Here is a 72089-nt window from a genome sequence, read left to right on the forward strand (position 1 = left end):
GTGCCTGTAATCCCAGCTACTTGGGAGGCTGAGGCAGCAGCATTGCTTGAACCCCAGAGGCAGAGGTTGCAGTGGCTGAGATGGCGCTACTCCACCCCTGCCTGGGCAACGGAGTAAGACTCTGTCTCAAAAAAAACAACAAAAAAAAGAGAGAAGCCCCCCCTGGGGCTGTGCTGTGCATCTCAGCTATCAATGCTTCTGCATCCTCCTGGTTCTGTCCTGCTAACAACCAACAGGACAGCTCAACCTGCCTGCTTTCCTCCTGGTCTCCCAGGGCACATCTGTCTCTGGAACAGCCCTCATCCCACTCTGCCTCACTCACACGATTCCTATTAGTCTCTTAACTCAGCATGGTCTTCGGGAGGACATCCTTCAACGCAAAAGCAGCACTTTTAAAACATGTTTAAAAAGTGATTTAGTAAATACTGTTGTTTTGTGAAATTTTTAAAGACAAAGTCAAGTTACGTTACCCATGCCATAAAAATGAAAGCAAAAACAGAAACCCATATTCCATTCCATTTAAAAGTCACTGACACCCAAGCACCCAGCCGAGGGCTCAGCAGCTTGTTTTTGCAATGTTTTACAGTGAGAAAGGAAGGAACATAAAGCCTAGGAGTGGATCTCTAGAGAAAGACATTGTATATTTTGTCTGAAAGCATCTGACTTACGAACTCCACTTCCAATACCATTTGGAGATGGTTCTAACCAAAGAGAAGCAAAACCCTAAAACATTTCTCAAACAGTTCTTCAAGACCTGCTGCCTAAGATTCTTATAGTACTTGCCACAGCAATATAGAGAACTTTCAAGCTTCTTATTTGTAATAAAAACTGTCAAGAGGCCAGGCGCGGTGGCTCACGCCTGCAATCCCAGCACTTTGGGAGGCCAAGATGTAGGGATCACCTGAGGTCAGGCATTCAAGGCCAGCCTGGCCAACACGGGAAACCCCGTATCTACTAAAAAATACAAAAAAAAAAAAAAAAAAAAAAAGAAAGAAAAAAAAGCTGGGCACAGTGGCTCACACCTGTAATCCCAACACTTTGGGAGGCCAAAGCAGGCAGTTCACAAGGTCAGGAGTTCAAGACCAGCCTGACCAACATGGTGAAACCCTGTCTCTACTAAAAATATAAAAATTAGCCGGGTGTGGTGGCGCATGCCTATAATCCCAGCTACTCAGGGGGCTCAGGCAGGAGAATCACTTGAACCTGGGAGGAGGAGGTTGCAGTGAGCCAAGATGACGCCATTGCACTCCATCCTGTGTGACAGAACGAGACTCCATCTCAAAATAAAATAAAATAAAAAAATTAGCTGTGTGTGGCGGCGGAAGCCTGTAATCCCAGCTATTCAGGAGGCTGAAGCAGGAGAATCGCTTGAACCCAGGAGGCGGAGGTTGCAGGGAGCCTAGATTGTGCCACCACACTCCAGCCTGGGTGATAAGACCGAAACTCTGTCTCAGGCAAAAAAAAAAAAGGGTGACAAGTACAACAGTTCATTGCACATTTACCGTGTGCCAGACACTCATCTGTTTTGTGTGGTTTGACTCATTTAAATAAACCAATTAACTTTTAGAGAAGGAGCAGTTCAGGAAGGAAGGCTTTCAGTCACATAGCTGTGTGACCCTAGGCCTTCAATTTCTCTTCTATAAAGTGGGGACAATACCCACCTAATAGTTATTGTGAGGATTAAACAAGACAAATGTAGGTATAGCACTTTCACCCAAGGTTTTCCAATGTCATTTCATAGGCATAAAGAATCGAATGATACATTTGAGAAGTACATACTGTATTAATGAAAAAAATGAACAAACCAGGAAATGGAAAATTTTGAGATTTGTTTTGGCCTGTTTCAATCTGCCCTTCAATATGTCCGTCCTGGTGGAGGTGACCTTGGACTGGCGCTTGACTCCCCATAGCCAGTCTCTGCTAAGCCCTGTCACCACATCAAAGGGGCCACCGAGACAACGTGAAGTCAGAGGAACCCCAATCCTGCCCACACTTCAAAGGGGCTCCTCTTCCGGAAGTTGTTACAGCATTCCTTTCAAGGAGGGTAAACAACGAAACAGCTCCAGGAGCTCACAGCTCGCTGCAGCTACATCAAACTGGCCTCCACGCTGGGATGTGGAGCTCTCTGGAGCCCAAACAGCACACCCAATAATGAAAATGTCGCTCTGCCGAGAGCAAGTCGGCCCTGCTGCCTTCCCATTTCACCCTTACACTAATGAGCACCAGGAAGCGCCGCTCCCAGGGCGCGCCCTCAAACGGCGTCTGGCCCTGAGCAGGTGGCACCCCTCTCTTCCTCTCTGCCCTCTGTCAAGACCACACCACGACTGTTTTGATTCCTGGGCTTCCGCCCTTTAGTTTACACATGTGATGATTCTGTTTGACAATCGCAACCTGAAATACTCCTCTTCTGGGCTGGAGGTGGGGTAGGGGGGTGGGGGTGGCGGAAGGAGGGCCCTCAAACAAAGACCCGCTTTCTCCTGAACAGGTGTCATGAGACCAACCTTTGACCTCCGGCTCCTTGGCCTCCGGGCGCGGGCCCTGGGCTGATACGGCGGTGGACTTGCAGGGCAGCGGGCCCGCGCCCACCAGCTGTGGCCCAGTTTCTAGTAAGAGAGGGACAGAGACAGGCTGAGACCGGCTGGGGAGTTTCCCGACGCTCAGCAATCCCCTAGGGGGGCGGCGCAGAGGACTGACCCTTTTGTGGGCCCTCGGGTCCCCCCGTGGTACCCGCTGGCGCGCTCGTCCCCTGCCACCCCCAGATCTCTGTGCACTCCCCACCCCCGGGCGTTGGCACTGCCCCTCGGCGCGCTCTCGCCTCCCCCGGACCCGGAGCACCGCGCACTCCATCCCGCAACGCGCACATCCCCCTACCCCCGCGCGTCCACACCTCTGCGGCGCCCCGCGCCCCCACAACCCTACACCGCGCCCTCAGGGCGGGGCCGGATGCGCAGACGTGCAGCACGTGCGCTGCGCAGCGATTGGCAGCGCCGCCCCCACCCCGCCCCGCCAGGGAAAGGGCGTCCAGTGCGCGGCCGCCGCTGCTGGTCCCGCTGGCAGGGGCTGTCGGGGCGCGCGGGCCGGGCCGCGGGGGTCGCCGCCCGAAGTGGCCGGGGAGCAATGACAGCCCGATGGGGAAGGACGGCGGCTTCCCTAGAGGGCCGATTATCTGGCTCGGAGCTGGGAGGCGTAGGGGCCGTAGGTGCTGCTCCTGCGGAGTGGAAATTCTTTCTGCGAGTGCTGCGCACGTGTTTCCACTTTATTTGGTTGTCACCTGGGGCCCAGTGCACTTAAACTCCGGCGTTATTCGGGACCGAGCCAGGAGGCCACTGCACCCTTCAACCTGCGGATGGGGGGAGAAGTTAGGAAGGGGACTGAGTGACAAAAGTGACAGAGGCGCAGCTCGCGTTCGTGGCCCGGGAAGTGATGCTCAGTTGTGGGTTGGGGACCAGAAAGATGCCCATCGCGGGACTGGGCGATGAGGGCGCCGATTTGAGCCGAAGCTACTGTTGCCCGGCCCGGGACGGCTGCCGGGCAGGCAGGATCTGCAGGAGCGCGGCCGGGACGCGCAGGGAGCGCGCAGGGAGCGGTGGGGCTTCCCGGCCGCTTCGGGGACATGGGCAGGAAAGGGCACACAACCGTAAGTGACTCTCAGCTGTGAACCTCGGCTGAGACTGCCTCGCCTCATCCCAGCAGCAGCCAGCCAATGAAAAATAGACTGAGGGTGTTCCCGAGCCAATGGAAGCCCGCGGGCCGTGAGGACTTGCCACTAGAAACGTTTATGGTGTCCCGGCCCGGAGACTTCTGTGTGTTTGTTAGGGGGGCGGGGGGCGCCTTTCCAGCAGCCCAGGACAGGTGTGTGCCTAGGCGGATTAGAGCGCCTGCTGTTTGTAAGGCCCCTGCCGTGGCGGGTGGAGGGGGAAGGGAGGACAGGGGGAGGGTAGAGGTGAGGTATCTGGGAGCTGGCGAAGGGTTTCTCCCGCTTTCTGTGTCCTGCGTCACTTTCCTTTCTGTTAACGGTGGTCTTCCCTTTGTGTCGCGCTTGATCGTTTCTAAATTGCTTTCCCATGCGTTACTTTACCCAGCCATCACTGTAACAAACAAGATAGGTTTGATTACTCATTTTACCAGCAGGGGAAGTGAGGCTCAGGTAAGTTAAATCCTATGCACATAGTGGCACAGCTGCTTAGTACAGGTTTGGGACTGGAACTCAGGTGCCCCGACGACAAATCCAGGGCTCTTTAAATACATCAAAGGAAGGAAACCAGGTGTGTTTTATGATCCTGGTGCCAAGGGCACACCCAGTGATTAAAATGAAATCCAGAAGGACTGGGTGAGTTTTATTTCCCCTCAGTCACGCTCTTTCAGGTTGAACCTTTGCAACACAGGTTTGCTCTGCTCTTACACACCATGCCTTAAGATTAAGAGAGTCCACTGACTGCCAGAAAAGCCAGAAGTAAAAAATAGAATGTGTGTAGAGGCGGGCGGGTTACTCACTGCATTTCCTCCTTACCCACACCCTCAGGCCACCTTGAGACCCGTGGTCCTCTCTCATGTTGATCCCCCACCTGCAGATACTGTTTCCTGTTCCATGGACTGGGCTCGGCCTGCCTAAAATAGGCTGCACCCAAGAAGCCTGTACCTCCACCACTGCCATTATCCCAGCCACGAGGAAATAAACACCTCCCTCCCCGCCCCTGCACGGCTACTATTTATTTATTTACTTATTTATTGAGTCTCGCTCTGTCACCCGGGCTGGAGTGTTGCAATCTTGGCTCACTGCAACCTCCTTCTCCCGGGTTCAAGCGATTCTCCTGCCTCCGGCTTCCAAGTAGCTGGGACTGCAGGCGCCGGCCGCCACACCGGGCTAATTTTTGTATGTTTAATAGAGACGGGGTTTCTTTTTTTTCCTTTTTTTTTTTTTTTTTGAGACGGAGTCTCGCTCTGTCGCCCAGGCTGGAGTGCAGTGGCCGGATCTCAGCTCACTGCAAGCTCCGCCTCCCGGGTTTACGCCATTCTCCTGCCTCAGCCTCCCGAGTAGCTGGGACTACAGGCGCCCGCCACCTCGCCCGGCTAGTTTTTTGTATTTTTTAGTAGAGACGGGGTTGCACCGGGTTAGCCAGGATGGTCTCAATCTCCTGACCTCATGATCCGCCCGAGACGGGGTTTCACCATGTTGGCCAGGCTTGTCTCGAACTCCTGACCTCAGGTGATCCTCCCACCTCGGCCTCCCAACGTGCTGGGTTTACAGGCATGAACCACTGAGCCCGGCCAAGGCTACAACGTTTTTAATAGGAGTGTTGCTCCTAGAGGATTTGTCAGTCGGGGCCTTGCTGTGTCTCTGCTATGGTGCCTGACGAAGTCTCTGGATCTTTTCAGCAAAGCAGATGATGCTCAGTGGTTCCCAGGGCTGAATGCCCATCACAGTCATCTGTCAAGCCTTTTAAAAATACACATCACTGAGCGCATCTCTGGATTGGGATTCAGCAGGTCCCGGGCGCGTGTTATGTTTTTTGTTTTAAATACTGAAGTGATTTAGATGACCAGTCAGATTTGAAACCCACAGATATAAAATGACTTCCATCTGAAAAGTCTGAAATAACTCAAAGCTGAAATTGGAGGCTTTTTGGTCAGATGGGAACTTGTCATTCAGAGGTCCATCATGCCTAAGAATGTGAAGAATGACAACTCTATTCATAAGAGGGCCCAAAGGGGAACTAAAACGCTTTGTGGTAGGAATATCCTATGCTGAGTAATCTAGGGCCTTAGGGGAATTTAGGGTTTGGGAACTGATACTGGGTGTGAACTGATTTTATTTTCACTAAAATAAAACTAAGAAATCGTCAAAGTCAGTGGCTTACATCCTACACAACTTGTATTCCTATCAATGGATGCTATTTGCTTTGTTTTCATTTATCAGCCCTTGCTTTCTAGACCTGCGCTGTCCAGTACATTAGCCACTAGCCACATGGGGCTATTGAGCACTTGAAGACTGTCTAGTCCAAGTTGAGATGTGTTGTATGTGTCAAACAAACATTAGACTTCAAAGACTCAGTAAGGAAAAAATGTAATCATTAATACTTTCAACATTGATTATGTATTAAAATATTTTGGATCCGTTGGGTTAGGTCAAATACATTATTACAATTAATTTCAGCTTTATCTCTCTTTCTTTTCTTTCTTTTTCTTTCTTTCTTTTTTTCTCTTTCCTTCCCTCCCTTCTTTCCCTCCCTCCCTCTCTCTCTTTCCTTCCCTCTCTTCTCCCTCCCTCTCTTTCTCTTTCTTTCTCTCCCTCCCTTCTTTCTTTCTCTCTCTCCCCCTTCCTTCCTTCCTTTCTTTCTCTTTCCTTCTCTCCCTTCTTTCTCTTTCTTTCTTTCTCTTTCCTTCCCTCCCTTCTCCCTCTCTCTCTTTCTTTCTTTCTCTCCCTCCCTTCTTTCTCTCTCTCTCTCCCTCCCTTCCTTTCTTTCTCTTTCCTTCCCTCCCTTCTTTCTCTCTCTCCCTCTTTCTTTCTCTCTCTCCCTCTTTCTTTCTCTTTCCTTCCCTCCCTTCTTTTCCTTCCCTCCTTCCTTCCTTCCTTCCTTCCTTCCTTTAGTTCCTTCCTTCCTTCCTTCTTTCCTTCCTTCCCTCCTTCCCTCTTTCCTTCTCTTCTCTTCTTTCTTCATCTCACTGTCTCCCAGGCTGAAGTGCAGTGACACCATCATAGCTCACTACAGCCAGGAGTTCCTGGGCTCCAGTGATCCTCCTGCCTCAGGCTCCTAAGCAGCTAGGACTACAGGCATGCCCCACCATCCCCTGGCTAATTTTTTTTTTTTAGAGGTGGGGGTCTCATTATGTTGCCCAAGGTGGCCTCAAACTCCTGGCCTCAAGCAGTCCTCCCACCTCACCCTCCTTAATAGCTGGGACTATAGGCGTGAGCCACCACGCCCCAGCTTTTTACTTTTATTGCTTTAATATGCCTAGTAGGACATTTTTAATTACATATTTGGCTTGTGGAGGCTGGGAACATTGTTGATCTGGATGACAGAGGTATATGTTTGTGTGTGTGTTGTTGAAATTCATCAAACTGTGTCCTTAAGTTTTGTGTACTTTACTGCTCTATGTAAGTAAAAGTCAGTTTAAATATTAAACAGTACAGGCCAGGTGTGGTAGGATCACACCTGTAATCCCAGCACTTTGGGAGGCCAAGGCGGGTGGATCACTTTAGGTCAGGAGTTTGAGACCAGCCTGGCCAACATGGTGAAACCCCCTCTCTACTAAAAATACAAAAATTAGCTGGGCATGGTGGCAGGTGCCTGTAGTCCCAGCTACTTGGGAGGCTGAGGCAGTACAATCATTTAAACCAGGGAGGCGGAGGTTGCAGTGAGCCGAGATGGCACCATTGCACTTCAGCCTGGCGACAGAGTGAGACTCCATCTAAAAAAAAAAATTAAACAATAAACAATGGCTTCCTGGTGTGTTTAGAGTAAAATCTAAGCTCTCATTGGCCACCAAGACTCTGCCCACTCCTTCACCTCATCCTGTCCCATCTTCCCTGTGGCTCGCTGGCCTCCCTGCTCTTCAAATCCGCCCTGTTCACATCCACTTCGGGGCATTGGCATTTGCCTTTTTGTCTACTTAGAAGGTTTTTCCTCCAGATTTTCTTTACATGGCTAGTTATTTGTCATCATTCAGATCTCAACTCAAGTACAGCCTCCTTCTTCCTTGACCACCTGTGTCAGGTAAGATGCTTTTGGTCAAAAGAACAAGAAACCCGACTGGGTGAGTTGGCTCATTCCTGTAATCCCAGCACTTTGGGAGACCAAGGCAGGTGGATCACCTGAGGTCAGGAGTTTGAGACCAGCCTAGCCAACATGGCGAAACCCCGTCTCTACTAAAAATACAAAATTAGATGGGCGTGGTGGCACACGCCTGTAATCCCAGCTACTCAGGAGGCTGAGGCAGGAGAATTGCTTGAACCTAGGAGGTGGAGGCTGCCGTGAGCCAAGATCACACCATTGCACTCCAGCATGGGCAAAAAGAGCGAAACTCCGTCTCAAAACAAACAAGAAACCCCAGCTGGTGTAAACACAGAATGGAGTTTATTGGCTTGGGAACTAAAAAGTCCAAAAGAAAATCAGGCTCCAGCTAGGGTACGGTGGGGACCTGGATCCTTTTCCTGTGATTCTCTGGGCACTCCCCTGCGTGGGTCACTGAATCCTCAGGCTGACTTCCCAGCCATGAGCAAAATGGCTGCAGCAACCATGAGGTGGGATGCCTCACATGCACATCCCACCCCATCCAGAAAGAGAGTTTCTTGCCTCCCATGCTCAAAGAAAAACACTGGATTTCACCTAACCAGTCATTTAGCCCAGAGGAACCTCACATGCTCACTGGTGCATCCCTGAAATGTGCTGGTGAGCAGCACCCAGTCACTGCTAAAAGATCCCTGATTAGGCTTAAGCAGCTAAGGCCCCATCCTACACAAATCTCGAGGCTGCCATATATTCAGGAGAAGTGGGTGGGTTCTGTGAAGTTGATAACCAGCAGTGTCTGCTAGATAATCCAACCACTTGACAACCTGCAGTATCTGCTAGATAATCCAGCCAGTTGACAACCAGCAGTGTCTGCTAGATAATCCAACCAGTTGACAACCCGCAGTGTCTGCTAGATAACCCTACCATTGCAAGTCACTACCTAGACCAGGGCTCAGCAAACTTTTTCTGTAAAGGACTAAATCGTAGATAATTAGGGTTCGTGAGCCTCCTAAGGGTTCTTTTGTTGGATTTGTTTAACAACCCTTTAAAAATATAAAAACTATTCTTAACTCATGGGGCTTACAAAAACAGGCCAAGGGCTAGATTTGGCCCAAAGATAATAGTTTGCCAACCACTCATCTGGATCATTATGATACTTGTGATGTCTACATTGACCTTGTTAACTTGTTTCCCCTGACTATAATCAAAGCTCTTTCAGAGTAGGAACCAAGTTTGTCTTATCCACTACTGTCTTCTCCACACCTAAAATGGTGTTGGCACTTTGGGAGGCCTAGGCAGGAGAGTCACTTGAGCTCAGGAGTTCGGGACCAGCCTGGGCAACATAGCAAGACCTCATCTCTACTAAAAATATAAAAAGTTAGTCAGATGTGGTGGTGTGTGCCTGCAGTCCAAGCTACTCAGGAGGCTGAGGTGGGAGGATCACTTGATTCTATGAGACTGAGGCTGCAGTGAGCCGTGATCATGCCACTGCACTCCAACCTGGATGACAGAGCAAGATCCTGTCTCAAGAAAAACAAACAAAAATACAGTACCAGGCACATGGTAGATGCCCAATAAATATTCACTGGATGAATGACTATGAAAACTTTATCCAGAGCATATCAGGACCCAGTGCCTATCTCTGACCTGGGTTTCTCTGTCCTGTCTGTCTGTGGGACACAGCTGCCCCCATAGTGACCAATGCAGGTACAGACAGGGCTGCTGCTGGTCCACATGGTGCCTTTGTGCAAATCAGAAAAAAGGTCACTATTGCTGGCTGCTGTAGCCCAGCACCCAGGAACACATTGAGTGGGTGAGGGCTGAATTTTAGCCCCTGCCTTCCCTCTTCGAGGGCGTTTTTGGGTGGGATACCTGCCCAGTTGCGTGTGCCGGCTCTGGGATAGAGTGCAGAGCTGGAGTTCTAAGACCTCACCTGCTTTTATTGTTCCCACACCTCTCTGAAAAATGTTTCTGATAGCACTCTGCCTACAGCTTTTACCCTTTTCTCTCACCAACTCCCAATCCCTTCTCTTTCCAGTTCTTTTCAACACAATGACTGTGATTTACATATACTGAACTGAAATTCTCATTTTGTGCTTGGAAGTTCATCCAAGCAGAGTAGAATGTGGCATAAGGGAGACCAGCCTGGGCAACATAGCAAGACCTCATCTCTCCTAAAAATGTACAAAATTAGTCACATGGAGAGGGATTGTGGTTGGAGAGGGATTTCTGTCCTGTGTGCTTACTACACTTGAAGAAAGACCATAAGAAACTCAAAAAAGAAGCAACCAAATCATCAAGGAAATAGTGAAGTTGCCGTAAAAACGCAGTCATGTGTTAAGGGTTCTTCTATTTGGAAAGATAAAGGCTAAGACGGAGGAACATCTGTTTAATCATGGATGTTATGGTTAGGGTGGTCTTGAACTCATTCACCAAATCCTTAAAGAGAACCGGGGAGGGGGTGCTCTGCTTAAAGCTTGAGAGAGTTATGTTTAGGAATAATCAAAGAAAATGTTCCTTCACTTGGTGGGTGGTAGGATCATGGAACTCATTATCCCAAGCGGGAGTCAAGCTGGAAATAAAAAGTCTTGGGGCACTTAGCTGTCGACAGACCCCTAATGACTTATGAAGAGGAACGAGGAGGCCTTGGGATAGGGCAATGTTCTTTGAAGTTGCTGACAAGGAGCATGACTGGTTGTCCATAGGGTGTCCCTGCATGCCCTTCTCAGAGACAGTTTTGAGCTGGGCAAGATGAGGAGCCAAGGCAGCACCCACAACCCCTGGCAATCTGGAAGTTTGCCCTGTTAATGGGGGACAGGGTGGGGGCCTCATACAGGAATGGTTGACTTTCCCAACTCAGTTTTCCTTAGGCCAGCTACCATCTATTGCTGGGAATTCGAGGGTCATCAAAACAAGGAAATGATGTTTGTGGATGTTTTACCTAAATGTCTACACTCTGCATGGGGACCTCGCCTGTTGTCATTATGAGAGCTGACATTTAGTGATTATGTACTGCATGCTGTGATATGCACTTATTTAATGTTTATAGCAATCCCATAAGGTAGGTGCTATTATTTCATTATCCTGTTTCACAGATGGGGAAACTGAGGCACAGAGAAGTAGCTCTTTCAAAGTCTAACAGGCAGTAAATGATACAGGATTCAAATGAAGGATGGAAGCCTCTGGAGTACATAATGGTCTATATCTCCATTAGACTGGGGTTATGGCCACTCCTATGGCGCTACCAGAGAGGACACAACTCCCCTTCAGCCATGTGGTACCAGGAAGGAGTGCAGGCCCATTGTGGCCATATCCACTTTTTCAAGAAAAGTCATAAGGATCAACACTGGGTGGATACAACAAATCTAGCTAAATGCAGACTGAGGTCGCCCAGCTCTGATCGTTGCTGTACCCACACCACCCTACAGCGACACATCTTATGGGCAGGGTGCTGTTGTCCATGTCCATGGAAAACATGAGTTACCAGGGGTGGGCTCAGAGCAGCAGGGAGCCTGGCTAGACACACATGGTGAAAAGGCTGCTGGGCTGGGGTGCCTGTGTCTAGCAGTTGGTCTCCTGCCTTTCAGCGGTGCGTAGTGATCTGTCTAGGCCTCTGGCCAGTCCAGGATTCTATGAATGTCATCGCAGAGAGCAACAGCAAAGGCTCTAAGGCACAGAGAGATGTTTGATGTCTGCGAAGATGGGCTCTGTGGCATATAACCGGATTGTCCCAGTTGGCACGTAAGCCACACAAAATGTGCAGAACCCGAGGCTACACCTTCGATTTCGTGTGTGCTGAGAAAACTGGCAGTGCACGGGGCCTGTGACATCCTGGGGAGACTTCGTTCAGGTTGGGCGCTGCACCTCAACCACACAGGGAGGGCTGGGGGCTTTTCCTAGTTTGCACAAAGGCGCCGTCTGTGAGCTAAACTGCACATCGTGGGTGTGCGTCCACCCGGAGGGGGGACCTTTTCCAACTCACATCAAGTTTCCTTGTGTCCCCGGGGGCCCTGAAGCAGTCTGGGGTGCTGCTGACCTTCCCCACACCCCCACTGCTTTCTATTTATATCTTCCCATCTTTTCTACTGTTGAGAGTGGGGTGGGATTTAGGGGACCCAGGAATGCCGGAATTCTGCCCTGGCTTTTCCACCGCTTCCTTCCTGTGGGGTTCCTGGGGATTGGCACACACAGAGGATAAAGGCAAACGGCACAGAGCCTGACACTCCACTCCGGGCAGGGCTCTGGGCTGCATGGCACAGCTGAGGCTCGGAACTCCAGGATCCAGAGGTTCTCCCTTCCCTGGCCATGCTTGGGCCCACCCTGCCAGCACTCATGTGGGGAGGATGAGGGAGGCCAGAAGGACAGGCTCCGAGAGGACCTTGATTCGGCGTCCTTGTTCTGTCCCCAGAGCTGGAGGAGCCAGTGAGAAGAGCAAGGTCTACCAACCCCCTGAGAGCAGGATATAGGAGGGAAGGCCACACCTTGGCACAGACTTTATCACACAGGGTCCCTGCCACCTTATACAGGTGGCTGAAGCAGAGTCCCAGATCCTGGCCAAAGCGATTGGCAGCAGCTTCCTAGAGGGAAGCCAGCCGAGGGGCGGGCTTCTTGTCCCTTACGGGAACATGGTCTCATTTAATCTTCACAGCCTCCCTATTTACAGATGGGGAAACTGAACTGCGTGCTAAACGAGGATGAGGAATTGGGTCAAGGTCACGCAGCTACTAAGCAGAGCTGGGCTTTGGTGCTGTGGCCGACTTTGCAGCCTCTGCCCAGGTTCCTCTTTGGGATACGACTGCTGACAGTTCACCGCCAGTCTCTTCCCAGGAATAGCCCTGCCCAAAGGGGCCTGCCTGGCCCAGGGGTGGCTCCTTCCTTGCGGGGCAGCCTGAACTCAACTCAGCCGTGTAGGGGTGAGATATGGGGAGAGGGGTGCAAACACCCAGCCCCTTGCCTCCACTCAGGACAACTCTGAAGGGCTTTGTAACTCGTCATGGGATGGAGGGCCAGGCTTTGGTGGCAAGTGCATCCCATTTCATCTTCTCCCTTGGCCCAGCCCTGCTTTCCTCTTACAGCTGCTGTGCTGAGCACATGCCCAGATCAGCCTCTGCGGGCATCTTGCCTATGCCATCTGCACTCCCTGTCCTTAGGAAGTGCTGCCTCACCTCCTTCCTAGGACCCAGGACAAATAAGCCAAAGATCCAAAAAGTAGAGGGTGAGGCAGCCCAGAGGTTCACAGCAGCGGGAAGTCACTGCCACCCCTAGGCTGGAGGGGCAGGAGGGGGCGGGGTGCCTGCGTCTAGAAGTTGGTCTTCAGCCTTTCAGCGGTGCTTAGTGATCTCTCTAGGCCCCTGGCCAGTCCAGGATTCTATGAATGGGGACAGAAGAAGGGGTCGGGCTTCCCTGCACCCAGGGAACACCCATCAAAGCCAGGGCCATGGTGGGTCTGTCAAGGGGGGATATGCAGCCCTTGACGGAAACACTCCTGAAGTTGGGAGCCCAGAGTGACACCCCGGCTTCTCCCTCTCTGCTTGACTTTTCTGATGATAGACTACCTAACAACACGAGGTGTTCATACCGAGGTTTTAATATGCACGTATTTGGGTCATATTAAAGATTTCGTCAGCTTGGGGTCCATAATAATTTTTTTTTTTTTTTTTTTTTTTTTTTTTGAGACGGAGTCTCACTGTGTTGCCCGGGCTGGAGTACAATGGCATGATCTTCGGCTCACTGCAACCTCTGCCTCCTGGGTTCAAGGAATTTTTCTGCCTCAGCCTCCCAAGTAGCTGGGATTACAGGCACCTGCCACCACGCCCAGCTGATTTTTGTATTTTTAGTAGAGATGGGGTTTCACCACGTTGGCCAGGCTGGTCTTGAACACCTGACTTCAGGTGATCCACCTGCCTCGGCCTCCTAAAATGCTGAGATTACAGGCCTGAGCCACTGCAATAATTTTTTCTTTTGAAAGAGAAACACTGCTGTAGGATGATATGCCAGAGGTGCGTGGCAAAGTACCTCCCTCTCCAGCCCAGCCACCACAGCCTTAAGGTCCAATTCCTTAAGTTTCCATTCGTTTGATCCTTCGGGATATGGGGGTGGGGAGCTGAAAACAGCCCTTAGAGCCAGAGGATGCTGGAGCACAGGAAAAGGTCCTAGAAGTTTCCTTGTCCACACTCCTTACTTTACTGAGGGGAAATGCCAGACACAGAGAGCTCTAAGCTTAGACAACCCCTTTTATGGAGAGTGAACTGTGGCGTTTTGGGGAACCATCACTACTGAGGAATGGAGTCACCGCAGGGCTTTTATTTTTATTTTATTTATTTATTTATTTTGAGACAGAGTTTCCCTCTTGTTGCCCAGGCTGGAGTGCAATGGCGTGATCTTGGCTCACTGCAGCCTCCACCTCCTGGGTTCAAGTGCTGCTCCTGCCTCAAGTCTCCCAAGTAGCTGGAATTACAGGCCACCATGCCCAGCTAATTTTGTATTTTTAGTAGAGACAGGGATTCACCATGTTGGTCGGTCTGGTCTCGAACTCCGGACCTCAGGTGATCTGCCCACCTTGGCCTCCCAAAGAGCTGGGATTACAGGCATGAGCCACCGCACCCAGCCAATCGCAGGGCTTTTAGATCTCCGCCTAGATGAGGGCTTGTATGTGCACGTGTGTGTGTTTGGTATGTGTGTGTGCATGTACATGGTACGTGTGTACATGCATGTGTGTGACACATGTGCATAGTGTATGGTATGTGTGTGCCTGTGGGTGCACATGTATGTACATGTATAGTGTGCATGCATGTGTGTGGCGTGTACATATGTGTGTGCATGTCTGCAGTCTCCACCTTGGAAGTTCACATCTTTTGAATTTCTTTCTTTTTTTTTTTTTTGAGAGGGTCTCACTCTGTCATGCAGGCTGGGCTGGATTGCAGTGGTGTGATCTCGACTCACTGCAATCTCCACCTCCTGGGTTCAAGCGATTCTCTTGCCTCAGCCTCTCAAGTAGCTGGGATTACAGGTGCCTGCCATCACACTGGGCTAATTTTTTATATTTTTGGTAGAGATGGGGTTTCTTCATGTTGGCCAGGCTCATCTCGAACTGCTGACCTCAAGTGATCCACCTACCTTGGCCTCCCAAAGTGCTGGGATTACAGACTGAGACACCAGCCCCAACTTTTGAATTGAGACACTGGCCCCATCTTTTGAATTTCAAGTGGCCGCAGGCATTAATGATAGAATGTGAATACAATTTGATTTGTATTCATATGGAGGTAAAGTGCCTCTGACCTGTCCCCATGGTAGGGAAAAAAGATTGGCCTGGAGATACTTACCTGGTGGGGGAGATACCATGATCACAAAAATGATCTGCCCAGGGCAAGGCTCATCCATTGCACTCTGGATGGGCTTGCAATTTCCCCAAATGTGGGACCTCAACTGCATAATTTGTGGTAATGGGGGACTGTGTTTATGCTTTCTCCTAGTAATGAAGGAAAAGGAAAAAGAGACTGTCCTGGAGAGATGAGGACTGAGAAACCCAACCCAGCCCCTGGCTCCAAGGAGTCCCGACCCAGCCCTGGAGACAGCCCTTATCAGCTGCCATCCCAGCTTCCTGTTTTTCAGTGGGCTGGGGACTGGGGCTGAAGGAACATCTGCTTCTGTTTATTCTTCCCCTTTATCTTAATGGGTTCCCTGAGATGGCTCCCTGGGACACCTCTCACCACTGCTCTGTGTACTCAGGTATGTACTGCTCCCTGCCCTGGCTAAGACCCAGGAAGGGAAGGAGGAAGCATGGAGAGGCCAGAGACTTGGTGCCCTGTGATTAAAGCTAGTTACTAAACAGGTCCGGGACTTAAAACTGGACCCTAAAGTCCATGTGGAGGAGGGAAAAAAGGAATACAAGGCGAAAGACTCTCCTCCTGAGAGTGAGAGCAGGACACGGGCAGGTTGCTGGAGGCAACCTTAGCGGCTAAGAGAAATACAATTACGGCCGGGCGTGGTGGCTCAAGCCTGTAATCCCAGCACTTTGGGAGGCCGAGACGGGCGGATCACGAGGTCAGGAGTTCGAGACCATCCTGGCTAACACCGTGAAACCCCATCTCTACTAAAAAATACAAAAAACTAGCCGGGCGAGGTGGCGGGCGCCTGTAGTCCCGGCTACTCGGGAGGCTGAGGCAGGAGAATGGCGTAAAAACCCGGGAGGCAGAGCTTGCAGTGAGCTGAGATCCGGCCACTGCACTCCAGCCTGGGCGACACAGCGAGACTCCGTCTCAAAAAAAAAAAAAAGAAAAATACAATTACTTTTCAATTTCGGTTACACCTAGGCTAATAACCACAACTGGAAATTCTTGTTGGGAGGAGGAAGTTTTCTCTTATTAAGAGATAATAGAAAGTCATTCACCCTTGAACCTAGAACAGTCAACTTTAAACTGAAAGAACTTGACTCCGCTCAGGCCTCTGCTAGCCTGCAGTGCTTGTCTGCACCTCTGTGCAGGTTAGAAAAAGGCGCTCCTTTGTCCAAGCAGTCACAGCCCCCAACTTGGCAGGTGTCCCCCTCCCTATCCCCTTCCCCAGCACCCTGTGACAAAGACAACCTGGCATAGTTACATCATCATAGCAGCTTTCTCTTCTCCCTCACTAACACTTTCATTACCCTGGACAGCTTAAGCTCTGAATGGACCATCTCAGAAGCACAGAAAAGACTCGCAGGTGAGAAGCTGGAAGGGCTTTCAGCATTCCCTTGGTCCAAAGTCCCTGCTCCAATTCACTTCATGATAAGTCTTCTGGTTGAGTTTTAAGAAAGCTTTCTCCTCATATTCTGGGTCGATCAAGATCATTCTAAACTATGATTATTGGCAATTTAGAATCAATGAGAAAGGACAGAGCAAGACTCTGTCTCCAAAAAAAAAAAAAAAAAGGCAGGTGCAGTGGTTCACACCTGTAATCCTAGCACTTTGGAAGGCCGAGGCGGGCAGATCACCTGAGGTCAGGAGTTCAAGACCAGCCTGGCTAACATGGCGAAACCCCATCTCTACTAAAACTACAAAATTAGCTGGGCATGGTGGCACATGCTACTCAGGAGACTGAGGCAGGAGAATCGCTGGACCTGAGCCAAGATCGCACCACTGCACTCCAGCCTGGGCAACAGAGCAAGATTCCAGCTCAAAAAAAAAAAAAAAAAAAAAGGGAATGAGAAAGTTTCCAGATTGTACTCAAGGATTTCTTTCCCTAAATTTTGCTTAATACCTATTACCTTAAAGCATGGTTGTTTTTAAAAATGTAGATATTATCAAGTTCAGTGCTGCTTAAGGAGTTTTCTTCTTTTGTAGCCAAATGGTCAATAGATTATGGTGGTTCCAAGCGTGGGCTTTGGCATCAGAATGATTAGAGTTCCAATTGCTAGCTCTCCTCTTGCCAGCTGAGAGGACCTGGGCAGTTTACTTAACTTTTCCACACCCTGATTTCCTCATCTGTAAAATAGGGATAAGTAACATAAGCTACTGTAAAGAATTAACATGTGAATTAAATGACGATGCATGGAAACATGTGGCCCAGTGCCCAGCACTTGATCAACATTAGCTACTATTAAGCTAATTTTAAATAGGTAAGGAATGTGATACCATTATTCTGTTTTCTTTTTTCTTTCTTTCTTTTTCTTTTTTTTTCTTTTTTTCTTTTTTTTTTTTTTTTTTTTTTTTTTTTGAGACAGAGTCTTGCTCTGTCACCCAGGCTGGAGTGCAGTGGCACAATCTCAGCTTACTGCAACCTCCACCTCCAGGCTTCAAACGATTCTCATGCCTCAGCCTCCCAATTAGCTGGAACTACAGGCACCGCTACCATGCCCGGCTAATTTTTGTATTTTTTTTAGTAGCAATGGGATTTCATCATGTTGGCCAGGCTGGTGGAATGTGATACCATTGCTCTAGGTAATTGAGAGGATGACCATGTTTTCTGCCCCTTGGAGAAATGGTGGGTCCCCAGTCTGGGGCAGGGAAAGTGAGCCTGGGCCATCAAATTGTGCCAGAAGACAAAGAAGTGTTCCAAGACGGCAACCAGCTTGAAGGAAATTTTACTGGCCAAATTTAGGTCAATCCGAACATCAAAATAAATACTCAATATAGTTGGTAACACAATTTTTTTTTTTTTTTTTTGAGATGGAGTCTCGCTTCATCAACCAGGCTGGAGTGCAGTGGCACAACCTCGGCTCACTGCATCCTCCGCTTCCCAGACTCAAGAGATTGTTCTGCCTCAACCTCCTGGGTAGCTGGGACTGCAGGCACGCACCACCATGCCCGGCTAATTTTTGTATTTTTAGTAGAGACGGGGTTTCGCCATATTGGCCAGGCTGGTTTCAAACTCCTGACCACCTTGGCCTCCCAAAGTGCTGGGATTACAGGTATGAGCCACCGTGCCTGGCCTGATAACACAATTTTTAAAACTCTCTAGTGATATTCAAAACAAGGAATAAAGGAAGGGAAATACCAGCTAATAAAACTGAAAGGAATGATAGAATTAGAAATCACTATTTGGAAACCCCCAATTAAATAAAGATTTTTGATGAAACCACTGGACAAAAGGTTATTGCAGAGCAAGATACTCACATTGGGCTAAAGTATTACCTGCAGATGACTTGCAAATTACCAAAGGGAAAATTGCCTTTTTCAATGGAGATAGCTGGTGGTCCTCACCTTACCAAAGTGATCAAACTCAGCCAGGCACAGTGGCTCATGCCTGTGATCCCACCACGTTGGAGACTGAGGCAGGAGGATTGCTTAAGGCCTGGAGTTCGAGACCAGCCTTGACAACATAGTGAGACTCTGTCTCTACCAAAAAATAAAAAATTAGCCAGGCATAGGTGGCACTTATCTGTAGTCCCAGCTACTACAGAGGTCGAGGTGGGAGGATTGCTTGAGCCCAGGAGTTCAAGGCTGCAGTGAGTGAGCTATGATCATGCCACTGCACACCAGCCTAGGCAATAGAGAAAGACCCCGTCTCCAAAAATAAAAATAAAAACAACAACTAAGCATCGCTAATAGTGCAGCTGTTATGCACTTATGCACTTTGTGATGTGATGTAATCTGAAATACTTAATACTACCACCTATGAATTATTCCTGCCATATGTGATAAACATGAATCTAATCAAGCCTCATGACTTAATGGTGATAGAGGAACAAGTTAAATCCCACCAAAAGGATGAAAAGACAAATGTAAGGCTGGGCGCGGTGGCTCACGCCTGTAATCCCAGCACTTTGGGAGGATGAGGCGGGCGGATCACCTGAGGTCAGGAATTTGAGACCAGCCTGGCCAACATGGAGAAACCCCGTCTCTACTAAAAATACAAAATTAGCCAGGCGTGGTGGTGCATGCCTGTAATCCCAGCTACTTGGGAGGCTGAGGCAGGAGAATTACTTGAACCCAGGAGGCGGAGGTTGTGGTGAGCTGAGATCACGCTATTGCACTCCAGTCTGGCAACAACAGCAAAACTCTATCTCAAAAAAAAAAAAGAAAAAGAAAAGAAAAGACAAATGCACAGTGTGGAACATACTATGAGACAACTAACCTGTGACAAAGGCTGTCTCCTTGACCAAACTTTAGTCAGACTCCTCTGAGCCCTCTTTTCAACTAGGCCTGGACCTTGGCCCCCGTCTTGTCTTTGGTCTGCCCAGCCAGTCTTACAAAGAATCCTGCCAAGTCATCCCTCCACCCTCGCTATCTGATCAAGCACCTCACCCCGCTTCCTTGATATCTAAGCCCTTAGCCTGTCTTTAGCAAGAATCACCTACGCTTGATGTCTCCCATCATGGGTCGATCAAGCTCATTCTAAACTATGATTATTGGCAATTTAGAATTAATGGGAAAGGACAGAGCGAGACTCTGTCTCAAAAAAAAAAAAAAAAAAAAAAAAGGCAGGCGTGGTAGCTCACACCTGTAATCCTAGCACTTTGGGAGGCCGAGGCAGGCAGATCACCTGAGGTTGGGAGTTCAAGACCAGGAAATTCCTGTTAGTAATTTCCCGTTCACTGACCCCTCATCCTGCTCTTTGGCTGTGAACCCCCACTTGTCCTTGTACTCGGAGCTGAGCCAGATCGCACTCCCCTATCGCAGCACTCCTATTGCAATAGTCTTGAATTAAGTCTTTCTTACTGCTTGAGAATAATTTTTTTCTTTAAAACCTGGACACATCAAGAAGTCATTTTTTATGATGAATTATTTTAGAATAAAAGAAATTAGAGAGACATAATAAATGCATGTAAGATATTTTGATTGGATCCTGGATCAAAAAAAGGAAAAATATCTATAAAAGATATTTTGAGAACAATTGGATATATCTGATTATGGATTGGATATCATAAAATTATTGTTAATTTTCTTAGGCGTGCTAATGATATTGGTTATGGGGAGAATACCCCGAGTCCCACTAAATGCCCACATTTAGGTAACACCTGTATTCAGGAGTTGTATTAGTTTCCTAGGGCTGCGGTAATAAATTGCCACAAGCCGGGTAGTTTGCAACACAGAAATTTCTTCTCTCACAGTTCAAGTCCAAAATCAAGGTGTTGGTGGAGCCATGCTCTGTCTGAAGGCTCTAGGGACGAGTCTTCCTTGCCTCTTCCAGCCTCTGGTAGTTGCTGGCAATCCTTGGCGTCCCTTGGTTGGTGACAACATCAGCAACATCAGGTGGCCTTCTTCCCTGTGTGTCTCTCCATGTCTTCAACTCTCTCTCTCCCTTATAAGGACGGCAGTTATTGGATGTAGGGCCCACTTTAATCCAGTGTGACTTCATTTCGAGTACCTCTGCAAAGACCCTATTTACCACTAAGGTCACATTCAAGGTATCAGAGGTTAGGACGTCAGCGTTTCTTTCATTGGGACACAGTGTAACCCACAACATGAATGCGGTGTCATGATGTCTGACATATACCTTCAAAGGTCTCAGTAAGAAATTCTGTAGATGCGAAGAAGGAGGGGATAGAGAGAGAGAGGGAAAAAAAAAACTCAATGTGGTAAAATGTTAATTGTGGAATCTTTGTAGAAGGTATGGGGTGGTTGCTGTATTCTTTCAATTTTTCTGTAAGTTTGAATATTTTCAAAATAAAAGGTTGAAGGAAAAACATAGATTCCTGCTAATTCCCCCCTCCATAGTCCTGTTCTATTTCCATATGTCTGAGGCAGGGCCCAAGAATATTTTGTTTGTTTGCTTGTTTGATTGTTTGTTTGTTTGTTTTTGAGACGGAGTCTCACTCTGTCGCCCAGGCTGGAGTGCAGTGGCACGATCTCGGCTCACTGCAACCTCCGCCTCCCAGGTTCAAGCAATTCTCCTGCCTCAGCCTCCTAAGTAGCTGGGATTACAGGTGTGTGCCACCACACCCGGCTAATTTTTGTATTTTTAATAGAGACAGGGTTTCACCATGTTGGTCAGGCTGTTCTCAAACTCCTGACCTAGTGATCCACCCACCTTGGCCTCCCAAAGTGCTGGGATTACAGGTGTGAGCCACCGTGCCCAGCCAAGAATACATGTTCTTAACAAGCATTACTATTTTTTAATAGGAACTTGCAGGTGCTTCTAATGCTCTGCAAAAGTTGATAAATACTGGTTAATGTTATAAACCCAAATGGATATATTCAAATCCCCTGCAACTTTTTTTCTGCCAACAAACCCTAATTATAAGATGCATTCTTTTGAGAAACAGTACAAATGTATGTAAAACTAAATCGACCAACACAACACACACATACACTCTCACACAAAGATAACGAGTATTTCAGTGAGCACTGATCAATGTAACAGTGTCTAGCAATTTATTATTGGACATATATGTCACAGAAGGGAATTATATCCAAAGTAAATGTATTTATTTTGAACATCCACAGGCTCCAGCTAGTTGTCAGTAGAACGCTTTGTAGCTTTTTTCTAAGTGTGTTCTGCAAAGCATCACGTGGGACCCCAGGTCGGGTTGAGGAGGAAGCACAGTGAACAGGATGAATCTCTTCTATCCCTACCTACCACCTTCAGTGGCTACAGCCCTATTTTCATCTCCATTGTAATATTGCATGTCTGTCAGATACTGTGTTTCTTTAAAAAAAAAAAAAAAAGATTTTGTTTCTTAAAAAGAATTTGTTTACACCACTGGTCTAGTTATTGCCTTTTAAATTATATTTTATTTTGAGACAGGGTCTCACTGTGTGGCCCAGGCTGGAGTGGAGTGCAGTCACACCATCACGGCTCACTGTAGCCTCGACCTCCTGGATTGCTCAAGCAATCCTCCTGCTTCAGTCTCATGAGTAGCTGGAACTATAGGCTTGCACCACCACGCCTGGCTAATTTTTTATTTTTTGTAGAGACAGGGTCTCCTTATGTTACTGGTCTCCAACTGGACTGAAGCAATGGTTCCACTTTGGCCTCCCAAGAGGAGGGATTACAGTCATGAGCTGCCACACCCAGCCTAGCTATTGCCTTAACTGACACATAATAGATATTCAATAAAATGTTTACTGGCCGGCCGCGGTGGCTCATGCCTGTGATCCCAGCACTTTGGGAGGCCGAAGCAGGCAGATCACGAGGTCAGGAGTTCGAGCCATAACATGGCGAAACCCCATCTCTACTAAAAATACAAAAATTAGGTGTGGTGGTGGGCACCTGTAATCCCAGCTACTCAGGAGGCTGAGACAGGAGAATCACTTGAACCTGGAAGGCAGAGGTTACAGTGAGTTAAGATCGTGCCACTGCACTCCAGCCTGGGCTACAAGAACAAGACTGCATCTCAAAAAAAAAAAAAAAAAAAAAAAAGTTTACTGAAGGAATGGACTCCACACGATATCTAGATCAAAATGGAATTATTTTTCTCTGACAATAAAAGCTTTTTTGGTACATTTGTAAAGAGTGGCCCTGACAGGGAAAGAAAGAGCTCTGGCCCCATGACAAGCTTGCTCAGATGGTCAAGCCTCATGCACTTGCCACCATCTGTAGAAGTACATCCTAGCCAGTTGTTCTGTTAACACGCGCTATAAAAGGCAGGGGCTCTGGGCTCTGCCATCAACTCAGTGTGGAGCCGCAGACACGTCTCCAAGGCCCTGTGTGGCTGCATTTCCTCCAATGGTTGTGAGCCACAGGGACCTGGTTACTAACAGTAGTTAAGATCCTGGGATTTGTAATGTCTACTTTATTTTATTATTTTATTTTATTTTATTTTATTTTTATTTTATTTTTTGAGACTGAGTCTCCCTCTGTCACCCAGGCTGGAGTGCAGGGCTGCCATCTTGGCTCACTGCAGCCTCTCCCTCCCGGGTTCAAGTGATTCTCATGCCTCAGCCTCCCGAGTAGCTGGAATTACAGGTGTGCGGCACCACACCCAGCTAATTTTTTTTTTTTTTTTTGTATTTCAGTAGAGACGGGATTTCACTATGTTGGCCAGGCTGGTCTCAAACTCCTGACCTCAGGTGATCCGCCCGCCTCGGCCTCTTAATGTGTTGGGATCTCAGGAGTGAGCCACTGCACCTGGCCGATCTATTTTTAAAAAATTATGTTTGAGAAGATTTTAGGTTATTCCAAAAATAATGTCACTTTAACTAACTTATTTAGATATTCTTCCTTGTGTAGGAGAGAAAAGGATGAATTTACAGTGAGGAATTATGTGTAACCCTGGACTCCCAGGTGGGAGTAAGGAGTGTACATGATCATTGTCCTTTCAAAAGTGCAGAAAAAGGTGGGAATCGCTGCTCTACAGTGTCTGATGGGGCATCTTGTTTTATTTATTTGTTTATTTAGAGACCAAATTAGAGGCCTGGCACAGTGGCTCACACCTGTAATCCCAGAACTTTGAGAGGCTGAGGTGGACAGATCATTTGAGGCCAGGAGTTCCAGACCAGCCTGGCCAAGAAGGCAAAACCCCATCTCTACAAAAAATTTAAAAAATTAGCCAGTACGGTGGTGCACGTATGTAGTCCCAGCTACTCGGGAGGCTGAGGTGGGAAGATTGCTTAAGCCCAGGAGGTTGAGGCTGCAGTGAGCCGTGATTGTGCCACTGCACTCCAGTCTGGGTGACAAAGCAAGACCCTGTCTCAAATAAATGAACAAATAAATAAATAAGATACTATCAGTAAAATGCCTACCATGGTTTCTGGCATATTATAAGCACTCAATAAATAATAGCCACTACTAGTTTAACTTCTTCTGTAATTCAATAATGATCTTTCTTTAGTTATTAACAGATAACATATTTGTATTATTTGAAAAGTAAAATAATCTTTAAAATCTTAAAGCAAGCAATTCCTTCCCCACTATTCCCACCCTTGATTATCAGAAGCAGCCTCTTTTTAGCTTTCACCAGCTTCTCCGGTTTTCTCCGTTGCATTTATTATCTGTTGTCTTCCTTCTTTGGAAAACAAGGATTTAGCTATCATATATCTTCTCTTCCCCTATCCTCCTAATTTGCTTGTGTTGCAATTTCTGGTTTAATCAGTAGCCGGTGTTTATTCTGACAATGCAACCATTATTCATGGCTGAGCTGTGAAGTGTAACATGATTATATTTCCTATCTGGTACAAACTTTTTCTTGTTTTCCCTGAAGATAAATATTGTCTCACTTTGTATTTGTTCAACTGCCTATGTACCTATTGCTAATTCTTCTCCACACTCTACTGGAAATGTAAATCTTTGCTCACTGTATTTAGACATAGCACGTTGTCTGCTGGTTTCATGTGTTTTTCTAGGAGACATCCTCAAGTCCTCCATCACTATCCTCCTGCTCCCAACTCTGCTCTCTTCCCATTTCCTGGCCTTCAAGGCTTCCTCTTTATTTATTCCTTCATTTTCATGGAGTATATCATCCTATAGTTTCCTGAGAAAAGCTGTTTGGGCTGGGTGTGGTGGCTTCTGCCTGTAATCCCAGCACTTTGGGAGGCTGAGGCAGGTGGATCACTTGAGGCCAGGAGTTCAAGACCTGCGTGTCCAACATGGCAAAACCCGGTCTCTACTAAAAATACAAAACTTAGCCAAGCGCAGTGGTGCACACCTGTGATCCCAGCTCCTTGGGAGGCTGAGGCACATGAATCACTTGAACCCGGGAGGTGGAGGTCGCAGTGAGCACAGATTACACCACTGCTCTCCAGCCTGGGGGACAGAGCGAGACTCCATCTCAAATAAAAAATAAAATAAAATAAGGAAGGCTGCTTGCGAGGTTAAAATTTTGAAAGCTTACATTTCTCAAAATGTCTTCATGCTTCATTCACACTTGCATGTTAGCTTTGAATTCATCACATTCCGGCTTCCAGCGTTGTGCTTGAGAAGAGGAAAGCTATTGCCATTTCTGATCCATAGTACATAACCTGCTATTTTTTTTTTTTTTTTATCCTGGAAGCTTTTTACATCTTCTTATTCATAGTTGTTCTGAAATTTCACAGTGTTGTGCCTTGGTAGCGATTTTTTTTCCATTCATTGCCTTGGATACTCGGGTAGGCCCTTTCAATCTAGAAACATATGGTCTTCCATTTTAGAATTTTTTTTCTTGAATTACTGTTATTTTGTAAAACATTATTTCCTCCTTTCCATTTTCTGTATTCTCTCTTTATGGAACTCCAATTGCTCAAATGTCAGACTTCCTAAATTGATTTAAAAGGTCTCTGATTTTCTAACTGTCTTTTTCCTATTTTCTGACCCTTTTTCCTTACTTTCTGCAATTTTTTTCAACTTTATCTTCTGACTTTTCTTTTCTTTTTTTTTTTTTTTTGAGACAGGGTCTCGCTCTGTCACCCAAGCTAGGATGCAGTGGTGTGATCATAGCTCACTGCAGCCTTAAACTTCCAGTCTAAAGCGATCCTCCTACCTTAGCCTCCCAAGTAGGTGGGACAACAGGCATGTGCCACCATGCCTGACAAATTTTTTATTTTTTGTAGAGACAGGGTCTCACTATGTTGCCCAGTCTGGTCTCGAATTCCTAGGCTCAAGATATCCTCCTGCCTCAGCCTTCCAAAGTGTTGGGATTACAGGCATGAGCCACCACACCTGACCTTTTGATTTTTTAGTTTCTACTATCACAGCTCAACCTTCCTTGAATGCTTTTATTAGTTGAATATGCAGTTTTAAGGAACAATATTGGCCGGGTGCAGTGATTCATGCCTGTAATCCCAGCACTTTGGGAGGCCGAGGGCAGTGGATCACCTGAGGTCAGGAGTTCAAGAACAGCAGGGCTGACATGGCGAAACCCCACCTCTACTAAAAATACAAAAATTAGCTGGGCGTGGTGGCACATGCCTGTAATCCCAGCTACTCGGGAGGCTGAGGCAGGAAAATCCCTTGAACCCAGGAGGCGGAGGTTGCAGTGAGCACCACTGCACTCCAGCCTGGGTGACAGAGCAAGACTCTGTCTCAAAAAAAAAAAAAGAAAGAAAGAAAAAGAAAGAAACAATATCCTTGGGCAGGGGGATACACTGTGCAGATCCACCTTCAGGGAGCACACATTGACCTTGCTGTCAGCTCTTTCTCGGGACTGCCTTGGCTGCAGCTGCCCTGCTTAAGGGCACACCTATCCCAGGCTAGTCCAACAACTGATCAAGACCAGGATACAAATGCCTGGCAATTTTGGCCCAACCCAGAACAACCCTGATGTATGCTGCTGTATGCTCCTCATGAGTTGGCCAGGGCTTCATGAGTCCTGCATCATCGCTTGACTTCTCCCTAAGCCTGATTCTGTTTCCTCCTCACCCTTTCCGTAACAGTTGATCCCTAAGAAATATCTCACACTGCAAACTGTTTCAGCATCTGCTTCTGCAGAATCCAATGGAGACAATCCTATTCTTATTTTGCATGGACATAAAAATCTACTTTTATCTCTCTGAGCATATGTATTGTTGTGTGGTTTTTTGTTTGTTTGTTTGTTTGTTTTTCTTCTCCTCCCTTTATTGGCTCTCTTCTGTGTAGGTTCTTCTTTTTTTCTGTTTGCTTGTTTTGATCTCTGTCTCTCATGATAGAGACTTTTCACAAATTATCTAGCTGTTTTTTGTTGTCTATTCCTATTTAAGAATTACATACGAAAACCCTGGTTTAAAAAAGATTTGCGTCCAGGTGCGTGGTGGCTCACACCCGTAATCCCAGCACTTTGGGAGCGTGAGGCAGGTGGATCACCTGAGGTCGGGAGTTCGAGACCAGCCTGACTAACATGGTGAAACCCCATCTCTACTGAAAATACAAAATTAGTAGGGCCGGATGTGGTGGCTCACACCTGTAATCCCAGCACTTTGGGAGGCTGAGGCGGGCAGATCACCTGAGGTTGGGAGTTTGAGACCAGCCTGACCAACATGGTGAAACCCCATCTCCACTAAAAGTACAAAATTAGCCAGGCGTGGTGGCACATCCCAGCTACTCGGGAGGCTGAGGCAGGATAATTGCTTGAACCTGGGAGGCGGAGGTTGCAGTGAGCCAAGATTGCACCCTTGCACTCCAGCCTGAGCAACAAGAGTGAAACTCCATCTCAAAAAACAAAACAGGCCCGGCGTGGTGTCTCACGCCTATAATCCCAGCACTATGGGAGGCTGAGGCGGGTGGATCACGAGGTCAGGAGTTCGAGAATAGCCTGACCAACATGGTGAAACCCCATCTCTACTAAAAATACAAACATTAGCTGGGCGTGGTGGCGCATGCCTGTAATCCCAGCTACTCAGGAGGCTGAGGCAGCAGAATCACTTGAACCGGGGAGGCAGAGGTTACAGTGAGCCGAGATTGTACCACTGCACTCCAGCCGGGATGACAGAGCGAGACTCTGTCTCAAAATGAAACAGAACAAACAAAGCAAAACAAAAAAAAAGATTTTCATGTATGATGGAGTGATTTTAGAATGGGGTGATCAGACAGGGGCCAGTCATTCTTAGGGGATTCCCTTATGATACTTTTCCATGTCTCTTCTTTTGGTGGTCAGTTTTCTAGGGGAGTTCTCTGAACTCCCTCCCCATAGTTATAAATATGCCTACCAGTGTCTAGGAGTCAAATGTGAGGACAGCACGGGTTCACTGGCCGGTACATTGACTTTCATTTCATCCCCCTTCTTTGGTACTAATCTTCCACCTTCAGTTGTTCCTAAGTCCAAAGTTCCTCTAACTCAAACTCCCCATACAATAAGTGGTCCGTCTCTGATGAAGGCTGAGAGAAGGTAGTAGCTTGTTGCACAGGCTAAGGGAAGAATTGCAGGGATTAACTATCTTTTTTTTTTTTTTTTTTTTTTTGAGATGAGTCTCACTCTGTGGCCCAGGCTGGAGTATAGTGGCACCATCTTGGCTTACTGCAACCTCTGCCTCCCAGGTTCAAATGATTCTCCTGCCTCAGCCTCCTGAATAGCTGGGAATATAGGCATGCACCACCATGCCTGGCTAATTTTTGTATTTTTAGTAGAAATGGGGTTTCACCATGTTGGCAAGGCTGGTCTTAAACTCCTGACCTCAAGTGATCTACCCGCCTCAGCCTCCCAAAGTGCTGGGATTACAGGCGTGAGCCACCGTGCCCAGCCTTAACTATTGCTTAAGAAAACTTTTTATTTTTATTTTTTTCTTGCCCTGTTGCCTAGGCTGGAGTGCAGTGAACCGAGCATGACTCACTGCAGCCTCAATCTCCTGGACTCAAGTGATCCTCCTGCCTCAGCCTCCTGAGTAGCTGGGACCACAGGTGTGCACCACCACGCCTGGCTAATTTTTGTGTTTTTTGTAGAGATGGGGTCTTACTATGTTGCCCAGGCTGGAAGAAAACTTTTAATCAGTGCTCTAGTTTTCAGCCACAGTCATGCCTTTTCAGAAGTTTCTGGTGCCTCCAATTCCTAGGCCTTTGGGGGTGTTTCAGAGGCATGGATTGGCTTGTTTTCTTGGCTTCCCCATTTTGAGACCTTGTACTCTGGTATGTGAGGTTCATTATCTCTTAATCAAATTTCCAGCTTAAACATTTTTTTGATGCCTCTCTCTGCTCTTACCTCTCTTATGGACCTATGCTTTTTTAAAAAAAGTCTCTTGACTCACATTTTAGTGGGTTTTGGGAGGAGGCCCAGCAGTATGCACATGCTCAGTTGGCTATGTTTAATGGGAAGTCCTCCTAGTCCCCAGAGTTTTCAACTCTGGTTTTCTTGAATTAGGCCTCCTCATATAAACCTATGTCCAATTTTAAAATGGAAGTCAAGGAAAAAATATGATTTGATTCACATAGTTTTAAGAACAGCTTTTATTTATTTATTTATTTATTTATTTATTTAATTTATTTATTTATTGAGATGGAGTCTTGCTCTTTCGCTCAGGCTGGAGTGCAGTGGTATGATCTCGGCTCACTGCAACCTCTGCCTCCTGAGTAGCTGGGACATCAAGCGTGCACCACCACGCCCAGCTAATTTTTGTATTTTTAGTAGAGACAGGGTTTCACCATGTTGGCCAGGCTGGTCTCGAACTCCTGACCTCATGATCCACCCGCCTTGGCCTCCCAAAGTGCTGTGATTACAGGCGTGAGCCACCACGCCCAGCCTAAGAACAGCTTTTAGAGATGCTTTTGGCCTGTGTGGCCAGGTATGAATTCTCACTCTGAGTATAATTGTCTGACTGTCATGTGTTGACTGTGTACACACAGCTCAAACCCATAGCCCAGCCTTGTCTCTTCTGATGAAATACCAGTGCCCACAAACAGAAGGTTCCCCTTCTCTCACCCATGGAATAAACAGGAAGGTCTCTTGGGGCTGTGGTCTTGGGGCTGTAGCCCTGCCCCTAATTTCTTCAGACCCTTTACTGAGAACTGAGTCATTGCAACATCACGCTCAGCCAGCTGTCTCAGCACAAGAAAAAGCTTTGCTGTGGTATGAGATTTTGTGGGCTGCAAACTACATCTAGGTCAGCAAATTAAACTCCACAGTGTGGTTACCAATTCCAGCTTCATCTAGCTTAAGGGCTGTCTGATTTCACCCTCTGGGCATTGGCTCTTCTGGTGTTTGGGATATAAGGCCCCTCTGTGGGTGTTTAAGGCACAATATTTCAGGCCTAAACCACTGAATGACACATGCCTAAACCCAGAATCCTGTATTCTCCACCAGGGCTCCAGGGTATGTGAGGGTAACAATACTCCAACCCTGCAGATAATGAGATTTGTGTGTGCGTGTTAGAACCAAGGGGAAAGTGGGGATGTATTTCTTTGATGCTCAGTTTCATCTACCACTTGTATTTCTCTCCTGCCCTTCTTTGACCCTAACAAGATCCAAACCCTTCTTTCTTGCTTCTCTTTTACGGAAGTTTTGAAGAATGAATGGTTACACAACAGATGGCCAGCCGGTCTACCTAGAAGGGCCTTACAAAGGACAGTGCCTCCGTGGGGAAGGCTCGCCCTGGATCAGACGCTGGATCGCAGATTTACCGTGAATGAAGCCCTTGGAGACTGAATGATGTTAAAAATTCAAAAACAACTCAGGAAATATTTATTTGAAGGCCTGCTGTTCTTCAAGTCCCTGGAATACAGATATGAGAAGAGTCACTGCTGCCCAAGAGCTGACTGACTGTGGAGGAAGACCATGCTAGCGGATGACTACATTTTCTACCACCTAGCACCGGCTCCCCCTTCTCCTGGTAATGGTATCTGCAGACAACCTCCTCAGTCTGTGTGCTTTCCGTGGAACTGAATCTACCCCTGGCTCAACAGCTCAGGTACAGCCTCTGGCCTGGCTGCAGCGATTAGTTTAGAGAGGGACTTGTAACCTCATCAAAGCCTGATATTGTTCAGGGTAACATACTAGATATATTTTGCTAGCATTGCCAATAATCATTTATTTAAGCTCCTTAGATGAGGTTTCCTGTCATTTGCAACTGAAAAAGTTCTGTGTAGCAGGTTGAGTAGTGTTCACCCCCTGCCCACAAAATACGTTCACATCCACCCAGAACTTTAGAACTTTAGAATATGATATTTTTAAAATTTTTTTTGAGACAGACTCTTACTCTATCACCAGGCTAGAGTGCAGTGGCATAATCTCAGCTCACTGCAACCTCAGCCTCCCAAGTAGCAGGGACTACAGGTGTGTGCCACCACGCCCAGCGAATTTTTGTATTTTTAGTAGAGACGGGGTTTCACCATGTTGGCCAGGATGGTCTATCTCTTGACCTCGTGATCTGCCCACGTCGGCCTCCCAAAGTGCTGGGATTACAGGTGTGAGTGACCGTGCCTGGCGTGGTCTTATTTTTAAAAGAGTCTTTGCAGATGTCATTAGTTAAGGATCTTGAGATGCAATCATTATGGATGTAACTTTAGGTGGACCCTAAATCTAACAATTGGTATCCTTATATGATGAGGAGATATCACAGAGAGACGCAAAGACACAGGGAATATGACTGTGTGAAGAGGGAGGCAGAGGGTAGGGCCATGCTGCCATAAGACGAGGATGCCTGGGCCACCAGAGGCTAGGAAGGGGCAAGGAAGGCCCCCCCTGCTTAGAGCCTTCAGGGGGAGCATAGCTCTCCTGACACTTTGATTTCCAACTTCCAGCCTCCAGAACGGTGAGAGAGAATTTTCCATTGTTTTAAGCCAACCAGCCTGTGGCACTTGGGTAATGGCAGCCCTAGGAAACAAGTGCACTCTAACATGTGAATTCACTCAACAGATATTTATTGGTTCCTAATATGTGTCTGAAGAGGACTTAGTATAAAATCCAGAGAAGAGGGATATGGAGGCTGTAGAGAGGTATTTCAGCTGGGACATTATGAAGCCTAAAGAACTATCTGTCCCACTGCCTTGTATCCCAATGGGTGCCTCTGGAAGGGCCTGGAGAAACCATGGAATTTATGTTCTCTGGGCTCCCTTTTTGTAGGCTTATTTTGTTTCAAGACAGGGACTTGCTCTGTCGCCTAGGCTGGAGTGCAGTGGCGCAATCACAGCTCACTGCAGCCTCGATCTGCCAGGCTTAAGCAATCCTCCCATCTCAGCCTCCCAAGTAGCTGGGACTATAGGCACATGCCACCACGCCCAGATAATTGTTGTATTTTTGTAGAGATAAGGTTTCACCATGTTGCCCAGGCTGTCTTGAACTCCTGGGCTCAAGCCATCTGCCCACCTCGGCTTCTCGCAGGGCTGCGATTTCAGGCGTGAATCCCCCGGCCCGGCCTCCCTAGGCTTTTTGCAGGTCATTCTCCTAATGTATGGATGTCTTTCCTCAGTAAGGACATGAGCTCTGCTTGATATAAATTGAAAATATTCGGCCGGGCGCGGTGGCTCACACCTGTAATCCCAGCGCTACAGGCGAATCATGGCAGGTGAATCATGAGGTCAGGAGTTCAAGACCAGCCTGACCAATATGGTGAAACCCCGTCTCTACTAAAAATAGAAAAATTAGCTGGGCATGGTGGTGCATGCCTGTAACCCCAGCTACATGGGAGGCTGAGGAAGGAGAATCGCTTGGACCCAGGAGGCAGAGGTTGCAGTGAGCCCAGATCACGCACTGCACTCCAGCCTGGGCAACAGAGTGAGACTCTATCTCAAAAAAAAAAAAAAAAAAAAAAAAAAAAAGAAAGAAAGAAAGAAAGAAAAAGAAAATATTCCTCCCAGTTTGTTCTTTGTTTATAGTGATTTTTGCCTTGCAGAATTTCTTTTTTTTTCTTTTTTTTTTTTGAGAGGAGTCTTGCTCTTGTTGCCCAGGCTGGAGTGCTGCAATGGTGTGATCTCAGCTTGCTGCAACCCCTGTCTCCCGAGTTCAACCCAATTTTCCTGTCTCAGCCTGTCGATTACAGGCAATGTGCCAGCACAGCTAATTTTATATTTTTAGTAGAGATGGGGTTTCTCTATGTTGGTCAGGCTGGTTTCGAACTCCCGACCTCAGGTGATCCGCCCACCTTGGCCTCCCAAAGTACTGGCATTACAGGCATGAACCACCCGGCCCAATTTCTATTTTTCTTTTTTTTATTTGAGACGGAGTCTTGCTCTGTCACCCAGGCTGGGGTGCAGTGGTGTGATCTCTGCTCACTGCAAGCTCCGCCTCCCGGGTTCACATCATTTTCCCACCTCAGCCTCCTGAGTAGCTGGGACTACTGGGGCCTGCCACCATGCCCGGCTAATTTCTTTGTATTTTTAGTAGAGACGGGGTTTCACCATGTTAGCCAGGATGGTCTCAATCTCCTGACCTCATGATCTGCCTGCCTCGGCCTCCCAAAGTGCTGGGATTACAGGCGTGAGCCACTGCGCCGGCCCCAATTTCTATTTTTTACATAGTCAAATTTATCAATATTTTTTACGGCTTATGGGTTTTGTTTTGGTTTTCTGAACTCTCTGCTCCTGTGCTTTTATCTAGTACTCCATATTCTGGAGTGAGGCAGAGTCCTTTCATATTTACCTGTATTTCCCTTACACTGCATTTCGGTCACCTTTATTGGTTTCCCAAAAACTAGCACAAGTAATAATAGCTACCATCCGTTGTGTCTAGGCGTTGTACCAAGAGCTTTATATTCAGTATCTTTCATCTTCTCAGTAGCTCTGCAAGGTAGATGATATTATGTCCATTTTACAGATGAGGAAAGTATGGCCCAAATAAGTTACATAAGTGACTGGGCACAGTGGCTCATGCCTGTAAACCCAGCACTTTGGGAGGCCAAGGTGGAGGGACCACTTGAGCCCAAGAGTTCGAGACCAGCCTGGGTAACATTGTGAGACCCTGTCTCTATTTTATAAAAGTTTATTTAAAAATATATATATATATATAGAATTTGTGTATATATATATATTTACATTGACTTTTAAAAGAAACTATTTTAGTGGTTTTGAAAAATATTCCACATTCTGGATTTTTCTGATTGTTTTCTTGTAGTGCCATTTAACTTGTCCCTCTATCTTTTTATTTCCTCTAAACAGATTTCTGAGCAGGGGTCCCTCATGTGAACTACAGAATATAGAAAGACTGAATGACTAGTTATACTAGAACCATTCAAGATGCATAGGAGAGAACTCAGTTTGTTACACACAGGAGATTCCTTAAAGAACTAAAAGTAGGATTACCATTTGATCCAGCAATCCCACTACTGGGTATCTACCCAGAGAAAAAGAAGTCATTATACGAAAAAGATACTTTCACATGCATGTTTATAGCAGCACAATTTGCAATTGCAAAAATGTGGAACTAACCCAAATGCCCATTAATCAATGAGTAGATAAAGAAACTGTGGTATATCTATACAATGGAATACTACTCAGCCAGTAAAAGGAATGAATTAATGGCATTTACAGCAAGCTGGATGAGATTGGAGACTATTATTCTAAGTGATATAACTCAGGAATGGAAAATCAAACATTGCATTTTCTCACTCATAAGTGGGAGCTAAGCTATGAGGATGCAAAGGCATAAGAATGACACAATGGATTTGGGGGACTCAGGGAAAGAGTAGGGTGTGAAGGGGGTGAAGGATAAAAGACTACAAATTGGGTGCATTGTGTACTGCTTGGGTTATATGTGCATCAAAATCTCACAAATCACCACTACAGGACTTATGTAACCAAACACCATCTGTTCTCCAATAACCTATAGAAACAAAAAAAAATTTAAGACAAAGAAAAACTTTATAATAACCACATTTAAAAAGTAAAAAGAAAAAACATTGTTACACACAAAGGATGCAGTGATGGTTAATTTTATGTGTCAACATTAATTTAATTAAAGTTAATGTCAAACATTATTCAGGATATGTCTGTGAGGGTGTTTCTGGGTGACAATGACATTTACATCTGTAGACTGATTAAAGCAGACGCCCTCCCTAATGATGGGGGAGCCTCAACCAGTCAGTTGATGGCCTGAATAGGACAAAAGGGCTGACCCTCCTGAGAGTCAGAGTGAATTCCTCCTGCCTGAGTCAGACTGGAACTACACCATTGGCTCTTCTGGGTCTCCAACTTGCCAACTGCAGATCTTGGGACTTCTCAGCCTCCATAATCACATGAACCAATTCCTTAAAATAAATCTCTTTCTCTCTATATACATACATCCCATTAGTTCTGTTTCTCTGAAGAAATGATTGACTAATACAGATGTCTTGGGGCATCGGGGCTTATTTCCCTCCAAGATCATTGGTTGAAAAATTAAAGTGATCAGGCGGGGCGCAGTGGCTCACACCTGTAATACCAGCACTTTGGGAAGCCGTGGCAGACAGATCACTTGAGGCCAGGAGTTCGAGACCTGCCTGGTCAGCATGGTGAAACTCCATCTCTACTAAAAATACAAAATTAGCCAGGTGTGTGGCAGACACCTATAGTCCCAGCTACTCGGGAGGCTGAGGCAGGAGAATCCCTTGAGCCCGGGAGGTGGAGGCTGCAGTGAGCCGAGATTGTACCCCTGCACTCCAGCCTGGGCGACAGAGTGAGACTCTATCTCAAAAAGAAAAAAAAAAAGGAAAAGATTAAGGTCAACATTTGGGGCAGGAACATTTCACATTGCATGACATCGAGAATCCCATAATGTCTTGTAGACCCTCTATTAATGATGTTAAATTTGGTCACTTGATTGTCGATTTTTATTTCGTAAAGTAACTATATTCCTCTGTGAATTAGCAAGTAATTTTGCAGGGCGATATTTTGGCACCATGCAGATACTCTCTGTCTCAGCTACTTTTCACCTATGGTCTTGCTACTCACTGAGGATCCCTGCCTGAATCGATTCTTTCATTGCTTGCCCTCCTATCAACTGAAACTATAGCATTTTTGTTTGTTTGTTTGTTTGTTTGTTTGTTTTTTGGAGACGAAGTCTCACTCTGTCACTCAGGCTAGAGTACAGTGGCGTGATCTTGGCTCATTGCAACCTCTGCCTCCTGGGTTCAAGCGATTCTCCTGCCTCAGCTTCCTGAGTAGCTGGGATTACAGGCATGCGCCACTATGCCTGGCTACCTTTTGTATTTTTAGTAGAGACAGCGTTTCTCCATGTTGGCCAGGCTGGTCTTGAACTCCTGACCTCAGGTGATCCGCCTGCCTCGGCCTCCCAAAGTGCTGGGACTACAGGCATGAGCTACCGCACCTGGCCGGCTATAGCCTTGTGTGTGTGTGTGTGTATATATAAATTAGTGTATGTTAAGTGATAGCACATGAATAGTTTAATATATAATAACTAATATATGCAGTAGAACAAAGCTAAATCTCTCCCCCTTAGAAGCCTTTCTCTTTCCTACAAATTCTCTAACCTAACCTCTCAGTCTGTGGAGAGCAGTCCTGGCTGGAAGGTTCCCTGGTGCCACGAGAACATTTGTTATCCTTGGTTGTGGTGCCTGAAAGCAAGGATCAGAACCATTTGCAGGTGGGAAAAGAAGTCCCAAGGTGAAATCAAACAAACCAAATAAATATATCTGAAATTGTAGCCGACTAAGCTGAAGAAAATACCTGACGCTGAGGCTAAGATCCCAGCAGGTATCAGAGAATCAGGGAAGGCGAGATGGAGAACACCTGGCAGGTTCTAGGAAAAGACTTGGAGGTGGGGCTTCTCTCTTCTCCTAGCAAATGCTTGTTGGAGTAGAGTGAGGTTGGGCAGAAGGGACAAGGGGCTGTCCCATGGGCCATGTTAATTGGAAGGAGTGGGAGAAAGCACACGATGCCTGAGGGTGCAGTATCTAGGAGTGGAACAGGTTAAGGTCTCACCAAGCTCCAGTCAAGCAGAGAGGAGGGTTGAAGTTGGAGGCTGAGGAAGGTCATCAGTTCTCACAGCAGGTAGGAGGAACTGGGCAAGAACAGTGGAGAAGAAACGGAGGTACCCACACAGCCAAGCAGTGCACAAGGAGGGAAACCCAGGAGTATCCAGGAAAGCCCAGCTTCTGTGCGCAGGTCAGGAAGGAGGCAGGGCTGCTACAGGGGCTCCCAAGAGGGCCAGGGCCCCCAACACTCCATCCCACCTCTCCCCCGCTGCCCACACCAACACTGGGAGCTGCAGGAAATCAGGGAGTACATTTGCTGCAGCTTGTGAGAATAAGGGCAGCAGAGCCTGGCTCTGCCCTTGGGTACCCCACTTCACTCGTGCCCCTGCAAGGGCCAGTCTCCTGGCCTCCTAGTAAGGGCAGTCGGAGCTTCCTACAGCGTTTCCCCATTACCTTAGTGTTTCAGCACCTGGAAGAGATTAGCATCACTGGCAAAGCTGCAGAGCTCATTGTGCACTTCCTCTTCAATCTGAGTTGTAAAATATATATATATGTATATAGAATGAGATCAGTTCCAGTACTTTCCCTAGAGATCCATGTAAAATCGACAGAGAAGTGTCCATCATTACCCTCGGGTTTCCTGTTTTGAACCTGACCTGTTCTTGGCAGACACTCCACACTTGTCTCATCACATTGAAAGGCTTGGACAGACTTAACCCTCTCGCTTCCCCATCTCTCCCGTCCTGTTCCCTGCCCTGGACAAATGGGCCAGACTCAGTCCTCTGGGGACGGTTGAGGCAGGAGAGGTGGCCAAGTCACTTTTTAGTCATACTCCCTGCTTTGGTCTCTGCAATATCCTCCCTGCTTTCTTTCCTAGGTGACATTTCATGCAAGGCAGGAGACCATCCCCTTTATTTTGGGGGTGGAGTGAAAATGCAGGCCATCTGGACAAAAGCTTTCCCTGGTGTTTTCAGAAACAGGGAAATCCTGAATGTGGGCTGTAGGTTACAAAGAGCTATCAGATCAAGTTCAGAAGCAAACACTTGGCCCGGCCTGGACTATTCAGGAAAACAATGGGAGAAAATGGTCATTGAATGGGAGGTGGATAATAAAGCTCTATGACTGCCTCTAGAACGCTGGCTAGGGGGGTTATACATTCATTTTTCTCTGCATCATTAAGTCATGACTCTATCCTGACCACATGTTGTATAGACTGACTTGTGTTCCCCCAAAATTCATATGCTGAAGGCTGTATTGTCTGTTCTTGCACTGCTATAGAGAAATACCTGAGACTAGGTAATTTATAAAGAGAAGAGGTTTAACTGGCTCGCAGTTCCCCAGGCTATACAAGCATGACAACTTCCGTTTCTGGGGAGGCCTCAGGAAGCTTCCAATCATGGCGGAAGTCAAAGAGGAAACCAGCATTTCACATGGCCGGAGCAGGAGGAAGAAAGAGAGGGGGATACTCATGAGAACTCACTATCCCGACGACAGCACCAAGGGAGATGGTGCTAAACCATTCATGAGAAACCACCCCCATGATCCAATCACCTCCCTCAGGCCCTGCCTCCAACATTGAGGATTATACTTCGACAGTATATTTGAGGGTGGACACAGATCCAAACCGTATCAAAGCCCTAACCCCCGATGTGACTGTATTTGGAGATAGGACCTAAAGGAGCTAACAAAGGTTAGATGAGGTCAGAATAATGGGACCCAGATCTGATAGGATTAGTGTCCTCATAAGAAGAGACACCAGGCCAGGCGCGGTGGCTCAAGCCTGTAATCCCAGCACTTTGGGAGGCCGAGACGGGCGGATCACGAGGTCAGGAGATCGAGACCATCCTGGGTAACACAGTGAAACCCTGTCTCTACTAAAAATACAAAAAAAAAAAACTTAGCCGGGCGAGGTGGCAGGCGCCTGTAGTCCCAGCTACTCGGGAGGCTGAGGCAGGAGAATGGCGTGAACCCAGGAGGCGGAGCTTGCAGTGAGCTGAGATCCGGCCACTGCACTCCAGCCTGGGTGACAGAGCGAGACTCCGTCTCAAAAAAAAAAAAAAAAAAAAAAAAAAGAAGAGACACCAGAAAGGGCTGACTCTCCCCACTCCTCTCTCTCTCTTTCTCGCTCTCTGTGCCATGTGGGGACACAGCAAGAAGGCAGCTGTCTATAAGCCAGGAAGAGAACAAACCACAAACTGAATTGACTGGCATCTTGATCTTGGATTTCCAGCCTCCAAAACTGTGAGAAATTTCTGCTGTTTAAGCCACCAGGTCTGTACATTTTGTTAGGGCAGCCCACACAGACTTATACACCACATAAGAATATTTGGTTAGGGCTGGGAGTGGTGGCTTATGCCTGTAATCCCAGCACTTTGGGAGGCCAAGGTGGGCGGATCACCTGAGGTCAGGAGTTCAAGACCAGCCTGGCCAACATGGTGAAACTTCGTCTCTACTAAAAATACAAAAATTAGCCAGGCATGATGGCACAAGCCTGTAATCCCAGCTACTCAGGAGGCTGAGGCAGGAGAATCACTTCAACCCAGGAGATGGAGGTTGCAGTGAGCCAAGATCGCACCACTGCACTCCAGCCTGGGCAAGAGAGACTCTGTCTCAAAAATAATAATAATAATAATAATAATACTTGTTTGGGCCTGGTATGGTGGCTCACACCTATAATCCCAGCATTTTGGGAGGCTGAGGCAGGAGGATCGCTTGAAGCCAGGAGTTTGAAACCAACCTGGCCAACATAGCAAGACCCCATCTCTACAAATAAAATAAATTAGCCAGGTATGGAGTCGCACAGCTGTAGTCCCAGCTACTTGGGAGACTGAGGTGGGATGATCATGCAAGCGCAGAAGTTCAAGGATGCAGTGAGCTGCCATCTACGGTTGCACCACTACACTCCAGCCTGGGCACAGTGCAAGACCCCATCTCTAAAAACAAACAAGCAAACGAAACCAGCTGAGGCAATATAGCGAGACCCTGTGTCTATGTTTTAAAAAATTAGCCGAGGCCGGGCGCGGTGGCTCAAGCCTGTAATCCCAGCACTTTGGGAGGCCGAGGCGGGTGGATCACAAGGTCAGGAGATCGAGACTATCCTGGCTAACATGGTGAAACCCCGTCTCTACTAAAAATACAAAAAACTAGCCGGGCGTGGTGGCGGGCGCCTGTAGTCTCAGCTACTTGGGAGGCTGAGGCGGGAGAATGGCGTGAACCCGGGAGGCGGAGCTTGCAGTGAGCCGAGATCACATGCCACTGCACTCCAGCCTGGGCGACAGAGCGAGACTCCGTCTCAAAAAAAAATAAATAAAATTAAAAAAAAAAATAAATAAATAAATAAAAATAAAAAAAAAAAAAATAAAAAATTAGCCGAGCAGGGTGGTGCATACCTGTAGTCCCAGATACTTGTGGGGCTGAAGTGGGAGGTTTGCTTGAGCCCAGCAGGTTGACGCTGCAGTGAGTCATGTTCACACCACTGCACTCCAGTCTGGGTGACAGAGTAAGACCCTGTCTCAAAAATAAGTAAGAAGAAGGAAAGAGAGAGAGAGAGAGAGAGAGAGAGAGAGAGAGAGAGAGAGAGAGAAAGGAGGGAGGGAGGGAAGGAAGGAAGGAAGGAAGGAAGGAAGGAAGGAAGGAAGGAAGGAAGGAAGGAAGGAAGGAAGGGGAAAAAGAGAAAAAAGAGAAATAAAAAGAAAGAAACAAAGAAAAAAAGAAAAAGAGAGAAAGAAAAGAAAAGAAAGGAGGGAGGGAGGAAGGGAGGAAGGGAGGGAGGGAGGGAGGAAGGAAGGAAGGAAGGAAGGAAGGAAGGAAGGAAGGAAGGAAGGAAGGAAGGAAGGAAGGATACTTATTTATCCTAAAGCCCACTTTTAACTAAACTGCTTCAGATCATGGGATGTAACTCCACGCACCTCCAGTTGCCAATACAGGTATCCCTCGCTTTCAGGAAGCTTCTTTGCTAAATCCTAATGATGAACGTTGCTAGCCAGCAACCCTCCCCAGCTTCCGAGTCACAGACCCCGGCCCCTGACTACAAGGTGTGCACATGATCCTGAGATACCTGATACTATTAAATGGTTGCAATTAAAAAACCAGGCATAGCAAGACCACTGGGTGTCTACTCCAATATTCATTTGCATCCTATTCCTTTTGAACAGAACTCTGATTTTTTTTTATCGTGGTAAAATTCACACATAACAAAATTCACTATTTTAACCCATTTAAAGCATTCAGCGTTTCGCATATTCACAAGGTTGTGCAACCACCACCACTGTCTAGCTTCAGAACTTCTTTGTCACCCATAGAACTTTGATTTTATTACTTAGGACTTAATTTCTCAATCCCTCTTGCAGCCAGGTATAGCTTTGTCATTAGGCTTGTGATTAAGTATGAGTGTTCCTCATACTTCTGCTTACATTTTACTGGCTGGAAAGCTCCTTGCAAGGAAGTGGTCACCTTTTCATTCTCTCCTTTCATTCATTCTCTCCTGTTTCTTCTGTTAACAAACAGAGATGTGATGTTGGGGTCTCTGGCAGCCCTTATGGACTATGAAGTAAGTATTTGTAAGGCTGAGGACAGCAGGATGGAAAGAAAGGAGCCGAGGTCCCTATAACATATGGAGCCAGCTCTGGATTTCTTTTACATGAGAAATAAAGAAACTACTGTTTAAGCCATTGGTATTTGGGGAGTTTTCTATCCTCTGCAGCTAGACCCCATTCCAACTTCATCAAGGAGGATAGCAATCTCTAAAAATGACCCCTTCAGGATTCCTTGAAATATCAGGTTTCAGTGATTGGTCCGTAGGTTGGATTGGGGAGCTGGCTAGGTTGGGTCTCATACTCAGTGTAATCAGTTCAGGCATCGGATCAGTTCATGTTCGGTGGGATCAGATGGCATGATCCTCCTAGACTTGAGCCCAGGGACCCTCTGAACACACTGGCTCCAGGATAGCCGGCGGCCTAATGGGGCAATGAGACACCTTATCTAAGACATGAGCCCAGCCGTGTTTGGGGTAGGAACTGGCAAATATTGGGTGCTGGGGGTAACTCTTTTCCTAACAAGGAGATGACGCTATTGATCCCTGCAACAGAACATTTCTGGGTCCCACAGGGCCTGACCCACCAGTCTTAGGGCCCCCTTTGCCCCCAGCTCTCAGGAGGTAAAATCATAACAGCTATCATGTTTTGGAAACCTATTATGTTAAGGTATTGTTCTGCTTTACATGTAACGTCTTGTCATCCTTGCAACAATTCTGTAAGGAGATCCATTTTACAGATGAGGAATGAAGCTCATAGAAATTTAATAGCTTGCCCACAGTCATACAACCGGGGCGTGGCAGAGATGGCTTTGAACACAGGTGGGTCTCCTCTACATTCTCGTCTCTTCCCCCTCCATCCAGCTGCCTCCTTCCTCCCACACAGAAACCAAGGTCAACTGCTAGGGAATTACAGTGATGCCAGGAGATCTGGAGCTCATGCAAATAACCAGGGGGTCCTGCTCGGGGAGGCTCCCCTTCTTCTCCTGCTATACCCAGGCTACAAGAACTCCAGGGATCTCTTAAGCAAACAAAGCAGCAAAAACAGCACTTGGTCCTTGTCCCAGTTACCTACTGCTATGTCGCAAACCACCCCAGAATGAAGTGGCTTACAACAGCCGTTTCGTTCCCAGCTCTGGGCTCCGCTGGGTCATTTTCTGCTGGCCCTGCTGGTGTTCACCCATGGGCGGGCATTCATCCGGGGCCTGGCTCAGCTGGAGGGAAGCTGAAATGCTGGATGGGCTTTTCCAGAGCTTTTCTCTAGCAGGCTAGTCAGACTCCTTTCCAGACAATGCGGGGGTCCCAGTACTGTGAAGGCAGAATGGGACCCCATCCTAACTTAAACAGGGGTGCAGGAGGGGGACTGCCATTTAAAAAAAATAATAATTCCGGCCGGGAACGGTGGCTTATGCCTGTAATCCCAGTACTTTGAGAGGCCGAGGCAGGCAGATCACGAGGTCAGGAGATCGAGACCATCCTGGTTAACGTGGTGAAACCCCGGCTCTACTAAAAATACAAAACTTGGCCGGGCGCAGTGGCTCAAGCCTGTAATCCCAGCACTTTGGGAGGCCGAGATGGGCGGATCACGAGGTCAGGAGATCAAGACCATCCTGGCTAACACGGTGAAACCCTGTCTCTACTAAAAATACAAAAAAAAAAAAAAAAAAAAAATAGCCGGGTGAGGTAGCAGGCGCCTGTAGTCCCAGCTACTCGGGAGGCTGAGGCAGGAGAATGGCGTAAACCCGGGAGGCAGAGCTTGCAGTGAGCCGAGATGCGGCCACTGCACTCCAGCTTGGGCAACAGAGCCAGACTCCGTCTCAAAAAAAAAAAAAACAAAACTTAGCCAGGTGTGGTGATGTGCACCTGTGGTCCCAGCTGTTTGGGAGGCTGAGGCAGGAGAATCGCTTGAACCCAGGAGGCAGAGGTTGCAGTGAGCCAAGTTCGCTCCACTGCACTCCAACCTGGGCGACTGACAGAGCGAGACTCCATCTCAAAAATAAATAAATTAAATAAAATAAAAAATAAAAATAACAATTTCCTCTGGATTTTCTTCAGCTGCTCGTCTAGGGGCCTAATGGGGAAGCTGGCCGCCTAGGGGTTTCCCCCTGTGTGGTCAGTACAGGTGTTCTGAAGGAGGAGCTCCTGCTGCCACACTGCTGACTAAAGCCAGTCATCAGCCCAGTCCAGATTCACACAAGGGTGTGACTCCCAGGACATGTGGCTTCTTGGAGAGCACCAAGGTAACTGACTCCCAGTCCTCCCCATGGTCTAGGTGACATTTCATGCAAAGTGAATGTCTTTTGTGTTGTTGCTGCTGGAGATCACTCTCCAATCTCATTGGCTGGGTGGATTTCCATTCCGCGTGGTCCTTCTGACATAACCTATTGTCTGTCTCCCAGTGACCACTAGAGCCCCCTCTCATGGCTGCTGGACCCAACCCTCAGTGCCACGGGCATGTCCACCCTCAGTTACATATGGCACCGTGTGTTGGCTCCTATAATCCTCACAACAACGTTATGAGGTCGGAACTATCATCTCCTTTTCAGCGATGAGGAAGCTGAAGCATAAAGCTATTAGCCCGGGTAGTGACTTCAGACTTTGCGCCCTTAACCACTAAGCTCTACGTTCTGGTGCTGTCACACTGGGCATGATGGAAACCCTAAAGATACAAGGGTGGAAGGGAAGGAAGAAGCCTGGGTCTCTTCCAGGCATGTGCATAGTATAAAAGGCACCAGGTCAGGGCTGGGAAAGAGGAAAGTCGGATCAGGCACACTCCAAATCCAGAAGGTAGCAAATGAGGGAGTGTTGGGAGAAAACAGGGCTGTCATCTGAATTGCGGGTGGCCCTAAAGAACTGGATTTTTATTTTTATTTTTTATTGAGACAGGGTCTTGCTCCATCACCCAAGCTGGAGTGCAGTGGAATGATCTTGGCTCGCTGTATCATCAACCTCTCAGGCAGGAGAGCCTCAGCCTCCCAAGTAGCTGGGACCACAGGTGTGCACCATCATGCCCAGCTAACTTTCGTATTTTTTGTAGAGACAGGGTTTTGCCATGTTCCCCAGGCTGGTCTCAAACTCCTGGCTCAAGTGATCCACTCGCCTTCACCTCCCAAAGTGCTGGGATTATAGGCATGAGCCACTGCATCTGGCCTGAACTGGATTTTTAAAAATTTTTTTTGAGATACAGTTTGTTCTTGTTGCCTAGGCCGGAATGCAGTGGTGCGAGCTCAGCTCACTGCAACCTCTGCCTCCTGGGTTCAAGTGGTTCTCCTGCCTCAGGCTCTCGAGTAGCTGGGATTACGGGTGCCTGCCACCAAGCCTGGCTAATTTTTGTATTTTTAGTAGAGACGGGGGTTTCACCATGTTGATCAGGCTGGTCTCGAACTCCTGACCTCGTGATCGCTCGCCTCAGCCTCCTACAGTGCTAGGATTATAGGTGTGAGCCACCGCACTGGGTCCTGAACTGGATTTTTAAAAAATAGACAAAACAGAACTTAGGTCAAAATTCTATACAGTGAAGTAAATACAGGCCAGGCGTGGTGGCTCACGCCTGTAATCCCAGCACTTTGGGAGGCTGAGGCCAGTGGATCATTTGAGGTCAGGAGTTTAAGACCAGCCTGGCCAACATGGTGAAACCCTGTCTCTACTATAAATACAAAAAATTAGCCAGGTGTGATGGCACACACCTGTAACACAGCTACTTGGGAGGCTGAGGCAAGAGAATCACTTGAACCCGGGAGGTGGAGGTTGCAGTCAGCTGAGATGTCGCCATTGCGCCCCAGCCTGGGCAACATTAGCAAAACTCTGTCTCAAGAAAAAGAAAAGAAAAAAATACAAATCCCCCTCCCACTGCTGTTCGCCCCTCCACCGCCGCCACAGATCCACTAAACATCAGCAAGCGTGACCTACGCATGGCAGTCAGTGCGTACATAGCACATACATGTTCACCACGATTAATCAACAGGCTCATCTCAGTGTGGTACAATCAGAGCACAGCTTTCTCTTCTACTCGCAGGCAGGATTTGTCTGATTTGCCTGTCTTGCTCCTTGATGACATTGACTAAGGGAGATTCCATCACTTTCACACTAACTTTCAGTTATGAGAATTGTTTCCACATTGAAAAAGTTCAAAGTAGATCGAAACTTTGGCTGGACACGGTGGCTCATACCTGTAATGCCAGCACTTCGGGAGGCCCAGGCAGGCAGATCACTTGAGGTCAGGAGTTCAAGACCAGCCTAGCCAACATGGTGAAACTCTGTCTCTACTATAAATACAAAAAATTAGCTGGGTGTGGTGGCATGAGCCTGTAATCCCAGCTACTCGGGAGGTTGAGGCAGGGGAATTGCATGAAGCTGTGAGGCAGAGGTTGGAGTGAGCCGAGATCGCGCCACTGCACTCTAGCCTGGGCGACAAAGCAAGACTCCATCTCAAAAAAAAAAAAAAAAGAAAAAGAAAAGAAAAAAAAGTAGATCACAACTTCAAATTTATATCCAGTTCAAAGTCTCTGCCCTCCTGAGAGCTCCAGTTCTGGGTAGAAAGACAGTGCAACCCTCAGCAGTGGGTGGAGCTATGGCCTGTTCTTTTGACTCCTGACCCCATGACCACCACCACCATGCCAAGTGATCCCCTAACCCTAGCACAGCTGACTTCTCTGGGATGGGGAAGAGCAGGGAGCTGTGGAGGTGGAAAGGCTTCTGTTCTTGGCCGAGCGCCTTCTGGCTGTCAGTGCTGGCTCACAGTGTTGGTGGGCTCGGGCTGCCACGACAAAAGAACCACAGACACGGCAGCTTAAGCAACAGAAACTTACAGTCCCACCATTCTGGAGGCTGGAAGCCTGAGATCAGGGTATCTTCGGAGGCCTGCCTTCTTGGTTGTAGATGGCCACCTTCTCCCTGTCTTTATATTGCCTTTTCTCTCTACTGGTCTGTGCACAAATTTCTTCTTATAAGAACATCAGTCCTATTGGATTAGGACCCACCCTAAAACCTTATTTAAATGTAATTATCTCTTTAAAGACCTTATCTCTAACTACAGTCACATTCTGAGGTTCTGGGGCTTAAGACTTCAACATATGAATTGGGGAGGGGGATCCCAATTCAGCCCATCACTCTCATCCTTTTGGAAGCTGGGCGGGATTTCTGGAGCGCCTCCTGAGGGCTCTGCGTGGCACCATGCCTGGGTGGCTCTCTCCCAGCTCCAGGACCCCCACCCTGGCAGCCCTGAGGCAGCTGCATCCCATGGCACACACTGGGCCCAGAAGGAAGCTCAGCTCCACTCTCCCCACCCATCTGGGCCCACCTCTGCCCTCAGTCGCCTCCATGCCAAGGGCAGGCTCTAGTCGCCCTGCGATCCTGCCTTCCGCAAAACGAGACTCCATCTCACTTGCAGGAAACGCTCCACAAGCCCCCAGGAACTTTTGTCCACCTGTGGCAACAAGACTTGGGACTCAGACACTTAGTAACAGCCAGCCAGGGTGGGAAATTCCGGGCTCCCTTCCTGATGTACACCCCTGCTCTTTGTGATTGGGTCTCATGAAGCCCTTCTCTCTCAGCTGCAGGGAGGCCAAGCCCTCCCCAACCCCACAACGGGGAGAAAGCACCATCTTTCCCCTCATGAATCTCTGGCCTGCCTTTCTAGAGGCAGGCGGTAGGTGATGGGGGCGGGTTGCTGGAAAGGCCGATGGCCTTTTAGGAAGTCCCCTGATATGGTTTGGCTGTGTCCCCACCCAAATCTCATCCTAAATTGTAGCTCCAATAATTCCCACGTGTTGTGGAAGGGACCTAGTGGGAGATAATTGAATCGGAGGCAGTTTCCCCCATACTGCTCTCGTGGTAGTGAATAAGTCTCACGAGATCTGATGGTTTTATAGGGGAAACCCCTCTTGCTTGGTTCTCACTTCCTCTGCGCCCCCCACCATGTGAGATGTGCCTTTTGCCTTTCACCGTGATTGTGAGGCTTCCCCAGCCACGTGGAACTGTGAATCCATTGAACCTCTTTCCTTTATAAATTACCCAGTCTAGTCCTGGCATGGTGGCTCACTCCTGTAATCCCAGCACTTTGGGAGGCCGAGGCAGGCAGATCACCTGAGGTCAGGAGTTCAAGACTATCATGGCCAATATGGAGAAACCCTGTCTCTACTAAAAATACAAAATTAGTGGGGCGTGGTGGCGCTCACCTGTAATCCCAGCTACTCGGGAGGTTGAGGCAGGAGAATCGCTTGAACCCGGGAGGTGAAGGTTGTGGTGAACCAAGATCACACCATCGCACTCCAGCTTGGGCAACAGGAGCTTGCAGTGAGCCGAGATCGCGCCACTGCACTCCAGCCTGGGCGACAGAACTAGACTCCGTCCCAAAAAAAAAAAAAAAAAAAAAAAGAAGACAAACAAACAACAACAACAACAAAAACCATTACCCAGTCTCAGGTATGTCTTTATCAGCAGTGTGAAAACAGACTAATACATCTACCAAGGAGGGCTCTAGAGTCTCTCCTTAGGCAGTGTGGGTGTTTATCTCCTATTGTCTTCCTTTGGGGGGTGATCCTGAAAATTCAAGACCACATCCTATCACTTTCTGTTTTTAAAGCCTTACATAGTAGCACACTATTCTACATCTCAGATGTTTTCCTTTAGCTCTGTGTTGGAGATTATCTCAGATCAAGACACAGCTGCCAATCTTCCTGCCTTCACAGTGTTTCATCATATTGATGTCCAGGGTTTCTTTAACTAATCCTCTATTGGTTGTATCCAAACTTTTGCTAGTGTAAACAACACTGCAACAAATATCGATTAATCAATGGAGAATTTTTCTGTGTGTATATCTGCACCCCATCATGCCCAACTGACTTTTCTTTTTGGAGAAAAAGAAAACACCCAGCCATGTTGATTTCTTAAATGTGGTACTAGCCTGTAAATGGATAGACAACTCAATGGAATAAACAAGTGCACAATTCGCATTCCCATCAGCAAAGTTTGAAATCACCTGGTTTCCCATAGCTTTACCAACACACCAATAAAGCATTATCAAATGTTGCCAAACTGATAGGCAAAAAATACAGAACATAATTGTACTTTATTTTCTTTTTTTTTCTTTTTTTAATCTTTTTTTTTAAATTTCCCCACCCTCCTGCCTAAAAATACAAAAAAATTAGGTGGGCATGGTGGTGCATGCCTGTAATCCTAGCTACTCAGGAGGCTGAGACAGGAGAATTGCTTGAACCTAGGAGGCGGAGGTTGCGGTGAGCCGAGATTACGCCATTGCACTCCAGCCTGGGCAACAAGAGTGAGACTCGGTCTCAAGAAAAAAAAAAAAAAAAAACCTTTTCTTTTATGATTTCTGGGTTTGACATTGTTTTAAAAGGCCTTTCCGCCATAAGATTTTCTATCTCCCATATTTTACTACTGCTTTTATGGTTTCCATTTTGGTATTTTAATATCAATGAATCTGCATCTTATTTTAGCTGAGGATGTGGAGATTCGATTTTCTTTCTGAATGGGTAGCCAGAAGTCTCAACACCATTAATTGAATAGTGTGATTCCAAGTGTCTAGCCCATTTTGTAAACTAATATCCTGCTTAGAAATGAAATTCCTGTATGTATTTCGGTCTATTCTGGGACTTTGGATTTATTCCATTGAGTTGTCTATCCATTTACAGACTAGTACCACATTTTAAAAATCAACACAGCCGGGTGTTTTCTTTCTTCACACACACACACACAAATTAGCTGGGCATGATAGTGTGCTCCTTTGGTCCCAGCTACACAGGAGGCTGAGGCAGGAGGATCGCTTGAGCCCAAGATGTCGAGGCTGGAGTGAACAGTGTTCCCACCACAGCTCTCCAGCCTGGGTGACAAAGCAAGACCCTGTCTCTGTTAAATAAAAAAAATAAAATAAAGGCCAGGCACAGTGGCTCACACCTGTAATCCTGGCACTTTGGGTGGCTGAGGTGGAAGGACTGCTTGAGGCCAGGAGTTTGTGACCAGTCTGGGCAACAAAGTGACATCCTGACTCTACAAAAAAATTTTAAAAACTTAGCTAGACATGGTGACATGAGCCTGTGGCCCAGCTACACAGGAGGCTGAGGCAGGAGGATCCCTTGAGCCAGGAGATCGAGGCTGTAGTGAGCTGTGTTTGCACCACTGCACTGCAGCGTGGACAACAGAGTGAGACCCTGGCTCAAAAATAAAATAAAATAGTAAAATAACATAAAATCCATGTGACTTTAAAAGTTGTTCAAATACCTGTAGAGTTAGTCTCTTATCATTGCTGTTCTGGTTTGAAAGTTCCTGGTTATTTGTTTTTCCCTATGAACTTTAGAATCAGTTTGTTGAATTAAAAAGATTCCTACTGATTTGGGTGGGAGTGGGGAGTTTTGGCCCTGCTTAAAAGACCAAGTCCAGCCCCATCTGCTGAGGTTATATTGAAGTGTCCCTCCCCCAACCCTTGCTGCTGCCTAGCTCATGTCCAGCTCAGTCACAGAAGGTGCGGGGCAGCCAGGACCTCCAATTCATCTATCTCAGATGGATGCTGTATCCAAGCAGCCTCAGACCCATACATGGGTGGTGGCTGGAGTCAGCACAGATGTAGGGATGGCCATAGCCACGGTCAGGTGAAGCCTCAGCCGCTGCAGTCCTCACCAGGGAAGCTGGAGGCCCTGCCTCGTGCACAGGGCTGTGGGCCCCCTGGAGGAAGGCAGTGAGACCTGAGGGCAGACCACACCCACGCCGCAGGCCTCAGGCACTTGAGTTCCTTCCGTATCTCCAGGCCCACTGAGTCCATCTCCAGGCACCAGGCCAGATGCACTCCTCTTTCCAAATGGTGGAGCTTCCCAGGGTGACACACCAAAACCAGATGGCACGCTTTCTTTCTTTTTATGCTTAGATTTTTTTTTCTGGTGTTAAAATAACACATGATCCAAACGAAAATGTGATATATATAAGAAAATTAAAATTACCATAAATGTCTGACCCAGAAATAAATGAGTAAAAGTTTCGTGTATTTCCTTCCAGTTTATTCTTTCTTTCTTTCTTTCTTTTTTTTTTTTTTTGAGCCACCACGGCCAGCCTCAAGTTTATTTTTCTAAGTGTGTATTTGCTTTGTCTTTCAAAAACTGTATTTATTTTTTATTTCACTGAAAATATGAATATACATTCTTCTTTAAAAAAAAAAAAAAGAGTTGGGTGCGGTGGCTTACGCCTATAATCCCAGCACTTTGGGATGCAGAGGCAGGTGGATCACCTGAGGTAAGGAGTTCGAGACCAGCCTGGCCAACATAGTGAAACCCCGTCTCTATTAAAAATACAAAAATCAGCTGGGTGTGATGGCAAGCGCCTGTAATCCCAGCTATTCAGGAGGCTGAGGCAGGAGAATAGCTTGAACCTGGGAAGCAGAGGTTGCAGTGAGCCGAGCTCACGCCAGTGCACTCCAGCCTGGGCGACAGAGCAGGATTCATCTAAAAAAAAAGATAGTACCAGTTGGCCTTCTAAAGGGAGGAAATCACGACACAGGCCTCAGCATGGATGAAACTTGAGGACATTATGTTAAGCGAAATAAGCCAGCCAGTCACAAAAAGACCCACTTGTATGAAGTAGCTAGAGTTGTGAAATCCATAGAGACAGAAGGTAGGATAGTAGCTGCCAGGGGCTTGGGGAAGAAAGAATAGGGAGTTGTTGTTTGGGTACAGTTTCAGTTTTGCAAGATGAAAAAGATTGGTTGCCCAACAATGTAAATGTACTTAACACCATTGAACTGCACACTTAAAAATGGTTAAGATTGGTGGGTGCAGTAGCTCATGCCTATAATCCAAGCACTTTGGGAGTCCAAGGCGGGCAGATCACCTGAGGTCAGGAGTTCGAGACCAGCCTGGCCAACATGTTGAAACCACATCTCTACTAAAGATACAAAAACTAGCTGGTCGTGGTGATGGGTGCCTATAATCCCAGCTACTTGGGAGGCTGAGGCAGGAGAATTGCTTGAACCTGGGAGTTGGAGGTTGCAGTGAGATGAGATCACGCCACTGCACTCCAGCCTGGACAACAGAGTGAGACTCTGTCTCAACAACAACAACAAAAAAAGTTAAGATGGTCAATTTTATTTCATGTGTATTTTATCACAATTTCAATATTTTAACAACATTTTAAAGCAATTGCATTTCAAACTAAAAAAGATAGTACAGATAAAGTCCGTACTTGATCACTGTTACCAGCTGACGTACATATGCTTCCAGAACTTTCCTTATGTATACACATACTATATAAATATAGTATATAAATATAGTATGAACATATAAAAATATATTGTTGCATTTTGTGTGGGTGTCACTGCCATTTATTTATTTATTTTTTTTGATGGAGTCTCGCTCTGTCACCCAGACTGGAGTGCAGTGGCGCGATCTCAGCTCACTGCAAGCTCCGCCTCCCAGTTCAGGCCATTCTCCTGCCTGAGCCTCCCAAGTAGCTGGGACTACAGGCGCCTGCCACCACACCCGGCTAATTTTTTGTTTTTTTAGTAGAGATGGAGTTTCACCATGTTAGCCAGGATGGTCTCCATCTCCTGACCTCACAATCTGCCCATCTCGGCCTCCCAAAGTGCTGGGATTACAGGCATGAGCCACTGCGCCCGGCCTGACTGCAATTTTAACATTAATGTTATTCTGAAACGTGTGGTTATCGCCAAACCATGTCTAGGGAGCTGTGCCTTATCAGCAGTTCAGGCACACAGTATGTGCCAACAGCACAGTATAAAACCACACTATTGTTTTGTTTTGCTTTTGTTGTACTGCCATTCCTTTTTCACCAGATATTTACAGTATTATTATTATTATTATTATTATTATTATTGAGACAAAGTCTCACTCTATTGCCCAGGTTGGAGTACAGTGGCACAATCTCAGCTCACTGCAACCTCTGCTTCCCGGGTTCAAGAGATTCTCTTGCCTCAACCTCCCAAGTAGCTGGGATCACAGGCGTGCACCATCACACCGGGCTAATCTTGTATTTTTAGTAGAGACAGGGTTCCACCATGTTGGCCAGGCTGGTCTCGAACTCCTGACCTCGGGTGATCCACCTGCCTCAGCCTCCCAAAGCGTTGGGATTACAGGCGTGAGCCACTGTACCTGGCCACAGCATTATTATTTTTACCTTATAAACAATGCTCCAGGAACATTGTGAGGCATGCTTCCTTAAGCACACCTGCAAGTGATTCTCTGAGGAAAGAGGCCAAGAAGTAAGACAGCCAGTTCAAAGGGTAGGTGCATTTAAAATTTCTCTGGATTATGCAAATGACCTTCCACAATTACAGTGCCAATTTGCACTTCCTGAGTAAGCATTTGCGATTGCCCGCATCCCACCTGCACCTAATAATATATGCCCTTTTCAGGATATAATCGTTTTCTTCAAATTTATTTTTAATATATGTATAATTCTATATATATGTATGTGTGTATGTATGTATATACGTTTTCAATGAAAAACAGCCATTCTTTGACCTAAGCTTTCTCACCACAGGGATCTACTTCCCAGAGGCAGCCACTGGCAGCTCTGCTAGCTGTTTTTCTCTGGATTCATCTCCATATATGTGAATATTATGCTTCTACTGCTATTGGTTAATTGATCATATTTAGACATTACTCGCTGACTTGAGTGGGTGGCTATCTAACTCTGCCACATGGACACCCCTCATTTCCCCTCCCCTCTCACCCCGGCACAGCTTTATCACACTTTTTGGAGAAATAGTCAATATTCACCTTATAATGACTATGCAAGTCAAATGGAACATTACCAAGTTTCATTTTTTTATGACCACCCAGTATTCCTAAAATTTATGATGGCCTCATTTCTTTTTTTCTTTTTGAGACAGAGTTTTGCTCTTTTTTCCCAGGCTGGAGTGCAGTGGCGCAATCACCGCAACCTCCACCTCCTGGATTCAAGCAATTCTCCTGCCTCAGCCTCCCAAGTAGCTGGGATTACAGGCTTGTGCCACCACACCCAGCTAATTTTGTATTTTTAGTAGATGCGGGGTTTCTCCATGTTGGTCAGGCTGGCCTCAAACTCCTGACCTCAGGTGATCCGCCTGCCTCAGCCTCCCAAAGTGCTGAGATTATAGGCGTGAGCCACCGCACCTGGCAGATGCCTCATTTCTAAATTGATTTTATTTCCTATTACTTATCATTAGTGGTCCCCAGAATGTTGAACATCTCTGCCACGGCCTTTCCATGATACTTTCCATATGCTCAAGCATATCAGTTCCATTTTCCTTTCCTGGAACCCTCTTGGGAGGCACGTTCCTCCTGGAGTGTGGGCTGGCTGGGGTCTGGCCTAACGGTCTCCTGTAGTCCTGGGATTCGCCACACTCCGGTACTGGATACCCTAGACCTTATTTGGGGGCTCCCATGTCTCTCTCTTTTTTAAACATTACATATTCTCTACTTAGGAGTGTACTTGGAGCATTTGTGCTTCAGTGAAAAACTATGCGTTCCAATTCTGATTAATAGGGCTTTGTCCCTTTCTTTGTCCTTGAAACTGTGAATTGTAGATAACTGACAGCAATGCAAAACAATTCTTATCTATAGACAGGCAACAATCCACATTCCTCTCCCCACCCCTCACAAAAAAATAGATAGTTCTTATCTATTTGCAAATTTGTTTCCAAATTCCTTTATAAATTTATCAGTTTATTTTATTTTATTTATTTATTTTTCTGAGATGGAGTTTCATTCTTGTTGCCAAGGCTGGAGTGCAATGGCATGATCTTGGCTCACCGCAACCTCCACCTCCCAGGTTCAAGCGATTCTCCTGCCTCAGCCTCCTGACTAGCTGGGATTACAAGTGTGTGCCACCACACCCGGCTAATTTCTGTATTTTTAGTAGAGACAGCGTTTCACTACGTTAGCCAAACTAGTCTCAAACTCCTGGCCTCAGGTGATCCACCTGACTCAACCTCCCAAAGTGCTGGGATTACAGGCACAAGTCACCACACCCAGCAAATTTATCAATTCTTTTTTTTGTTTGTTTTTGAGTCTCACTCTGTCACCCAGGCTGGAGTGCAGTGGCGCGATCTCGGCTCACTGCAAGCTCTGCCTCCTGGGTTCACGCCATTCTCCTGCCTCAGCCTCTGGAGTAGCTGGGGGACTACAGGCGCCACCACCACGCCTGGCTAATTTTTTGTATTTTTAGTAGAGACAGGGTTTCACCATGTTAGCCAGGATGGTCTTGATCTCCTGACCTCGTGATCCACCTGCCTCGGCCTCCCAAAGCACTGGGATTACAGGCGTGAGCCACCATGCCCAGCCGTAAATTTATCAATTCTTAAATAAATTTGTACTTCTTTAACTTCTCTTTTTCTTTTTTTTTTTTTTTAGAGACCAGGCCTCACTTTGTTGTCCAGGCTGGTCTCAAACTCCTCAGCTCAAGGATCCTCCCACCTTGGCCTCCCAAAGAGCTGGGATTATAGGCAGGAGCCAGCATGAGTGGCCTAACTTCTCCTTTAAACTGGCTGTAACATCATTACTGGTTTCTTCATTAACAACAAGTGAATATATTAAGATATTTAATGTGTTCTTTTTATTTTTGTATGAGAGTCATGGTTTTACAAACTTTTTAAAAAAATTATCCTTTAACTGAAGAGTATTTTTTGAGTCATTACAGTCTGAAAACATCTTTGCTCTACCTTCACAGCTGATTGATAGATTGGCTGGGTATAAAATTATAGCTTAAATATCTAATGCTATTTTCCCTCCTGTTTCTTTGCATATGATTAGTTTCCTGCCCTCCCCCGACCATGGTTTTTGGTTTTTTTGTTTGTTTGTTTGTTTGTTTGTTTCTTTTATCCTTGGGATTCAGAAGTATCATGATAATATGCCTTGATGGGGGTCTTTTCATTGATTTTGCCAATGACTTCAATCGACCTTTATCTGGAGATGCCTGCCCTTCAGGTTTAGAAATACTTTCATATTCTTTCTTTGATGATTTTTCTCCTCTTAATTGCCTCTTCTCTCTCTTCTGGATTTTTTTTTTTTTTTTTTTTTTTTTTGAGACAGAGTCATGCTATGTGGCCCAGGCTGGAGTGCAGTGGCCTGATCTTGGCTCACTGCAACCTCTGCCTCCTGGGTTCAAGCCATTCTCCTGCCTTCTCCTCCCGAGTAGCTGGGATTACAGGTGTGCACCACCACACCCAGCAAATTTTTTGCATTTTTAGTAGAGATGGGTTTCGCCATGTTGGCTAGGCTGGTTTTGAACTCCTAGACTCAAGTGATCCACCCACTTTGGCCTCCCAAAGCACTGGGATTATAGACGTAAGCCACTGTGCCTGGCTGTTTTCCTGGATTTTTTTTTTTTTTTTTTTTTTTTTGAGACGGAGTCTGGCTCTGTAGCCCAGGCTGGAGTGCAGTGGCCGGATCTCAGCTCACTGCAAGCTCCGCCTCCCGGGTTCACGCCATTCTCCGGCCTCAGCCTCCCGAGTAGCTGGGACTACAGGCGCTGCCACCTCGCCCGGCTATTTTTTGTATTTCTTAGTAGAGACGGGGTTTCACCGTGTTAGCCAGGATGGTCTCGATCTCCTGACCTCGTGATCCGCCCATCTCGGCCTCCCAAAGTGCTGGGATTACAGGCTTGAGCCACCGCGCCCGGCCTTTCCTGGATTTTTTTATATCTGGATGTTAAATGTCTAGATTGATCTTCTGTTTCTCAAATCTTCCATCCCCCATTCCCATTGTTGTATTAACTTGTTTCCCTGTTTATTAACAAAATCGAGTAGCTTTCCATATTTAATTAACTGGCCATTTATCTTCTGATTATTCTTTTTTTATTAAATTGAAATTTTATGTAAAACAACTGACTATAAACAAATAACTTGTCAGTATATTATTACATTTAAAAGGATGCCAGACTGGGTGTGGCGGGTCACACATGTAGTTCCAGCACTTTGGGAGGTCAAGGTGAATGAATAGCTTGAGCTCAGGAATTCAAGACTAGCTTGGGCAACATGGCAAAACCCCATATCTACAAAAACTACAAAAATTAGCCAGACATAATGGTGTACACCTGTGGTCCTAGCTACATGGGAGGCTGAGGCAGGAAGATCACTTGAGCCCAGGAGGTCAGGGCTGCAGTGAGCCATGTTTATACCACTGCACCCCAGCCTGAGTGACAGAGTGAGACCCTGTCTCAAAAAAAAAAAAAAAAAAAAAAGGTCAACTTTGATCCAGATTTATATATTGGTACCTTGCATTATACTCCCCAACACTTTGTACAAAGCTCAGCAAATAAGAGTAGTTGCTAAATATCTTTGTTGAATAAATCTTCCACTCACAGGTTGCTTCCAAATCTTAATTTAGTACTTCCTCCAGGGTTAAACAGTAAATGACTTTCTTTAGCTCTTTATTCTAGAAAAATGTTAAACACTATTCGTTGAATATTTACTTCTTGTCCCTGCTCCAGACTCTTTAGATGGGGTGATTTAATCCTTACAACAATACTAGAAGACAGGTCCTCTTGTTACTGCATTTTACAGATAAGAAAACTTATCTGAACACTTAACTGGCTGAGCTGAACTTTAGAGCCTACACTTTAACTACTGTGCTAGGTCCCTCTTTAGCTGGTTCCGTTCACGCACCAATTCTGATCCATTTATAGTTCTTCGGCACACATTGCTGAGAATTCTGGAGCAGCATCTATGCTCCATAAGAAAAAAAACAAAAAAAAATCTGCCTTGATTTATTAATGATGTCTGCCATACACACAGGAATGGGGAGGTGGGAGTTACTTTTTTTTTTTTTTTTTTTAACTCTGCTGAATCATTCCTTGGAGAAAAATTATCTCTGGGGTTATACACAGCTCTAGCGCCTTCAAAATTGGGGCATGTTGACATCTGAAGTGTTTAAAGCCTGCTTTGTTTCCTAGCTGTAGTAGAATTCTTTAACTGCCTGTTTATAATTTATCTGAGAGAAGCACTGGTAATTACGCATCTGAGCATTCCTCCAATTCCCTCGTTTCTTCCTTTTCCTGTGGTAAAAACAGAAAGTCAGAAAAATAATCACATTGCATCACGATACCAGTGGGCCGTATAAAAAGCCCCGTGATGTTATTTTTCCGAGCATTGCTTTCCTCGCAGCCAGCATTTAGACCATTCCAAAAACCCCTCCCATCAGATCGTTAGAAACGGCCATACCGTCGGTCTCTTTACTAACCTTTCTACATCCCAAACAGTTTTACAACTTGGCTTCAGCTGCAGGGCCGCCCAGCTTTTAAAGGAATTAGATCCTTTTCCCAGAATCGCCATTAAAGAGAACTTAGCACAGCTTTAGGAGAAAGAGATATAAAGTGATTTTCTCCAATCTCTACACTTTTCCAAGTGCACTTTGATCTTACATTCAGAACCAATCTATTCCTTTAGAATCGTTCTATGAGGTGTTCCGTATTCACTTTCCCATCCTTTAAACATTTTTTTCTCAGCTAAAGTAATATACATATATTGAGAATTCCTGGGATTGCTGTTGTCTCCTCTAACTACAAGGCAGGAAACCAGTTGGAGAAAAAAAATCACTGGGAAATCTCACATTGTCCTGATTACCTCTGGCCGAGAAAGAGAAGAGGAAAGTTATTTGGGAGGTCAGTTGTCATAAGCCAACAGGGTTTTGAAGGAGTCATGTCAAGATGAAGCCCCACACCACCAGATAGATGGGATGCGGGTTCTGTCCCTATCCCAGGCTCCTGGGTCTATATCAGTTTCCTTTCTTTTCTTTTCTTTTTTTTTGAGGGGGGGGAGCAGGGGGGGTAGAGTCTCACTTTGTCACCCAGGCTGGAATGCAGTGGCGTGATCTCAGTTCACTGCAATCTCTGCCCCCAAGGTTCAAGCAATTCTCATGCCTCAGCCTCCTGAGTAGCTGGAATTACAGGCATGCACCACCATGCCCGGATAATTTTTGTATTTCTAGTAGAAACAGGGTTTTGTCACGTTGGCCAGGCTGGTCTCGAACTCCTGACCTCAAGCAATCCACCTGCCTCAGCCTCCTAAAGTGCTGGGATTATGGGCATGAGCCACCATGCCTGGCCTGTATCAGTTTCTTAAAGGAGTGCCTCTGGCCCTCGGTGAGGCCTCCCTCCTGGCCTCATGGTCATCAGCAGACATCCAGATGAGGTCCAAGGTTGTAGTGAGCATCTTGCAGATGGTGAGTTGCTCAGACCATGCCCACTTTGGTGTATTCGGGACTCTTACTTAGCTGTTCCCAAAGCACCCCCTATCAGGCCGGATAAAGGTAACCTCTGGCTGCCTTCTGTATAGGAAGGCAGGAGCCCCTAGTACTGCAGTTCACGCAGGCTCCTAGAGAACTTTCTGAGGGACACCTAGCAACCTGCCTCTGGGCAGCTACCCTGTCTAGAACCTTCCCCATGAGGGCACACAGTCTGCTGCCCCTGGGAAGGAACAGCATCCCATTTTCTTTTGGATGCCGCACTGGCTAGGATGTTGTCTGGCCCATGATCACTAGAAATGTTTGCTTGTAAGAGACCAAGCTCCAGGAACCCCGTGCTGTTTGCTATCTCTCACTATCTACAACATTCAAGCTTGACCCCAGAAAGTCCTGTTTTGACAGAAAACTGAATACCACATGTTCTCATTTGTAAGTGGGAGCGAAATGATAACTCATGAACACAAAAAAGGGAACAACAGGCTAGGTGCAGTGGCTCGCACCTGTAATCCCAGCACCTTGGGAGGCTGAGGCAGGTGGATCACCTGAGGTCAGGAGTTCAAGACCAGCCTGGCCAACATGGGGAAACCCTGTCTCTACTAAAAATACAAAAATTAGCCAAGTGTGGTGGTGCACGCCTGTAGTCCCAGCTACTCGGGAGGCTAAGGCAGGAGAATCACTTGAACCTGGGAGATGGAGGTTGCAGTGAGCCGAGATCACACCACTGCACTCCAGCCTGGGTGACAGAGCAAGACTCTGTCTCAAAAAAAAAAAAAAAAAAAAAGGAGGGAAAACAGACACTGGGGTCTACTTGAGGATGCAGGGTGAGAGGAGGGAGAGGAACAGAAAAGCTAACTATGGGGTACCAGCTTTAGTACCTGGGTGATGAAATAATCTGTACAACCAACGCCCATGACATGAGTTCACCTATGCAACAAACCTTCAGATGTACCCCTGAACCTAAAATAAAAGTTAAATAAAAAAAAAAGTCCCCACACACCTGCAGATGGTGACATCCCCTGCTGTGATCTTGGTACACAAGGCAAACCCATAGCCAAATGTGCCCAACCTGAATTTCTTTCCAAAGCCCAGTCACTAGATAGATGTTCCCCTTTTTGCCATTGCTTACTTTTATTTTTGTTATCGTGAAGTCGTATATGTATATAACATATAAACAGGTTTAAAAAAAAACAAATTCAACGCTTGTGTACTCGTAACCCAGGCTATAAAATATAACGTTAGTAAAAAGCTTAGGTGTCTGTATTAGATTGCTAGGGTTGCCAGTATCAAGGTACAGTATCACAGACTGAGGAGCTTAAAACAACAGAAATGTATTCGCTCACAGTTGGGGGCTATCTGAAATCATGGTATCGGCAGGGCCATGCTCACTTTGTTTTTTGGGTTGTTTTTGTTTGTTTGTTTGTTTGTTTTTTGAGACAGAGTCTGGCTCTGTCACCCAGGCTGGAGTGCAGTGGCATGATCATGGCTCACTGCAACCTCTGCCTCCCAGTTCAAGCGATTCTCCTGCCTCAGCCTCCCAAGTAGCTGGGGACTACGGGCATATGCCACGACGCCTCTTGCTCATTTTTGTATTTTCTGGTGGAGACGGGGATTCACCATGTTGCCCAGGCTGGTGTCAAACTCCTGACTTCAGGTGATCTACCTGCCACGGCCTCCCAGAGTACTGGGATTACAGATGGGAGCCATGGTGCCTGGCCAGGGCTGTGTTCTCTTTGAAGGCTCTTGGGGAGAGTCCTTCCTTACCTTTTCCTAACTTCTGATGACAGCCAACAATCCTTGTTGTTCCTGGGCTTGTAACTACATCACTCTAATCTCTGCCTCCGTCGTCATAGGCCCTTCTACCCTGTGTGGCTATATCCAAATCTCCCTGTCCTTTTTCTTATAAAGACAATAGCCACACTGGATTTAGGGCCCACCTTATTCTAATCAGCATGATCTCATCTTGATTTGATTACATCTGCAAAGACTCTATTTCCAAATAAAGTCACATTCACAAGTACTGTAGTGATAATAGTTCAGATCTGTGTCCCCACTAAATCTCATGTCCCGTTGAAGTGTCCATTGTTGGAGGTGGAACCCGGTGGGAGGTGACTGGATCATGGAGGCAGATTTCTCATGAATGGGTTAGCACCGTCCTCTTGGTGCTGTCCTCATAATAGTGAGTGAGTTTTTACAAGATCTGGTCATTTAAAAGTGTGTGGCACCCCCACCCCCACTCTTTCTCTGGCTCCTGCCTTCCCATGTGATGCCCCTGCTCCCCCTTCACCTTCCGCTGTGACTGGAAGATCCCTGAGGCCTCCCCAGAAGCAGATGCTGCTATGCTTCCTGTACAGCCTGCAGAACTGTGAGCCAATTAACTCTCTTTTCTTTATAAATTATCCACTCTCAGGCCAGGCGCAGTGGCTCATGCCTGTAATCCCAGCAATCTGGGAGGCCGAGGTGGGTAGATCATTTGAAGTCAGGAGTTCAAAACCAGCCTGGCCAACACGGCAAAACCCCGTGTCTACAAAAATAAAAAAATTAGCTGGGCATGGTGGCCTGTGCGTGTAGTCCCAGCTACTTGGGAGGCTGAGGCAGGAGAATCGCTTGGACCTGGGAGACGGAGGTTGCAGTGAGCTGAGATAGTGCGCCACTGCACTCCAGCCTGGGCAACAGAGCAAGACTCTGTCTCAAATAAATAAATAAACAAATATATAACCCAATCTCAGGTATTTCTTTATAGCAACTCAAGAACAACCTAATACACGGGGCTTAGGACTTTACTATATCTTGGGTGGGGGGACACAATTCAACTCGCTGCAGATTCCCAGGTGTATTCTTCCTAAATGACATCCCCCTCTCTTGCCAAAGAGGTAACCACTTGGGTTACTTTTGTGTTAATCATTTTCTTACTTTTGAAATAGTTTTTTGTTTGTTTGTTTTGCTTTTTAATCACCTAACTATATATACCTAACCGAACATTGCTGAGTTTTGAAAAGCTGGGTATGAAGAGCAAGGCCAGCTGAATAAGGTCAGGGCCTCACTGCCACTTCGAGATGGAGGCTTCCAGGGTGAGATATTCCAATGGGGTCTCAGGTCATAAAATGACTCAGCTTCCCTGACAGTGTTCAGAGCCCCTTCTGAGAAATACAGTGGATATACCAAAGGCTACCCAGGGAAACCCAGGGCTCACTTGGATTAGGGCACCTATGGGGACAAGACACGGGGCCCCCGGAGGTCGAGGGTTGGGTAAGTGCACTGCATTCGTTCACGTGGTTTGGGTCAGCAGCATCCAAGATGGCCTCCAGGGCTTCCTGCTTCTCAACTTCCCCCCATCTTCGGAGGTCTCTTGTCCTGCCTATTCCTGTACCTCTTGAGGATTCAGCAAGGTAAATGGCATTGGTTCTTTGCTCCTTACACTGGCCAATTATGACTCAGTTTCCCAGGGTTTCCCAGGTCTGCCCTTTCATCCTCCTTATGGGTTTGCATATTATCTTTTAAATCCCTTTGCTGTAGTTTTAGTGGGATTTCATTAAGAATAAGTTAGATGGGCCAGGCACAGTGGCTCATGCCTGTAATCCCAGCACTATCGGAGGCCGAAGTGGGTGGATCACTTGAAGTCAGGAGTTCGAGACTAGCCTGACCAACATGGTGAAACCCACTCTCTACTAAAACTACAACAATTAGCCAGATGCAGTGGCGCACACCTGTAGTCCCAGTTACTCAGGACGCTGAGGCTGGAGAATCACTTGAACCTGGGAGGTGGAGATTGTAGTGAACTGAGATTGCACCACTGCCGTCCTGCCTGGGCAACAGAGCAAGACTTCATCTCCCCCCAAAAAAGAAAAGAATAAGTTAAATGCATGTGTTCAACCCACCATCTTCACCTGCAACCCTTTCTCTTGGTCATACTTTCCATGGAGTTGTGTTGTTAAGATTCCTTTATTCATTCATTTGCCAAATAATTCCTGAGGTCCTGATGTCTGCAATGCTGAGACATCAAGAGGAACGAGGCTCTCTCAGCCTGGGAATAGCTTATACTCTAGTAGGGCAGACAGAAAAGGAAATAGGTCATCACAATATAGGCAAGGATCTCCTGATGTCTGTTGAGAAGGCTGAGCCCTGGAGGATGCAAAGGAGTGAGGCAGCAATGGGGAGTCAATGGGACAGGGGCTCTGGGTCAATATCTCAAGCCCAGAAATGCGAGTTAATTATTGAAGGAAACAACATTAAGCATTGTTATCAAATTCAGATTGCCACTTTGATTCCAAAGGCCCAGGGAGGATAAAGTCTTAAGGTAACTGGGGGGCCATCAGCTGTCAGAGGGTGACGGAAGCCTTGGCTGGGGGAGCACATCCGGGAAAAGTGTGGGAGTGAAGGACTTGCTGGCCAAGGACTAGGAGAGACAACGGCAGCACCTGTGGGCTGAGTACAGTCTTCCCAAGGAGACTGAGGAGCAGCAGCTGGTGAGGGAGGGGGATGGTGTATATGTGGATGGCCACCATGAGGCTTTCGAAAAGTCCAGGCTTTCCAAAGGAACATGGAAACCAATACTGTATCATTCCACCTAGAGCTGTCACATTCATAGAAACACACAGTAGAATGGTGCTTGCCAGGGACTGGGGGAGGGGAGGGGAGGCACTGTTTAATGGGCACAGAGTTCCAGCTTTGCAAGATGGAAGAGCTCTGGAGATTGGTTGGCCAACAATGGGAATGAACTTAACACTACTGAACTGTACACCTGGAAATGGTTAAGATGGTCACTTTTATGTTGTGCATTTTCTACCACAACAAAAACTTAAACAAATGTTTTTAAAAAGTAACATGAAAACCAGAGCCTGCATTCCTTGATTCTTTACTCTTTTATGATTAGGACAACTCCGTGAACTAGCATCCTCATACAAGGGTCAAAGCTGGTGTCCCTCATCACCACTGGAGCATGAGAGGCTTTGCCTGCCCCCTCCTTAGCCATGAGCACCTCTGAGCACCACACGCCTGTAGACAGCCCTCTACATGCACACCGAGCTTGCCGTGCAGATGTGCTTCAAGCCGGGCCTCTTAGCATGCTCCCACAACTGCACGGCTGCTGCTTTCCCATCATGCCTCTTAGAAAGAAATTCTGGCACCTGTCCTATGAGTTAACCAGTACTCCAGTGTTTGCAGCCGCTGCTGAAGCTTACCAATTGCTAAGGGCGTCTGCTGTGACTCCAACAGTGCCAGTACCCACTTTGGATCCCATAGTGCAGCCTCTATAAATTCAGATGAACTCTCGCTGCCTTTTTTCACAAGGTGGACTTTCCACCCTGTTCCTGGGCTCTCTGAGTTGGCCCAGGTGGGGCATGGGGGTGATCTGGCTGGTGGGGCCAACCAAGAGGGTAAAACCACCTGAGAGGCCCAGGTGGACATGAGGCTTTGAGGTGGGGTCTGGCTGCAGGGCCTGGCTCTGGGTCAGCACAAGAAAGTCCAACGTTTTGCCGAAGTCATAGCATCATTAGAGCCGACACAACACCCTCCGCCTGCCGGGCGCCCTTCTGAACTCTTCACATGCATCAACTCAATGAATTCTCCCAGAAAACCTATGAGATCAGAACTAATAAGTCCCATTTTATGGAGAAACAGAAGCAAAACCAGGAGCTCTCTCTTGGCCCCGTCTGTGGTGAGAATGAAGGTCATCCTCAGCAATCACACCATCAGCATTCCAGAAAGCGTCAGCCTCACTAGGAAGGGACATACAGGGATTAGGAAGGGTCCCAGAAGAACCCTGTGGAGAGATTTGCTTCACATCAATGCTGAACTCCATCTCCTTGGAAAGGAAAGGAAGAGGTTCCAGGCTGAAAAAGGGTGGGAGGTAGGAAGGAACTGGCCGCACTGCCTATATTCGGGGTGCTCCCCTGGGCTTCTGATAAATCATCAGGGTTTGGATAAGACCAGGTGTTGCTTGTTCAATATCTGAAGCCCAGAAATATGAGTGATCAGTTAATTCTTGAAGGAAACAAATATTAAGCATTGTAATCAAATTCAGGCTGCCACTTTGATTCCACAGGTCACAACAAGGACAGCAAAAAATTTCTGGATGGTATCTAAGTCTCCAAAAAAAGAAAAGGTCTGTAGGCTGATGAAGATCTGAGTTGACCAGCTATGGAAACAAGATGGCAGATGATTCTTCAGACCTCTTTGTAATATTTTAAAGATGCAATAACAGCCCATTAAAGATAAAAGAAGCAGAGGGAGGTGAAATTACTTGTTCAAGGTAACACAGCCAGTGTGTGGCAGAGCTCCATCCAAATCCACAAAGTCAGGCTCTGAGATTGGCACCCTTGCCACTGTGCAGCCACCACCCCAGCTGTTGGCCTCTGGGTGGCAAATCAGACAGGTGGCTGGGGAGCCGATGGAGCCTAGAGCCCGACTGGGGTCCATCATGGTGTGTGATCATTCAGCTGCGTGAGGTGGGGCTCAGCAACCAGTGAGGTGGACTGTGGGCCTTGAGTTCAGCCCCAGAGAAGGGGCCTGGTCCAAGCCAGGCAGGGGTCAGGCACCAATTGCAGTCCCAGCAAAGGGCACCTGGGCCTCCTTGGCTTGGGGCCATTGCTCAGTTTACGTGCTGGGGCCCTGATGGGCTGACCTGAGAGGCAGGAGTGCTGGATCCCCAGGGCTATGATGCAGGCTCTGGTTCTGAGTTAGATGGCAGCAAACACAGCAATGCGGGTGACCTGGTTGGCACCTGCCTTCTGTGTCAAGGAGTGTGACTTCATGGCAAAGACTCGTGGTTGGTGAAGATCAAGGAGTAAATGGCACATGAGCACCAGTGGTCTCAGGATAGGGAAGGAAAGGGCACGCTGCATGTGCGGACATTGACAGAGGTCCCAGCACAGGCATGGTGCCACTCCTCACTGGGTCAGCCACGCTCCTGCCTCGGAGCCTTTGTACTTGCTCTGCCTCAGCCTAGAGCCCTCTGCCCCAGATACCCCCATGACTCATCTCCTCACTCCCCTCAGGCCTGTGCTCAAAGGTCAACTTATCAGAGAGGCCTTCCCTTCAGAGACCTTCCCCACCACTTACTATCCCCTTCCCATGGAGACTGTGTTTCCCAGGGATACTGCAGGAATCTCTTCTGTCCCACGTGTTCTTTCTCCAGCCCCTTGACTATGGAAACCTTGTGACTGCTTGGACCAACAGAATATGGTGCTAGACATAGTGCTAGTTCCAAACACAGCCCTCAACCAGCCTGACAGCCTCTGCTTCCTGCTTCTTGGAATACTCTCCTCTTGAAGAGCTCCTTCCAGATCCCAGCTGGCATGTTGAGAAGCCCAGGCCACATGTAGAGGCCACAAATAGGTGTCCAGTTTGACAGCCCAGCTTGGCTCCCAGCTGACAGTCAATCTCTGCAGCCAACGGAGTGAGCCACTCAGATGTCCAGCCAGCAGATTCCTCAGATGACTGAAGGTCTGGCCAGCATCCAATGGCAACCACATGTAAAACTCCACAAGATCCACCCTGCTGAGCCCGGTCAACCAAAGAGCCATGAGAGATGAAACTGACATGTTGTTTTAGGCCACTAAGTTTCAGGGTGGTACGTTTCGCAGCAACAGTTAACTGGAACATTTACTCGCTTAATTAATCGTAGCACTTATCACCACCTGACATTAGATCATAAGCTATTTGTCTCTTGTCTCTTTCTCTCTCTTGATTTTGCTTACTGCTAGACTCTTTGCACTGAGAGCAGTGCCTGGCACATGGAAAGCCCTTAATACATATTCTCTGAATGGATAAATAAATCCAAAGACATTTGGTGAAAAATCTTAATGCAGTAGTCAATGTGATTTCATTTGTTCCTGATAAGCCTAACACTGGTTTGTTTCTGAGCATAGGCTAGGTGTCAGATTTGGTTGGATTTATTCATTAGCAACTGTTTATTGAGTTCCTACTATGTGGTAGGCCCTGGGGATAAATCAGTGAACAAAAGCAAAAATCCCTGCCCCTATTCTAGTGGCAAGAAGACAGGCAATAAATAAAAGACATAAGTAAAATTACTTGGTATATTGGAAGGGGAAAGATTGCAAAGAAAAAAAAATCTGATGGCTGGGTGCAGTGGCTCACACCTGTAATCCTAGCACTTTGGGAGGCACCCAAGCGGGTGGATCACCTGGAGACAGGAGTTTGAGACCAGCCTGGCCAACATGGTGAAACCCCATCTCTAATAAAAATACAGGCTGGGTGCAGTGGGTCACGCCTGTAATCTGAACACTTTGGGAGGCCAAGGCGGGCAGACCACCTGAGGTCAGGAGTTCGAGGCCAGCCTGACCAACATGGAGAAACCCTGTCTCTACTAAAAATACAAAAAAAAACCCAGCCAGATGTGATGTTACATGCCTATAATCCCAGCGACTCGGGAGGCTGAGGCAGGAGAATTGCTTGAACCCAGGAGGCGGAGGTTGCGGTGAGCCGAGATCGAGCCATTGCACTCCAGCCTAGGCAACAAGAGAGAAACCGCATCTCAAAAAAATAAAAAATACACATACAAAAAATCAGCTGGATGTGGTGGTACATGCCTGTAATCCCAGCTACTCAGGAGGCTGAGGCCGGAAAATCACTTGAACCCAGGAGGCAGAGGTTGCAGTGAAGCAGGAGAATCACTTAAACCCAGGAGGTGGAGGTTGCAGTGAGCCGAGATCGCGCCACTGTACCCCAGACTGGGTGAAAGAGCAAGATTCCGTCTCAAAAAAAAAAAAAAGAAAAAAAAAGAACAAAAGGCCAGCGGAGCCGGGTAGAAGGAGCGAGGAGGCAGAGAGGAGGTGAAGCGAGAAAGAGAACCTGGGGCAGATCAGGAAGAGCCTTGAAGGACTCAAAAGGAATTTTCAGGCTTTGGAATAAGAACTTGCCAAAATCCACCAGATCTTCTGTGCCTGGAAGAGCTTCTCTTGTTCCTTTTCTACTGCCTCTGGCTCCAGGCAGTGCATGGCAGGCACTTGGGGAACCCTAGGTGAGTGAAGGAGCATCCCAAGTTCTTGGGAACAGGTCAGTTCCCGCTTCCTCCACCCTTCCTGAGACTCCTTCTCTCCATATCCGTAGCCACCTGGCCAGCCTCTCCTCTGCTTGCTCCAAGTCTGCAAGCCACTTTGTTAAACTGACACCTCATTCTCTCTCTGGCTGCCACATAGTCTCCAACTTAATTTTGTCGTCGTGCACTGCTCAGCCCAGTATTGGTTATAACCTGAAACTCAGCCAACTCCAAGCCCCCCTGGCCCATTCCTATGTATGCAGCGTGGACCAAAGAACCCCCGTGTGGTCTAACTCTTGTTCTTGGAACCTGGGATCCCACGCTGCCGTAGTTCATAGAGAGGCCTCACACTGCAGGCCTCCTCTGACCCCCTCAATAACCTACTTCCATAATAACAGAAACTGTTTATGATACACTGATATCGTAAAAGAAGCAGGATGTAAAACTGCCCATTCAATGTGTTTCCCATTTCCTTAAAAATTACTTGGGCCTAGAAACAAGACGGAGGAAATACACCAAAATGTTAACAGTTTTCTTGCTGATAGTGGTGGTATTTTTATTGATATACTTTAAGCTTTCCTTCTTTAAAAAAAAAAAAAAAAAACTGTGGCAATAAAAAGTCGTTTTCAGAACGCACTTATGAACCATTATGCCTAGCTTGAATGCAGTGAAATAGCAGAAATCCCTTGAGGTGATAATCCAGGTGGGTTCTACACTGGACACTTGAAAATTCAGGTTTTATTCACGTTGCAAAAGGACTTCTCTGCATTGCTTTCTAAAATTTCATTCATGGGCACTGATTCAGGATCCCAGTTACTGCATAAATTAAGACCACTTGGAACAAAATTGCTTTTGCTAGATGCTCTGCACCCTATCCCTACCCCGGCCCAACAGGACTTCAGTTATAGCCTTTTAGGATGGGCAGCCAGGCTTATCACACATTCCAAAGAAGTCTGTGTGTGTGTGTGTGTGTGTGTGTGTATTGTGTATCTATACATAGAACACACACACATGCTACTGGTTCCGTTTTTCTGGAGCACCCTGAACTGATGCACTAGTTCCTAGGGGAACACTCCCTGTAAAGGGGGTGTTCACAAAGAGATTGGCCATTTCTTTCCCAGAAAGAGCCTTCTAAGGGCTGAGAGGCAGTGCAGCATGGTGACCAACAGCAGGCTGGGACCAGACTGCCTGGGTTGGGAATCCTGACTTCGCCACTTGCCTTTTTTTTTGAGACAGAGTCTCACTCTGTCACACAGGCTGAAGTGCAGTGGCACAATCTCGGTTCACTGCAACCTCTGCCTCCGAGGTTCAAGCGATTCTCCTGCCTCAGCCTCCCGAGTAGATGGGATTACAGGAGCTCACCACCATGCCTGGCTAATTTTTGTATTTTTAGTAGAAGTGGGTTTCACCATGTTGGCCAGGCTGGTCTCGAACCTTTGACCTCAGGCCACCTGCCTCAGCCTCCCAAAGTGCTAGAATAACAGGCATGAGCCATCACGCCTGGCTTGCCACTTACTTTTCTTCTTCTTTTTTTTAAGGCAGGGTCTTGCTCTGTCATCCAGGCTGGAATGCAGTGGCATGATCTCAACTCACTGCAACCTCCGCCTCCCAGGTTCAAGCGATCCTCGTGCCTCAGCCTCCCGAGTAGCTGGGACCACAGGCACCTGCCACCATGCCCAGCTAATTTTTATATTTTTTGTAGAGACAGGGTTTCACCATGTTGGCCAGGTTGGTCTCAAACTCCTGACCTCAAGTGATCCTCCCACCTCAGCCTCCTAAAGTGCTGGGATTATAGGCGTGAGCCACCGATCCCACCCCCAACTGTATGACCTTGGGCAAACTGCTTAACCACTTGTGGCGGGCAGTATCATGGCCTCCCCAAAGATTCCCACGTTTGAATGCCTGGAGCCTGGAAATACATGACTTTTCCTAATAAATGGATGAAGGTTGCAGATGGAGTTATGCTGGATCCACAACTTCACTAGCAAGAGCCTAACGGGGAAGTGAGAATACCGCTAACAACTCTATGCTAGGAACTCCAGAGAGGAGTGGCCAAGGGGAAAAGATCCTAAGGTGGGGCAGGGCAGGGCAGGTGGTGAAGAAGAACATGATTCCTAATCCCAGCCTTACTTCTAGAAGCTCCAACAAAATGGAGGAAAATGGACAAAACCCTTAGCGGTCCCATGGGGAGAGCTCCCAGTCCTGAGGCAGAAGAGGAAGGAACATTCTGTAACTTGAATAATGAAACATAAAGTTAATTTATTAGCACATCTCATTCTGTAGTAGTGTAACGGGGTGGAGGAAGGAAAGAAAAAAATTGGATGAAATATATATGAATTATTCATATTAAAGTAAGAAGAAATGCTTGTAACTACTATAGCCTTCATTTATGTAGTTGATCTCATGATTGTAGCTGGTATTCTTAATCCTTTTCCTCAACTAATCAACATCCCCTTCCCCCTCAACAAGAACACTGGAGTAAGGATACATTTTTTTTTCTTTTCCTTTCTTTTTTTTTTTTTTTTTTTTGAGATGGAGTCTCGCTCTGTAGCCCAGGCTAGAGGGCAGTGGCGTGATCTTGGCTCACTGCAAGCCCTGGGTTCTCGGCTCACTGCAAGTCCTGGGTTCACGCCATTCTCCTGCCTCAGCCCCCCGAGTAGTTGGGACTACAGGCGCGTGCCGCCACACCCGGCTAATTTTTTGTATTTTTAGTAGAGACAGGGTTTCACTGTGTTAGCCAGGATGGTCTTGATCTCCTGACCTCGTGATCCGCCCACCTTTGCCTCCCAAAGTGCTGGGATTACAGGCGTGAGCCATTGCGCCTGACCAGTAAGGATAAATTATAAGCAGTAAGTGTGGTGGTTAAAACCAGCTTTTAAAATATTCATTCACTGGCTGGACACTGTGGTTCACACCTATAATCCCGGCACTTTGGGAGGCCGAAGCAGGCGGATCACTTGAGGTCAGGAGTTCAAGACCAGCCTGGCCAACATGGTGAAACCCTGTCTCTTCTAAAAATACAAAAAAAAAAAAAAAAAAAAAAAAAAAACAAAGAAAAATTAGCCAAGTGTAGTGGGCACGCCTGTAATTCCAGCTACTTGGGAGGCTGAGGCAGGAGAATTGCTTAAACCTGGGAGGTAGAGATTGTGGTAAACTAAGAATGTGCCACTGTACTCCAACAAACAAACAACTCAGCTAGACAGATTCCTTGAGTGATGGGGTGACTCAAGTATTGAGTTCAGGAACAAGAAAGCAAAGGAGAGGAGGACAGTGACACCTCACCTGAAGAATGAGAAAAAAAGCGACAATCTGAAATGAAAAGGAAGCTTCACTTCAACAAAGGACTCAATATTAAATTAGCTAGACAACTAATTTCAAAAGACATACATCATGATGACAAAGATGAAGAAACGTTAGAGAGTGCAGATGGAGAAAGCATGAATATGGAAGAATAATAAAAAAACGGACCTACTGCAAGCGACCAATGGTAAAACAAATCACAAAGTTCACGGAGGAGATTGGTTCAATGCTGCAATCGTTTGTTAGATATAAACTCTGTTACTATAATACATTGCTTCTAGTTCTCCACAATTCATGACTTAAGTACCAAAATGCATACCCATGATTATATGTCACCAAGAATTAAATGATAACCTTAGAGACCGACTAGACTGAAAATACCTAATTGATACATATATATTCTTGTGCCTAGTACTTTACCACAAATACAGTGTAATATCATCAGTCCCAAACTGCATTCTGTATTACTTTTGTAAGAACACTGGTCAATTTGTATACGAAATTATACAGCTTTTTATGCTTTACAGGTTAAACAATATCTTTGGGGGGAACTAATTTATTTTCATCACTCCAAATGTGGTGGTAGCTCTATTTTTTTTTTTTTTTTTTTTTTTTTTGAGAGGGAGTCTTGCTTTGTCGCCTGTGCTGGAGTGCAGTGGTGCAATCTTGTCTCACTGCAACCTCCACCTCCTGGGTTCAAGTGATTCTCCTGCCTCAGCCTCCCAAGTATCTGGGATTAAAGGCATGTGCCACCAAACCCAGCTAATTTTTTTGTATTTTTAGTAGAGATGGGGTTTTGCCCTGTTGGTCAGGCTGGTCTCGAACTCCCGAAATCAAGGCATCTGCCTGCCTTGACCTCCCAAAGTGCTAGGATTACAGGCATGAGCCACCTCGCCAGGCCGGTGTAGCTCTTATAAAGTGTATTGGTTTGTTTGTTTGTTTTTTAAATCAAAAGCCAATTGAACAATAGGATAAATAGGCTGATAAATATTTGGGCTAAATAGTATTTTAATATTTGTCTTCAACTTGATTTGTCTGTTTAATAGAAAAGGATTGTAAGAGTTACTGTTGGATTTTCTGGCCTACTATAACATTCAAAATTCCTGTTGAGTTTCTTTGTGTTTACAAGGAAAGGACTGAACTTTTTTTCATCAAAGTTAGCTTTTTCCCCACAAATAATCAGGTTAAACTTGAAAAAAAAAAAAGAAAAGAAAAGCATAGAGCATACACCAGCTCTATAAGGTGTCATCATCTGGATGGTAGATGGTCCTGTGACTCTTCAAAAGCTCATTCCATTGTTCTATTGGGCCAGCTGCTTCAGGGTGGTGGGAAACATGGTAAGACTAGTAAATTCCATGAGCAGGAACCCACTGACCCACTTAATTTGCTGTGAAATGAATTCCTTGGTCAGAAGTAATGCCATATGGCCTACTTTGACGGTGGGTAGGGCATTCTATAAGTCCACTTACTATGGCTCTGGCGGAAGTATTGTGGGTAGGGAAGGAAAATTCATGTCCATAGTAAGTTTCTACTCCAGCAATTACAAAGTACTTCCCCTTTCATAATGGAGGTGACCTGATGTAATCAACCTGCCACCAGGCAGCTGATTGGTCCTCTTGGGGAATGGTGCCATATTAGGGCCTCATTATGGGCTGTGATCTGTTGTCAGTTCAGGCTTGGAGGGTAGAAGACCAGGTTTCTAAGCCCTTGCATCCCTTCTATTGCTGCTGCTATGTCCCCTTTGTTTGTGAGTTCATTGAGCAAGGATGGAGT

At 46.8% G+C, this 72089-nt stretch overlaps 1 long non-coding RNA gene and 1 other non-coding gene across 2 annotated transcripts; both read left to right on the top strand.

Moving 5' to 3' along the window:
* Positions 1-3049: 3049 nt before the first annotated feature.
* Positions 3050-38831, top strand: LOC102130979 (uncharacterized). Its single transcript, XR_006696708.2, has 3 exons — positions 3050-3637; positions 15203-15458; positions 29963-38831. It is a non-coding gene; the product is annotated as an uncharacterized lncRNA (long non-coding RNA).
* On the top strand, positions 15045-15201 carry LOC123572704 (U1 spliceosomal RNA). The gene has a single exon (XR_006697244.2). It is a non-coding gene; the product is annotated as a U1 spliceosomal RNA (small nuclear RNA).
* Positions 38832-72089: the final 33258 nt, after the last annotated feature.

The sequence above is a fragment of the Macaca fascicularis genome, chromosome 3, assembly GCF_037993035.2.
Source record: "Macaca fascicularis isolate 582-1 chromosome 3, T2T-MFA8v1.1".
Taxonomy (NCBI): domain Eukaryota; kingdom Metazoa; phylum Chordata; class Mammalia; order Primates; family Cercopithecidae; genus Macaca; species Macaca fascicularis.